Source organism: Lissotriton vulgaris, chromosome 4_1, assembly GCF_964263255.1.
Source record: "Lissotriton vulgaris chromosome 4_1, aLisVul1.2, whole genome shotgun sequence".
NCBI classification, from domain to species: domain Eukaryota; kingdom Metazoa; phylum Chordata; class Amphibia; order Caudata; family Salamandridae; genus Lissotriton; species Lissotriton vulgaris.
Genome location: NC_141691.1, coordinates 517463832 through 517535920, shown reverse-complemented (window position 1 = coordinate 517535920; position 72089 = coordinate 517463832).

Sequence of the window (72089 nt, the reverse complement as noted above, 5' to 3'; positions counted from 1 at the left end):
TTATATACTGTATGCCCTCCATTCCCTTTAGTCACAACGAGGAATGCAAATCAAAACATAACGAAATCATCAATAACAATGACCTGTCCTCTAGGCTAGTAACTGCATGCATCTAATCAATATAGCAATACCAACTTTAATAATGTTGCTAATATGGGGGCTATATGTAACACATAGAACTAGCAATAAAAACGAACCCTGAGCCCCATGGATCATGTGCCATCTGTACAAAAACCCCCTTGATGCCACAACAGGGGTAATGAGTGCTATATAAATCTACAGTACTGTACAATGCAATCTATTTTTACAGCTCATGTACGTTATGGGACTAAAGCTAGACTGAGCAAAATGCACCTATAATCTCAAAAGAGTACACCATGAGAGCCGAATGTTTTGTCAATATTTAGTTATCTAGGTTGGTAAGTGCCAGGTATCAACACACATTATGTGGGATATTTGTTCACCATCAAGAAGACCACAATCCAAAGCTCTAACACAGTTGGTTGTAAACATTCAGCCTGATTCACAAGTGTAAACTTACCATCAGCAGAGGTAAACTTACACTTTTATGTAAGTGTGCAGTTGTTTGTTATACACAAAGATTTTTACGAGTAGTATGTTTACGACTGCTGAGTCTCTGAACATAGAAATATTGGACAGTGGAGACTCCACAGTGGTACAGATACTATTAGTAAAAGCAATCAATCAATCAATCAATCAATCAATCAATCAATCAATCAGGGATTGTGAAGGATACTATTCACCCGTGAGGGTCTCAAGGCGCTGGTGGGAGGGGGTGTGGCTCTGAGTCAGCCAAAGAGCCAGGTCTTGTGGCTCTTCCTGAAGGTGTGCATCGTTGGGTAAGCATCAGATGTTGACCGGGAGCTCGTTCCAGGCCTTTGCCGTGACATAGGAGAAGGCTCTTTCACCTGCTCTGGTTATGCAGATGCATAGGGTTTCTGATAGGGCGAGGTCGGCAGAGCGGAGGTTTCTCTTGGGTACGTGGAAGGAGACCCTTTCGTTGAAGTATTTGGGTCTGGTGTTGTGGAGGGATTTGTAGGTGTGGGTGAGTAGCTTGAAGGTTACACTCTTCTCGACGGGGAACCAGTGGAGGTCTCGTAGGTGTTAGGTGATATGTTCATGTCGTGGGACACCAAGGACGAGTCTGGCCGCAGTGTTCTGGATGGTCTGGAGTTTGCGCAGTAGGTCTTTGTTGATTACAGTGTAGAAGGCGTTTCTGTAGTCCAGTCTGCTTGTTATGAGTGCTTGGGTGATGGTCTTTCTGGAGTCAGAGGGGATCCATTTGAAGGTCTTGCAAAGGATGCAGAGGGTGTTGAACCAGGTGGAGGTGATGTAGTTGATCTGGCGGGTCATGGTGAGGGAGGAGTCGAGTATGATGCCGAGGCACCAGGCGTGGCTGTTGGGGTGGGGGTGGTGTGCTGAGGGTGGCGGGCCACCAGGTGTTGTCCCAGGCTGAGGGGGTGGGTCCGAGGATGAGGACTTAAGTCTTCTCTGAGTACAGCTTCAGACAGCTGCAGCTCATCCAGGATGCAACGTCTTTTATCCCTTCCTCGAAGCTGAGTCTGGTGGTGTTGGGTTCCTTCTTGAGGGAGAGGATGAGCTGACTGTCGTTGGCGTAGGATACTCTGCTGAGTCTGTGCTGTCTGAATATCGTGACGAGGGGGGGCATGTAGATCTTGAACAGAGTGGGGCTACTCCTCAGTTGATCTCAGTGGGCTTGGAGAGGAAGGGTGGGAGTCAGATTCTTTAGGTTTTGTCAGTGAGGAAGGAGCAGAGCTAGTCGAGGGCGGTTTCCTGTATGCCGAGGCCGTGGAGTCTGGCTGCGAGAGTGCAGTGGGAGATGGTGTCAAAGGCTGCGGAGATGTCTAGTAGGATGAGGGCCGTGGTGTGGCCTTGGCTGAGAAGCGCTCGGATGCTGTCTGTGGCAGCAAGGAGGGCGGTTTCGGTGCTGTAGTTGCTCCGCAATCCATATTGGGAGACGTCGAGAATGGCGTTCTCTTCAATGAAGTTTGTCAGCTGGGTGTTGACGATCTTCTCAGTGACTATGTCTGCAAAGTGGAGAAGAGAGATGGGCCTGTAGTTTTTCAGGTCAATCGGGTCTGCTGAGGGTTTCTTGAGTAGGGGCTTGACTTCTGCGCATTTCCAGTCATCAGGGAAGATTCGGGCACCAAAGGTGGCATTGATGGTGCGTGGCAGCTCGGATATAATTGCGGTGGCGGCTTTTTGGAACATGTGAGGCGGGCAGGGGTTAGTGGGGGCTCCAGAGTGCGTGCTCTTCATTGTCGTGACGGTATCTTCAGTGGAGACAGGGGTCCAGGCGGTGATGGTAGGCTGCCTGTCACCCCTGGAGGAAGGAGTGGTTTCGGGAGACTGTTTGCTGAAGTTGTCGTAGAGGGCCTTGATCTTCAGATGGAAGTAGGAGCCTAGCTTGTTGCAGAGGTCCAGGGAGGGAGTGACGTCCGTGGCCTCGCTGGGGGGTTGGTGAAATGCTGGATGACGCTGACTAGTTCCTTAGAATTGCTGGAGTTGGCGAGGATATTTTTCCGGATGAAGGTCTTTTTGGTGGATCTGATGAGTTGGTGGTATTCTGTCATGGCGTTCTTGTAGATAGTCAGGTCTTCGGTGGTTTTGCTGCTCCTCCATCGTTTTTCGAGACGTCTGCAGGTGTGTCTGAATTCTTGGAGGTCGGTGGTGAACCAGGTGGCCATCGTGGGGTGCTGTCTATCAGGATTCCAGAGGGGGGCAAGCTTGTCTGCGAAGTTGGTGATCCAACTGTGTGGTTCATTGGCTGCAGAGTTGCCGTCTATCGAGATGGGAGGGGGATCATGGTTGAGGGTGGAGTTGAGGTGTTCCTCTGTGAACTTGCTCTACTTCCTTCACGAAGGACAAGGATTGGGTTGTGTGCAGTGGCCTTGCTGAAGGAGATGTGTACGCAGCAGTGGTCCGTCCAGAGGGGCTGCATGGTGTGGCTGAAGCAAATGTTTTTCCCTCCTGTGAAGATGGGGTCGCGGTGTGTTCTGCCTTGGTGACAAGCTGCTACAGTCCGATGTTGGCTAGTTGTCAAGGAGGGTGGTGGAGTTGGGGTCACTGGGGTTGTCGAGGTATAAGTTCAGGTCACCGCTGAGTATGTAATCCATGGAAGTGATGGCGTGGGGTGCGATGAGGTCAGTGATGGTGGTGGTGAATGAGGTTCAAGGTCCTGGGGGTCCATAGAGGAGGGTGCCATGCAGCGTTGTTCTGGGGCTGGGCTGGATCTGAAAGTGGAGGTGTTCGGTGATGGAGGGGGAGATGCTCATGCTGGATGTCAAGAGTCGATCTGAGCTCCAGTGTGCGATGGTGAGTCCTCCTCCCGGGCGGTTGGGCGGTCCTTCCTCTGGATCTTGTATCCGTCACGGATGGTGGTGACGATGTCGGGTGCAGAGGAGGCGTTGGTCCAGGTTTCCGTGAAGAAGGCAACGTCTGGCGAGAGGGTATAGATAGCAAAATGTCCTGAGCACAACTCCACATGTAATACAAAGAAGTCCAGTCAATCTTCTTCATCCACGATGATTTTATTCCTGTTGTTCAATAGAATCTTCTGTTATTCACAAATGATTCTCTTCAGATCACATATAGCCAACACGTGTTTCGTCAGTTCTGATGCCTCCGCATCTCTGACTTCATCAGGGCTAATCAAATATCCATCCACAGTCAAAATCTAATGTTCACCGTAGTTCTGTTTCCAAAATATGTTAATACCACAAGTATTCCACATAATTCGTCCTGAAATCCCTATCCGGGGTATGAAATTAGCAGCGTGTGTAGTCTGTTACCCGAGTACCGGAGAGTGCTCACCACTCGAGGGAAACGGCGTTGTGCTCAGGCCATTTTGCTATCTTTTCTGTGGGACTAGGTGACTGGCCCATTACTGGGGGTATGAGTGGCTGTCCCCGTCCTTGGAGCACACTATAATAGCAAACTGTATCTAATTTTGGGGAATATTTGAATTACTCTTTGCACAAGAAAAGCCTTGCCACTGCTCGTTTTCTTTTTTTTGTCTGGCGAGAGGGTGTCAAGGAGGTCGCAGATCTCTACTGTGTGTTTCTGCAGGGAGCGTACATTGAGGAGGATGCACCTTAGGGCTTCGGTGGTGCTGGCATTTGGCGCGGGAGCAGCAGCCGTGGGGGACCGAAGGATGGTGAAGGAATGTTGGCAGTGTCGGCAGGAGAACTGGCCGTGGGTGGTGTTCCGTGTCGACAGATGGCAGTTGTTGTTCCTTCCGGGGTTGAGTGCGAGGAGGGCAGCTGCGTCATAGTGGTGGGTGGCCGGAGTACCAGGGTCCCTGGTGCTGGTCGCGGTCGGGGAACGGCTTGCTTTTGGCGCACCTTTGGTGTGCCCCCTGCGCGGCTGAGCAGCGGCTACCATTAAATTGGGGAAGGGGGAGGGAAGTGCAGCTGGGAGGCTGGAGCGAGAAACCGACATGGAGGAGGGGCATGGGGGCAGCAGTGGCAAAAACAGGCACAGAGGGCACAAACAGGAACAGAGGCAGAAAGTAAATAAGGGGAAACATTTAATAAAAAAAACTGAGAATAGCACACAAGGACACAAAAGACAGACACAAAATACAGAAAAAGACAGAAAACGGGCACAACATAAAGACAGACAACAGCGGACCAGCAGAACAGCAAGGCTCTCCCACTGGACCACCAGGGATGATGCGCAGGCCGAAGTCTGTGGGTGGCAGAGGGCCTTGAACCCCTACCTAGCAGAGAGGTGAAAGGGGCAGTGGCGGTGTCACAACCAGTGGAGCTGGAAGGACAGAGAGCTAGGTCACTGACCAGGAGGTCAGAGGTCTTGTGAATAGCAAACAATCATAAACTTACAAAAAAGTGTAAGTTTACCTTTGTGATTCAGGGCCATTTTATTTATTGATTGTGCAAAAGGGATGTTATTCAACAGATTCTTCCCATGAAGAGCAGACCCAAAGTTGACACATAGATGGACAACTTCAACTGCTGTCTTATTATTGTCTATGTTGTTAAGGGATGTTTATGTGACTGGTAACAACATTTTTCTGTATTTTCTAATTATATTTTGTGCATGTTTTAACATACGCAGTACGGGGCTCTGATACCTCTGGGTCATGTTCACACTTTACAAAACTCTCTAAATAAAAATCAAATAACTAATCATACACTTATAATAGCCTAGGGAATTTTTGTGGAGCATAGTGCTTGTAGATTTGGAGCGTCAAAGTACAGTGCCTGGAGAAAATCCCAGAATGGAGGTCTGCTGGCCGAATTAGGGTAGCCTTCTGGGAGCTTTCATGGACTGATCTATGAACTGCACATTTTTTAGGTCTGCATCCTCAAACATGTCTTCATGTACTCCCATTACTTGCAATATGACCCCGGCTTTATCGGTCTCATGTTTCACTTAGAGTGTTTAAGCACCTATTGCACCCTCTCTTAATCTATTCTGATGGATCTCTGTCTTTGGATAGCCAACGCCCAGTCAAGGAGACCTTGCATGCCTCTCGTACAGTACTGTTTGACCCTCATTTTCTTGGACAAATGGTCTAATCATGTCAGCTCCTTGTGCAGTGAAAACCCATCCTGGTTTATATATTTATTTTAAGGTTTTATATAGCACGAACAAGACCCTTGCGGGTATCAGAGCTCTTTACATGTCATACATTAGAAGCAAGAGTAAACAGGAAAAAGAAAAAAGAAAAACAAAAACATTAGCATAAAAGAATCCAATGATAGGTGATTCAGATATAAGGTGCTCAATAGTACAGAACCAGCAAATAAGATACAGTGCCCAATAATACAGATTAATAATTGACATCTAGTAAAACGTAAGTGGTTACTGCATCTACCACTGAGGCCAGTGGTTTGTTAGAATCCGGAGCAGTGTGGTGCCCTCCAAGTCCTGCCAGACTATCGCTTGTTACTCTCAGAAATGATCAGTTCCTCAGGGGGTTTCGTTTATTTGGGAGTATTCCAAGTATTCAAGTGTTGTTAGGTATATTTGCGACCAGGCGTACATTAGATTATGGAACGCCATACCATTATTGATAGCAAGAGCGGTGTTAAGTCAACCAGCCCTTAATGCAGGGATGATGCAGAGAATAATGGCAGCATTTGAAATATTCCCCCAAAGAATGAAGTGGTGTTTGGTTTAGACCATTATTATACATGTGGAGAGTCTCCTTTTAGAGACATATACACCGGAGGAATCTGATGGGTGAAACTTGTATCACAAAGAATGACATAATCTGTCTCTGTTAAGATGTAGAGGATCTCCGTTGAGATCGTATCTCTTTTGTGTATGAGTGTTAGTGTGAATGAGGTAGTTTGATGGGTGAAAGGGAAGTGTTGATGGTTGAGTGTGGGGTTATCTGTGTATTTTTCAATTGTATTTTGATTTTAGAGTTGAAGTGATGGTTACCTTGCCTCCAACACAGCTACAGATGAAGACACTGGTAGAATCTGAAGCACTGTCAATCTAACCCACTGTTCAAGCATTCATTTACTGTTCAAGTGTTAATATCAAATGCTTAAAATACAGCAGTACTCTTGTGTACCAAAATGTTACAGGCCTTTTTGGTATACTGGTAACTGTTCGTCTACTTGTTTCATTGTTATATCTATGTGTAGACAATGATGAATTTCTTTGATATACATCGAATAGTAGTAACATTATAAAATATATTTAAAAAAGCATAACATATTTTTATACGAAAAAATCAACAATAAAAATATATATTTGAATTAATTCTGTTGCATGGCACAGATATTGGGGTGGTTGCTACTAATGAGCCTCAGGAGGCCATATTAAAAAGCGATATAGGTCAGTTGAGAGGTCCTTCCTTTTATATATGCTGTTTCCCCCTCCTCTTGGATCTGAAAGTAATTAGGTGGTACCTTTTTCTTTTGTGTTTGGTTCGGACCTATCCACATCAGCTAGTATTACATGGGTGTCATTCATAAATTCTTTGACCACCAAGTGGCCCGATTGCAAATTGCAATGTACTGGAGTAATGGGTGCTGCAAATCCGCACCAGTACCATTTACTTGCAAGTCAAAAACCCATGGAATGGGGAAACCAAGTAGGGCAGATTTGTCAGGTCATAAAACGACGCAGCATTACCAATTCCATGGGGTTTTTATGCATACATTTACAACCTGCTCTGAAGGGTTAGATTTTTTCTGGTATGGGCAATTAAAAAAAAAGGAAATTATGCTTCGCTGCTGCTGTAATTTGGCGCCACGTAGTGGTGGTGTGACATTGCTGCTACATTACCTTGCTAATGGAGGCACCAGCCCTTTAGGCAGTTCCCCTGCACACTGGTCTTTACTGTTTATTAATTCATAAGCCTTAACCATGTAAATTATACAAATTATACAAGCATTAAAATAAGATTAATACATTTTTTAAAGGATTGCACATTTATTAGGCAATGCAAACACAAGCAATGAAGAACAATTAAAATCAATAAAAAATCATCATCTTTTCACCTAATAACAAAGAAAGTAAAATAGAGTTCAATAATAACTTCAGCGTCTCTGCAAATTCAGTCATAGACTACAACTCATGTTTCACAAGCATGATAAATTACATACTGTAAAACAGTAGTTCTTCGGTTCTAAAAGATAGAAATGAGCTAGAATCAACCTGATTTTCCCTTCTTTTCAAGTTTACCTGTCAAAACCCAAGCAGTACAACTATACATACAGCCTGCATGATAAATCACCAGGCAGATCCATCCTACAACACAGGGCTAGGGCACGTACCTCACTCAATATATTATAAGCACCAAATAAGGGAACAAGCCATTTCATATGGGCAAACGATGCTTTTGGACAGAGTGCATACTAGTGTCTTTATCTCCCTGGCACATTCGTATAATTTATCATTACCCTTAGTATTTTCCCATCTGGCTGTATACGTTTTTAATAAACGTATACCTAGATGTAACTAAATCTATAACAAACACCACATCTCAGGGTAAATTTAGTCTAGGTAGAATTCAAAGTCAACATGGTTTTTATGTTTAAGAAATCCATGTACCAGGGATCCACTCTTTTCAGATTTACAAATCTTTTGGATGTTATGCTGCCGATAAGCCTCCTTGATTCTCTTCAGTGTATCACCTTCTAAGGCAGTGGGATCTTCGCAGATAATTTCGAGATCAAGCAGTTCTAGGATGCTTTGGACATGGGATCCAAAATGCTCCAGGATAAGAAACTACCCCCATCATTGTTGAGAATACTGCAATAGTTCCTATCAGGAATCGTTTATTATCGAAATTTAACTTGTGTTCAATCCCAATAATATCTGTATTAGAAATGGTGAGATGATTTCTCCATTCAAACTGCTGATAAACTTGCATACCTCCAGTACAGACAATTTTTGTGTCTATTTTTATTTTTACAATGGAATTCTTCATTGTAGAGTGACATTTTATTTAATTAGGCACATGTCATCCCAACAGCTTACTATGAGTGCTCAAGGCTAACATTGCTCTGTCCTTAAATGTAAATATGTGGAGTTAGGCTTACCTATATCACCAGAGGTCATGTCGATTCAAACTCTACTCTCAATTGGATAGCTGCAATGGAGAAGTGTGGCTCAATGGTTAGAGTGGCAGACCCTGAAGCAGAGGTCTAGTCCGGGACCAGGGTTCCATTCCCTGCCTTGGTGGGTCTTGGGCTCAAAATTCCACTGACCAGATAATTCCCGTCTCGGTGCCTATTCCAATCCACTCTGGGCAATAGCTTGCTTAATCTCCACAACGGCCCCCACAACGCTAAGGATGCCTGGCCTCCACCTTGGGGGTGCCCAGGAGTGGACTCCTCACAGGGAAAGCCAGGATGGGTTCCACAGCGGTATTCGTACAAGCGCCTTGAGACCCTTGCGGGTGAGTAGTGCGCTATACAAGTATCAATTTACATTTGCATACATTGGGAGAGCCAGCTGCAGGAGCTGGGGCAGCTGTGCTGTGACTCCCGTCCTTGACTGAATCATGAACCTGTCCCTCCTTGACAGAACTCGGATAGCAAACACCCAGACTAGCTGTTTCAAAAGGTATGCTGTGCCATCCATTTCAAATTCCTCACAGTGATGCTATCTAATATTTTAGCCTGGTAAATTAGTGTAGGGTTTACAAATAGCATTAGGATCTAGAATGCTATGTAAATTTTAATTTTTCTCAATAATATTAACATTTATTACTGTAATCGTATTCTCATTCTGTGTCGTTGCCATTTATTTAATTTAAAGCAGATCAAGACTTTTAAAAAAAAACATGTAAAACTACAAGTCCTGATTTCTTGAGTGTGTTGTTTGCAAGACGAACACATTGTTGTGATTACCACCATGCCCCTGAACTCGTTTAACAGGACTGCTGATAAAGGACCTGAAAAGGCTGCCTTCGCAAACAATAGCTTGGTGGTTCATATTAGTGCTGAGGTCCATTGAGCATCTTATACCAAAGTAAGGTATAGTGTGCACAGAGTTCAGTGGATCCCCATAGGTAGGCAAAGGTAAAAGTACATAGTACCCTACTCTCTATTTGTGGTAGTGTGGGCGAGCAGTAAGGCTTCATCAGAACGTAGTGTTAAGCATCTATTGTATACACTCAGGCAAGAAATGATGTCACACACTCAAAAGACTGAACTCAGACCAATTTGTAAGCATACAAATATTATTTAGTTGTATTTTATTTCTAGAACCAAGTCAGGCCTGGTACAGGGAAGTGAAATAATGCTTTGCAAGAATAGTGCAGTTGAATACAGTTGAAATGGAGTAAAATGAAATTGGTTTTGGTTACAGGTAAGTCAACAGTTGAAATTACTTTTCAGTTGCTATTGTAATTATCGTATGATTACTTTTTAGATCACTTTTTAAGTTACTTTTTCTACTCAGTGTGATATGCCTAGAAATCACACTTGGACATTTCCTAGATAAAAGGTGAGTAAATTAGTTTTTGTAAATATACCATTTCTTATGTTTTCATACAATTACTTAACTCCACACTTTCGATCATTTTCACCGAAAAGCAGTCAACACAATCCTATGGGAGGAAATGAAGTTATCGGTTTGCTGGTTTTGGGTGTTGGGTTTCTGGGGTTAGAACAAGGGTTTCCCCAGGGTCAAGGATGCACTCCCAAAGCACCCTCAGCGGCACTAGGGCGGCTGGGTGCAGAGTGCTGAGGCCCAATATTATCCAATAGGGGGCGTCTGGTTGGTGGCTGCTTATGAGCAGGCCACAATGTTGTGGGAGCAAAGCTCCTGGACTTAGGCTCAAAGTGCACCCACAGCGGTATAGGTATGCCGGTTGCAGGGTGCTGTTTTGGTGCCGGGTGCCCTATTGTTTTCTATGTGGATTCTCTGGTTGCCACAAACACTTCAGTCTCGGGGATGAAGATCTTCTGGAGGCAACCACCGGTGTGAGAGGTAAGTTGTGATTATGAAGGATACCGGGACACCGTCGATCGGGCCACCCAAGGACGTGGGGCATCGGGTGCATGGTTGTCTTTTGGCATCGGGTTTTCTTACTGGTGCCATTCACGGTTAGGGGATCCTACAGAAAAGGCCTGCAGGCATCGTATGGAGACTTAAGGGACCAGATCCCAGGTCAGGATCGCCGGGAAGACCTCCTTGCAGTGTCGGCCACTCGAACTCGGGCTGTGGGCATCAGGTGCAGAGTGGTGCAAACTGGCGGATTTGGTCAGAGCCAGAGTCTGTTGGTGAGAAAATCCGGTGCTCATGGGAGACAAAGTCTGGTTGGGTAAGGCAGGGTAGATCCTCTAGATTCTCAGGGGCTGCTGGCTGCATTACACACTGGGATTCCGCTGGAGCAGGTCTAGGTTGGGACAGTCCGGTAGGGGTAGGGCCTAGTCGTTAGTGTCCTCCTCTTCTTACGTCAGCACGGCTCTTCAGTCCTTCTTCTTGTTTCTTCTTGTCTGAGGAGGCAAGGTTCAGGGTTGCCCCTAAATACTAAATGCAGGAGAATTTTAGGTAGGCAAAGGTTGGGACCAATGGGTCATTTCCTTGGGGTGGGTACAACCCCAATTATGCCAGCCTCCAGTAGGGGGGGGCATAAGCCTCACTCTGGGTGGCTAGTTGCCCCATCTTCAAGATGGCTGGGACTGAGAGTTGTGCTTCGCATCGCCTCCCGAACCTGAGGGGTGGGGTTGGCAAAGGTGAGCACACCTCCCCATCTAACTTGGTTTTCCCGCCGATTCTCCTGCCCAAAGTGGGGGTCAGAACCAGTGGGGGCCAGTTGCTGGGAGCAGCAAATGGCTGGGTCAGCTTACAAAGGCGCAAACCTTTGAAGTTTCCCCTTTGTGGACCCCGCTCATCCTGGAGGAGGAGGCTTGGCACCTCGACCCAGGATGTGCTTTGTTTCAGGACGCCGAGAGTAGCAGGCTCTCGACTCAGGGGTCCAGAAACATGTCTAGTGGTGGCAGCTGGCAAGCGGCCACTCAGCCAGGACACTAGAGTCAGGTTGTTTTTTAAGGGGCATCTCTAATAAGCACTCTGAGGGCATTTTTCATTAAATCCTACCCTGGCATCAGTGTGGGTTTAATGTGCTGAAAAGTTTGATATCAAAGTTCCCAGATTTCAGTAAAGCATTGTGGTGCTGTGGAGTTCATAATGACAAACTCCGAGAACATATACTCTTTATGGCTTTACTGCACTTACAATGTCTAAGAATATACGTAGACACTGTAGGGGTACAGGGATCATGCACCTGTACCCTCACCAGTCGTATAGTGCACCCCAGCTAGAGGGGTGGCTTACTTATGCAGTTGATTGTAGGTATGGCACACAGGGATGGTCGCCATGTCTGCACTTGTTTTACTTGTTAAATAATGTCCTATGGGAATGCTGCTGTGGCGGATCTTCCGTCTGGTAAGGTGATAAAGGATCCTGTTGGTGTTTAGAGCCAATCCCACATGAACAGACCGGCGGCCGAGAGGAACGGAAATCTCTAACGTAGTTAAGGTGGTGTATGATGCTGAGGGTTATAGACCGATGAACGGGGCTGAGATTGCTTCGTTCGACGACACTTGATCCTCTGGAGCCAATCTAGCTGAGTGCGAGTGCTGTATTTAATGGGGAGGCCCTATTGATCCTCTATAGAGTTACGGGCTAAGATTTGCTAGCGTACGTTGTCGCCACCCACACTCAGCTCCCAATGGTGGTCGCCGTGAATAAAAAACTCGACCTATTCCCTTCCAGCAGAGCCGTTCAATTTTCTCTTTGCTACATTAGATGCTGGGTATATCCTCGTAAGCGACTATCCAGATTTTTAGACCCCCACGTAGACATACTGTTTTTAAGAATTAGGTTTATTTCTTACCTTTCTCAGTTGGTCTTTTTTCCTCTTGTTGGAAAACTTGGAACAGGTCTTTTAGGAAAGCGTTTAAGGATAATCCGCCTTGTATGTGACCTCGCACTTACCTCTCACCTTATAATCTTTTTTTGCCCACACGTGCCCCTCCAAATCAAAGTGATACCTTCTTGGCATTTGGGAGGAAGTGAATAGTTCTGCCTGACTATTGCTTCCCAGTCTTTTTCGTGTGGTAATACAGATACAGAATCCCTAAGACAAGGGTATGCGACATTGGAGGGTGAATAATGTGGTAGGTTAGTTTACTTTATCTCAAACTTGGTTAGCTTTGTCTCCTGGCTGTTGTGTTAAAGTTTCTCCTTGTTACGCCTCTCCTGGGATTCCATAAGATTTTGGAGCATTCCCATTTGTACAAGTCCTTGTAAATCTGGGAATGTGTCAAAAACCATGGGAGATGCATGAGAGCACCCAGCGCAATGCCCATGGAATTCATCCATTGTGAAGAGTTAGGCAATGCATCGATTTGCGCTGCTCTGCCTTACTCCAGATTTATGAAGCTTTTCAAAGCCATGCAATGTGGCTTTGTGTAAATGTAAATGTAAATGTAAATCCATTACTTGTATAGTGCACAAATCACCCCCGAAGGGGTCTCAAGGTGCTGGGGGCCGTTGGGAAGATTAAGCGAGCTATTGCCCAGAGTCGCATGGTGCTGGGCAGACCCCTGCTGCTGGAGCCGATGCTTGCATCACGCAATGACCACTTTGCATGGTGTAAACGTGATGCAAGCCTTCCTTAAATATGCCCCTATAATACCAGCAGGCAAGAGCACAATACACCATGGGCCTCATTTACAATGAATTGCGTAGGGCAGCGATGCAAGTCTTTTTGCTGTGCTGTCGTACGCCAATTTGAAAGTGCAGGAATGCACTGTATTTACACAATACAGTGCATTCCTATCCTTTCTGTCTGCGCCGGTGCACAATTTGGTGCCTCACACCAAGGCAGGCACCCTTGCTCCAGGTGTCTGCTTTGTTGGCAGGACTGTTTTTGTGCAGGAAGGAACACCTTCCTGCACAAAAACTATTGAGTCTTTTTCCTATGTGTGCTGCAGAAAGCAACACACATGTAAAGAGGAAAAAACTGGGAGAAATGGCGTCCAGTTTTGTAACATTCTCAGGTTTACAGATGCCTGGCTCAAAGCCCATGGTTGTTATATGGAAACACCCACTGCAATGCCAATGGAACGCCCCGGAAGCAGTGCAAGGCAGCGCAGCGATTTGCGCTGGGTTGTCTTACACCATATCTAAGATCCCATGAAAAGCCATGCAAAGTGACTTTGCGTGGCCGTGTAGTTATGGGTCTGCACTCTGCGCCGCTGGAAAATCATAAAAAGTGACGCACCAGTAGCGCAAGGGGCTTTTAACTCCATTGGTGCGGCGCATTTTCCCGCTGTGCGCTGAAGATTTGAAAAACCCGCGGTTCATGACGAGCTCAGCTCGTCATGAGCGTACGAGAGGTGAGCTGAGCTCGTCATCAGCGTCGGGGTTATAAATAATACCCCATGGGAGCAGACATCCAACAAACAAATGATACAAGGGCCCAAATTCAAAAATGAGGACATCCATCCACAGGCAGGTGAAGAGCATGGAGAGAGACCAGGCACGAAGCCCACAGGTGATACCCGGGCAGTCTCCTGTAAGACCATTAGGAACACAGAGCAAGGCCCACAAGATAAGCAGCAACTCCCGCAGAGAGAGGAAATGACTTTTTTCCCTGGCAGTTAGACTCCATCTTTTTCGGCTGACACAAACATACATTACAATGTACTAGCACCCGGAAAATGTATGTTAGTAGAAAAGGTTTTGGATATGTTGTAACTGTTTGTGAATATTGCCGTTTTTGTTATTTTCATTCCCTTGGTTCTTTTTTTATACCTCCCGGCTACTGCACCACAAAACAACAATTTCGTTTTATTTTTTACTTGGCAAACGCTTACATCTGCCACACAGTGGCGCTACACACTGCAGAATGAGGCAGTGCCCTCCTTAAAACCATGAACAGGCTGCAAAACAATCCTATGCGGTAAATTGTAAAACAGGTCATGTAGTTAAGAAAATGTTTTATTCGGGAACTATCCAACACTATAAGGCAACTCTAATAGCCTTTATATAATCTTAATGCTCCCTACTGTTTGTACAATTACTCTGCAAGCCAAAGTGCCTTTAAAAAGTCAATTATGTGTGCAAGTGCAGCCAGACCTCTCCAGGATGTGTTCCCGTAGCCGGCTATATTTTAAGTCATGAGAGGTGAAACAACCTGTTCGTCCTCCGAAGACATTTAAAAAATGAAAAGTTTCACAAAATGCATTGAATTAATATGCGTGCTTCTGCGTCACCACAAAAAGCTTAAAATGAAATAGCCCCAACCAAGGAGTAAGAGAAAAGAAACAGTGGGCTTTAATTGCATACATTTCGGAATTAATGCTTCCAAATAATTTTCGAAAATATGCGACTGAGAAACGTGCAGCATTCCTGTGAACAGGCAGGTGCATAGACTGGTCCTGCCCACCACGTACAATCGTTCAAGTAACCTCTCCTCCCAGACCCTGTGGTGTCTGGGCCCTAGGCCCACATGCTAGACGAATAACCGCACAACACACAGTGGTAGAGTATTGGTAAGTGGCCCTGGGCACGTGCGCCTTTTATTAACAGGGGCACCTGACTGGTGGCGCCTGTGATTGATGGGTGCTTGTTATTGAGTGCTTAACAGGGTGAAACACTTGAATGTGTCCAGCCGGACACTGCATCCCTCCCAAACTTTAATGAAAAGAAACAAACAGAAGTCCAATCTGTAAGAAAACAAATAAAAAACACATAGCACCAAATGAGCCTCTTCAGGCCGTCAGCCAGGTAGCGCTGGAGCTTCGGACCGCATGGTCAAGATGCTTTAGTCTGCCTTGACGATGTACTTCAGACCGGCCTGGTCTCGCGGTGTTGTAGTCCTTTACAAAGTTCAAACATTGGTGCATCTGGAGCGGCGGTGGAGTCCACTCTGGAGATCTCGCAGGCTCTCAGTTTACGGCGACAAACCTACAGCAGTTTGGGATGATCTTGGTGTGTGAGGCCTTTCCTTTGAGGCAACGTGCTTGATGAGCTTTCGAGCTCCTGACAGTCGAGCATCTTCAGAATTGCCTCTCTCGCCTGGACTCCTCTCTCACTGGAGCCTCCTGGAGGGCCTTCCTGCCAGGCTACCATGGGACCATGTGGACTGTGCGGGCTTCGTGTAAGCCGCTCGAAGGCGTCGCTGAAGAACTGACAACAGGACTTACAGCCAAGTCGCTCATGTAGCCGCAGACGGTGGTGTCTCCGTCTAGACGGTCTCGCCATCAGGACTCAGGTTCGGTGCCTTCTTCTAAGGGTCTTTGGGTGACCAGTCTTGGACTGTGACCTCCATGCTTCCCGTGCCTGTCGTGGAGCTGCTGCTGATGCATCTCTCCTATTTGGATTCCCCTCTCACATGAATTCTGTTGAGGCCCTTGCCCCTGGATTGCCACATGACCGCGTGGGCTGTGCAGGCATTTTCGTAGGCCGCGCTGAGGGGTCACTGCGGAACTCCCCACAGGGCCACAGCCAACTCTTGTGTAACCCCAAGGATGGATATTCCAATGGTCAGGTATTCTCTACCTCAGCAGGCTTCAGGTTGACAGGGGCACACAGAAGGTTCCTGGTTGGCTCCCTTCATTGAACTCCTGTTGTCTAGAGTGTGGGGGATCCACTCTGGTGGTGCGATGCTCCTTGGTGATGATGCGCCTGGATGACAATGACAAAACAGTTATTTTCCTTCAGTTGGGCAACAGGCGGCGATCTCTTGCCTTGGGTGACCTCGTGGAGTGAGGAGGACTGAAGGGACTTCGCAGCCCGTGTCTTTGTCTTGCTGAGGCTGTTCTTCACCTTGGCATCTGCACTGAAGAGCAGGGATAACGTCCGACTTGGACTGCCGATGCTTGGGACTGGACAGTTGCGCTGGAGAGAGACGCGGTTCTTGCTGGCTGCGGCTTACATTTGGTTCTCCCATTGGGTGGTCTCCAGGGATGTCGGTCTGGCTCCGGGACTGGACGGTCACACTGGGAATCGTTTGAAAGAGATGCGGTTCGCGCTAGCTGCGGTTTACATTTGGTTCTCCCATTGGGCTGTCTCCAGGGGCATCGGTCTGGCTTGATGGCTGTCTGGTGTCTCTGGGTGAGCTTATCTTTTGGTGGCATGTGTTCTCTGTCCTGTCGCTCTGCTCCTTTTTCTACTGCGCGTCTGTGGTGGCATTGAGCCACTGTTCTTCCTTCCTTCGCAGATTAGCTTCATGCCACTCTCTTTTCTCCCTCCCAACAAGGTCCTCACTTGGATGTGGCGTCCCACCACATGTCTCATGTTTGCGCCACATAGACATCTCCCTGGTCTCATCCAGTTCTTGGGATGGTCTTCACTTTTCTGCGGACCTGTCACCGGTCTCTCCTGTCAGTAGGACTAGCTTCTTCCTCTTGGGGATCTTTCCCAGGCACCATTCCCTCCTCAGGGATTTTGTGGTGCTCCTCTTTTCTTCACTTGAGGGCGTCATGCTTGATCCTCGAGGCTGCACCATCGTGGCACTTGATCCTGCCTTCTCCCGGGAATGCGTGGTGGAGTTGGTCACTCCGAGTGACGTTCTCCATGCTGGCGGTGTGACTGTGGCGTCCGGCCACATGTCGCCTGGTGGTGGCTTGCCACATGGAGCGTGCGACTCTCCTCTTGCCTGTGTGAGGGAGGACACCGTCTGCTGTCTCCAGCCTACTGTGGGGCTTCGTTGGCATGGTGGAGATGTAGAGGATCTCCCTGCTTCCGTCAGCATTGCTTCCCCCCATCTGAAGAGGTTTCTCTCTTCTGGGTGCCTGCCCGGGTTGTCAGCTTCTAGGTGCCTGCGTCAGTGCACCTCGGAACTCTGCGCTCTTGGTCCTTTGTTGTGGCCTCTTCTCGCGCTTGGCGTGCTTGCTCCTCTTTCTTGCAGTGGTGGCCGTTCACCACCAGGGGCTTATTGGTGCCTTTTCTTCGCTTGTGGTGGTATCAGACCGCAGCTGGGGGTTTTGCACGCAGCGCACATACTCCTTGCACCTTTGTGGGGCTTGGCAGCTTTTGATCCTCTTGCCTTCTTGGATGGGACAGTGCTTTCTTTTTTGCTGCACTGGGTGTTGCCTTCTGGCAAAAGCAGCTAGTCTAGGTCGTGGGGTGCGTGGACTTCTCCTACACCGGCTTGGCTCTGCTGACAGTGCAGATGACTTCACCGAGCCACAGTAGCCTTCCTCATGCTGCGGGCGTGGTGCAAGCTGTGTTGAAGTGCAGTGTTGTGCACCATCACTAAGGGCACTGTGGCTGCTGTTCCGGTGCTGGGCTGGCTTACGACGACTGCAGAGCCATATAGGGGTGAAGATGCATGTGTGGGACTATGTGCAGTACTGATGGGACCTAGTCTTCACATGATGCTCTCTACAGTCTGGCTTTTCCCTCAGTGAAAGGTGATGTCTCTTTGACATTGGATGCTGTTCCTTCCTTTTACTGCACCATTGGGCATGTTTCAATTTGATGTTTAGGCGACATCCCCTTGGGGGCACACAGCACTCTGCTCACTCAATTACTGATTGTCCTTGAGCCCCGGGTGCAGATTGAATCCTGCACTGTAGATGCTGTGTTTTAGGGGCAATCGGACCTCTTCTACTGCCTCTCAGTGCTGCTGCTTATGGTGGGGGGAGGGGGCATCACAGGCTCCTTGTTACTCAGGACAGTCAAGGTGTGGGGGTGTGGCAGCTAGGTGTCGCTGTCGGTGCTGTCTTCCTTTATATATTGCACAAGAGGTTGCCATGTGATGCTCACTGGGCAGGAGGAGGGCTCTGTGCACCGCAGGGATGTTCATATGGGGGCTTTCATGTGCAGGCTGTTCTTTGGTCAGGTTTGGTACATGCAATGGCCATGAGGTGGCAGGCTTCTGCAGTCTTTCTTGACGCTATGAGCCGTGCAGCTCTCACATGCCGATGGGAGGCGACAATTGCTGCCACAGCCCTTCTTATGAGGTATGAGTGGGGACTGCGGGCATTGTGCGGGGCAGCAGGGTGGCTTGTTTATCCTATGTCTACCCCCTCTCCCCCTTGGTAACCCTTTCCATTTCCCTCCCTCGGGCCCAGTAGAACTATTTCCTTTCTTCAACTTCCCCTTCTCCCAACGCCCCTCACTCTGCCAGATGCCCGTTCCCTCACAGTCACCTCGTCTAGCTGACAGGACCTCTCCAACCACCTCCCCTCCTTTCCGCCCTAACCTCCCACTTCCCTATGATTCCACACAGTCTTCCCCTCCCCTTCTACCTCACCACTTTGAGCCTCACCCATCTCCCCCTAAATTTGTCCTTAACTCCTTTCCTTCTTGCAACACCAACAAAGACAACCCGCCCTGCACCTCTGATACACCAACTCCCGCTCTCAACCTCCACTTTTCCCCACCTATGAACCCTAGACCCCAACTCTCCTCCTGTCCTCCTCCTGCCCTATCTTCACCACCAATTTCACCCCCTCCTGTTTCCATCGAGCCACACAACCTTCCGTGCTCTGCCCTACTCTCTAGGGAAAATAAGCTAGGCTCTCTTATCACCTCCATCTCCAAGCTATTAGCTATTAGCTACCATTTCACTTTTAAGCTCCAAGCTCTCCACTTTTCATTACACCTCTACTCCTCTGGAAAACTCTCACCTTCCCACGAGATGCACCTCGCCCCTACACCCCAGTATAGCCAAGCATAACCAGTCGTCTGCAACCATCGTTAATCCACACAAGCCCTTGAACGTCACCTTTCCTCAACTTGCATCTCCGAGTAACCCAACCATCTACACTTTTCCGACCATCTCCTCAGTCAGAGCCAAGCATCCACCTAAACCCGCCCGAGTACAATATCCCTATCACTCTTCATAGCCCAAGTGCCCCCGTCACCAAAACAGTCTTGACAGAGCTGCACTGTCTGCTCCACAACTGCAGATCTGCAAGAAAACACAAACTTGAAATCTCCAATACCATCACCTTTCACACTATTGACATTCTCTTCCTCACAGATACCTGGTTCAACGATACCTCTCATTCTATGCTTGATCTCCTATTACCCACAGGCTATTTTATTTTTAGAAATGACAGAACTGACAAAGTTGGGGGAGGTGTTGCAGTCATCTTTAGAAACTCCCTTCAACTTAAGGCTTTTCCTATCAGCTCCTTCCGCACTTTTGAATGCCTATCTCTTGAGGTTCAACTACACCACCGCTCACCCCTCAGATTCCATGCCATTTACCGCCCGCCTGGCAGCGGCCCTTCGTTTATGGAGGAATTCACTGACTTCATCAGTGACCAATACTCGCAAAGTGACAATCAGACCTACGTGGGTGACTTCCATCTCCACTGGGGCTTACCGCAAGACTCTTCCGTGAATTCACTGGCCACCTTCCTCTCTGCAAAAGATCTTATCCAACACTGCACAGAATCAACACACTCCACGGGCTCAATCCTGGACCTTGTTATTTCTAAAGCAAGCATGCTTTCTATTGCTACCCCTATTCATGTAGACTCGTCTGACCACCTCCTCATCCCATTCTCTCTTCACCTTGCACACTCTTTAACTCTTGGCCAACCTAAGAGGGCTACCTCCTGGTTCCCTGACACTAAAAATATTGACACTGTTTCCCTCTGTGATTCAGCTTTGCTGTCAGTTCCAAGGCTAGACCTGAACCTAGATGTTGATGAACTCACCTCCCAATGCCTCACAGTCTCTGCAGTCGAAATCAATAACGTCGCTCCTCTCCAAAGCAAAAAGAAAAGGCCCATTCCCTCAGCACCTTGGTTCAACAAATCCCTCTATGAAGAAAGGAAGCACCTAAGACTCCTGGAAAAACGATGGAGGCAATTTGCCCACGCTTCGCTCAGCAAGACCCAAGTACCACAAGCACATCTTCCTTGGGAAAGCGTCGCACTTCAGAGCCCTCCTTGATTCAGCCAAAAATAGACCCCAAAAACTATTTGATCTCATCTAACTGTTCCCCCCCCAACCTCCAAGCTGAAGGATTCTACAAAGAAAGCAGCGGATTTCGCTGTATTCTTCGACGAAAAAGTGAAATCACTGGTGGATCAGGTCGCTCATCCTATCCCACCAGAGGAGCGCAAATCACTAATCATTTGGCATAACTTTGACCCCATCTCTGATGATGCCCTCCTCAATTGCATCCGCGAAACAAAGCCCTCCATTTATTCTCTTGACCCCATCCCTAGTGCCATTGCCATTGACTTCTATACCCATTCTCTTCCCTATTGGACCACTCTAGTCAACCTCTCCCTCTGTCAAGGCTCCCTTCCTGTCCCCTTCAAAACTGGACAGGTCACCCCTCTGCTTAAAAAACCCACTGCTGATGCGAATGAACTCAACAAATTACGCCCCATCACTATCCTACCCTTTCTTGCGAAGATCACAGAAAGATGTGTAGAGAAACAACTCTCTTGTCATATCAAGGTCAATGATTTTCTGGACAATTTTCAGTCCGGCTTCATCCCAAACTGCAGCACTGAAACAGCCCTGCTGCAAGTGATTGATGATACGCTGCGGATACTCGATTCGGGAGGGTCTTGTCTTCTAATTCTTCTTGACCTTTCTGCATCTTTTGACACTGTCAATCACAACACTCTCCTCAACACTCTTCAACAGAGGATGGGCATGGAGGGCACTGTGCTTAAATGGCTTGCTTCCTTCCTCTCTGATAGATCCTAAATGATCAAAATAGCGAACAGTCTTTCACCTCCTTTGGTGGTAGTTCAAGGTGTCCCTGAAGGCTCTATACTTGCACCCACACTGTTCAATCTCTATTTAGAACCACTGGGAGATCTCCTAAGTAAATCCAGGGTCCACTATCATTTCTACGCAGACGACACTCAAATCTACTTCAAGGTTGCCTCCACTCACGATCTCTCCGTCCTAAGCTCTACTCTGGACTCCATTCAAAACTGGATGTCAATCACCTGATTCTCCAAAACTGAATTCCTCCTCCTCTCCTCCTCACTCTCTCCTCCCCCGGTTCAATCATGGATGGATCAGATGAATCTACTTAACAATAAACCCAACATTGTCAACAGAGCAAAATCCCTGGGTGTCATACTCGACATAAAACTCAATCTAATCTCCCACATCAACTCCATTGCAAAGTCTGCTCGATACCAACTGAGCCTTCTTGGGGGAATTTGTCGCTTCTTCCCGGAGCAAGAACTTAAAACCCTAGTCCAATCGCTGGTCCTCTCCAGACTGGACTACTGCAATTCTCTTCTCACTGGCCTCCCCAAAACCCACCTGTTCCCCATTAAATCTGTTCTCCATTCAGCCTCTCGCTTCATTTATGGGGCCAAAAGAAGCGACCAGATCACACTAATGCTATCCACCCTCCGCTAGCTTCCCATCGAGGCAAGATCTATGCACAATACTGCCTGTATCACCCACAAAGCCTTGCACTCCTCCTCTCCTTGCTACCTGGCGAATAAACTGAAACTCTCTGGAGGCTCTAGACCATGGGTACTCATAGTACGGCCTGCGGGCCGGTGGCGGCCCGGCAAGCCTTCCTTGGCGGCCCGCGGACCTTGCAAACATCGTACCCATGTATTATTATTATTTTTTTAAAGAGTGTCTTCTGCAGCGCGACTCTCAGAGTCTGAGAGTCTCTGCTGCTCTGTGGGGGCCGGGCGATTCTCGCATAGCCAGAGTGGAGCTGCAAGGGCCTAAAATGAGGTGAAATGCAACAAAGCTTCATTAGCATGCAAATGGCCTTTAATGACCTGTGAAGTGCTTGGGTGCGGCTGTGTGTGTGTGCGCCTGGAAGCTGTCTCAGCCCAGGCTGACACACAGGCAGGGTGAGATGACAGAGGGTGACAGAGGGAGGTAGAGAGAGGGAGTGAGGGAGTGAGGGAGGGTGTGAGCGAAGGACAGCGGGAGGGAGACGGGGAGTGAGACGGGAAGTGAGAGAGGGAGGGAGACGTGACGTGGGAGTGAGAGAGGGGGAGAGTGAGAGAGGGGGGAGTGAGAGAGGGGGAGTGAGAGAGGGAGGGAGTGAGAGAGGGGGGAGTGAGTGAGAGAGGGAGTGAGAGAGAGAGGGGGAGAGTGAGGGAGGGAGTGAGAGAGAGACAGACAGAGGGAAGGAGACAGAGAGAGACAGACAGGCAGAGGGTGCGAGAGACGGAGAGGGAGTGAGAGAGGGAGTGAGAGAGGTAGGGAGAGAGGTAGGGAGAGAGGGAGGGAGAGAGGGAGAGAGGGAGGGAGAGAGGGAGGGAGGGAGCGAGGGAGAGAGGGAGGGAGAGAGAGAGCGAGAGGGAGGGAGAGAGAGAGAGGGAGAGAGAGAGAGAGAGTGAGGGAGAGAGAAAGAGGGAGTGAGAGAGAGAGCGGTGAGAGGAGTGAGAGAGAGAGAGGAGTGAGAGAGAGGGAGGGAGGGAGTAAGAGAGAGAGGGAGTGAGAGAGAGAGGGAGTGAGAGAAAGAGGGAGTGAGAGGGAGTGAGAGAGAGAGGGAGAGAGAGGGAGTGAGAGAGACAGACAGAGGGAGGGAGAGGGAAGGAGTGAGGGAGGGAGAGAGAGAGGAAGAGAGGGAGCAAGAGAGGGAGGGAGCGAGGGAGAGAGGGAGGGAGAGAGGGAACAAGGGAGGGAGTGAGAGAGAGGGAGTGAGGGAGGGAGAGAGAGAGAGAGGGAGCGGGGGAGGGAGGGAGTGAGGGAGGGAGGGAGAGAGAGAGGGAGAGAGGGAGGGTGTTAGTGAGTGAGGGAGTGAGTGATATATCATGAGGGAGTGAGTGAGAGAGAGGGAGTGAGAGAGACAGACAGACAGAGGGAGGGAGCGAGGGAGGGTGGGTGGGAGCGAGGGAGGGAGAGAGAGAGAGAGAGAGAGGGAGCGAGACAGGGAGCAAGGGAGGGAGAGAGGGAGCGAGATAGGGAGGGAAAGAGGGAGAGAGAGAGAGAGGGAGAGAGAGCGCAAGAGAGGGAGTGAGAGAAATGTGAGTATGCCGGGTTTGGTTGCTCAGTGGACGAAGGCATCCGCTGCAGGGACCTGTGATCAACCTCATGGTCATAGTTTTTTTTTGTTGATCTAGCCCGCAGCCTCCCCCACTGGCCCCGCCCCCACCGGTGCGGCCCTCGGACACAAACCACACTGTAAATTTGGCCCCCGAGAGAAAGTTTGTTAGTACCCATGCTCTAGACCATCACGTAATGCGGAAAATTTACTGCTTGAACCTCCCACTTTCAAAAAGGAAAGATCGATGGCCCAATTCTTTTCAGGCAACGCGGTGAAGACACTTCCAAATGTAATTCACACCCTCCCTTATATCTGAAGGGAGACCCTCCATTATAGAGAATCCTTTTCTCCATGACTATGGAAGTGCATTCCCAGTGTGTTCTGACATTTATTGCAGTATTATCCTTCTATCTGTGTTTGGTACTCGTTTGTAACATGCACACGTCACTTTTCTCTTGTAACACACTGTTTGCCACCTCTTACATTTTGTTTGCTTTAGATACTTGCACAAGTGCCACCACTGCCTAGTTAACGTTTGTTCTTGTGTTTGAGTGTCTGCCATATATTGCAGCACTATACCTCTACTTGTACTTTGTATGCTTTTGTAACCTGCACACATGTCACTTTTTCCTCCTGTAATGCACCGTTTGCTACCTCTTGTATTTTGTTTGCTCACAATTGTCATGTTTGCCTCATGTAACTTAACGTTTGCTTTTGTAATTTGTTCACTTGTAATGTTATCTTCATGTATGAGTTCTGTTCCTATTGTGAAGCGCTCTGACACCTTGGGTAAAGTCCACGCTAAACAAAAAGGCATTAAAATAAATAAATAAAATAAATAAATAAAGTTTTGCTCGGGCTGGGCTGCAGCATTCACGTCACTCAGAGCAGCTCACCAGGCTGTGTGCGGTGCAGCAAAAATTCCCACTAGGTGGCGCTACGTTCACCTGCTTAGCTCTTTCATTATCGGTCATCTCAGTAGTGAATGAAGTGGCTGTTTTTGGGCTGGCAGGTGAGCAGACTAGCTGAGCGTATGATGGGGTCTGCTATATTTGCCCATGGAGGCCCCTTTTCCCAACAGGTATGAAGACACGATGCTGGGCAGCCGCCAAACTCTACTTGTATCACTGGTGGGCTTGCTTGCAGGTGGAGGCAGGGCTCTCCTGCTGAGTCCATGGTCTGGCTGAGGGATAGCCTGCTGGTTTATGGCCTTTTTGAGGCCCTCAGGTTATGTCCCTTCACGCCGCATGACTTGCAGGCCCCCAATTTTCACCCACCGCCTTTGCACCTGTTGTTCTGCCACTCCGCTGTTCTCACCATACACTAGGCGGACACATTGGCACTGGTCAGGCTGCTACACTCGCCGCACTCTCACGCCTTGCAGGACTATGCAACCTCACTTTCTTGCACTTTTCCCTCACAATAGTGCGGGGAATGAGATTTTGATATCAATTTATGATCAATTTAATAACTTATCTCATTCATCTATTTTGGACCGCTAGTATCTGTCATTGAGTAAAAGACAACCCCCGCATAGGTTAGACAAACCCCATTAACTGACGCCACTCTGAAGAACCACTTACAACTGATAAAGTTTAAAAGTTTTATATAAAAGTCAAATTTGGATGCAATTACAATCCTCTCAGGATCAAAGTATACAAAAGAATACAAAATCAATTCCAATCTCAGCGATCTAAAGCTCCGATGTGAAGTGGTTCCTTGGCGTCATCTACAGAAAGAGAAGAGTATCACGTTAAATCTGTCCCTACTCTATGCTAGGTGACATCCCTACTTCGCAAGTTCCTAACCTAAAAAGGTGTCAGCAGTTTGACTCCCAAAGAAGTTCAAACTCTCTTAGCCTCTAAAGGTAACTTAAGTTTTAAGAAGCAGTACCCTCTCTGCCTACCCATCCGCTCTTCTTAAGGGTCCTCGGCCTACTGCTCTCTTGCGCTCTGATCTCTCTCAGCGCATCTGCTCAAGTCATCTACGCTCTTGCTCTCTATGATGACTTCTGCTCTGAGCTGTTCGCCCTCGCCTTCGCTAATTGCCAACTTCTCCCCGGGGTGCTGTCCCTAAAATACACAATCACAGTGTGGGTGGAACGCCCCTTGACGCCCACCACGGACTTTCCCCGATGATGTCAGCTTCTAGCTTCGTCCGTTACTTCATCTCTTTCGCCGTCCGTTAAGTTGACCTTTCTTCTTTAGATGTCATCTTCATCTTCTTATTGGCGACTTCTACTGACACTTTCAGATCAAAAGTCATATGAACTTAAACAAGACTTTAACTTACAACTGCTATTCTTTGACCTTCTAGGTCCTGTGAATGGTCATTCAAAAACAATTAAAATTCTAAGCGCTTCTCATCACGTTCAGGCCATAAACTCCGTCCGGCGTTGTCACCTTAAATCTAACAAGTGCTAGACTTCTTGGCTCTCACGTCCACATCAAGCTATTTACGACTCCTGTAAGTCCACTAAATTACATACATTGGACTACGCTCCTGCGAACTCTTGGTCAGTCAGGTTATAATCACAAATGACCTAAAACTCTTCCAGCATTCTTACAAACTTCTGCTACACAGTATAACCTTTAACATACATTTATATATTCGCTTTTAGTATATCCTTTCCTCTATTTGAATACAACTTACATAGAATATATAATGCACAGAATACGAGGTTTTATGCTTATTCGTTATCCTCATATTTTCTCCATACATTTCTCCACGTTTCTCCGTTTAAAAGTTACACACGTACATGAATTCTACCGTGCATGTTTACATTTCGTAAGCATTTCTACACCATTTCTACATCAGCCCACTACGTATACGGGCCTTCTAACTAATACATGTTCTAAAGTGAATACAGTTACATTTCCTATATTACTTTGGATTATATCAGTTATCTATATGCTATAAGTGTCAACTTCACATTACGATATGCATTTCATTCCTACGTTATACAATGTGCTTGTAAATATGCCCTATACATAATTTTTATTCAAATTTGCGCTCTCTCAGTCCCCCCTTTGATGACTTCTAGGAGTCATCACTAAATGCAATTTGAATAATATCTCTAAACAGAACTAGTTACAATATTACCTCTTTTTATCGATTCGAGTGCTCTCAGACTTTTATACTGTTGATCTTGTAAAACAGCTAGTCTCCTTTCTTGATCTCTCATCGATCTTTGTAACCGGTTCGACCTATACCATTTATATAATTTTACTAATCCTAATAATGTGATTATACAAATTAATACTATCAATACAGGTTTTAATATGTACCATACTATACTTTTCCCAAGGTTGGCAAACCAACTCCCAACCTTTCCTACTCCATGACCAACTTTTTCCCAAACGTTTATTTTTGATAAATCTTCGATCTCTTGATGAATCTGTGTAATGTTCCGTATGACTTTCTCAAGTGGTTTCGAATTATCAGGAATATAAGTACAACATTCCTGGACCTTCAAAGCCTTACAAACTCCGCCTTCTTTTGCTAGCAGTACATCTAAAGCAAGTCGGTTCTGAAGAACCATTGCTCTAATCGACTGCATCTCGCCTTCTACCAACATTAATGACCTTGCAGTACTTGCAGATAATCTATCCACAACTGTAGCCAGTCTCCTGATCTTAACATCGTTAAGTATTAAACCTAACATAGGAAACATTGCTCCAAATACATCTCCTACTACCTCTGCATCTCCTACTTCCCTTTTCGCTCTCCTCGAAGCCTTTCCTTCTATTATCGCTACATCCTTTGCATGATATATTTTGGGGAAGACAATTGCCAAGTAACACGAACCATACCAATTGTCAGGTAGTTTTACATAGGCATTTCTTCCACATACAAAATACACATTCGGAATAGCTTGCATCCCTTTCATGAAATCTTTCGTATAGTATTCCAATCTAAAAGCATGTTCGCAATTTACTTCACCTACAAATATACTCTCATAATACGTCTTGCTTCGAGTTAAACATAACTTTCCTTTCTGCGTTCTATCCAATGCTATTGGACCATTGCTACCTTTCTTTTTATGTGCTTTCTCTTCTTCTGTCCAATCAGTTTTCCACTGTCCTGACATTTTTAGAATCTTCTGCCTTCTGTATCGGTCATCCACTTGTCCGATAAACTTTTTCTCTACCTCTGACACTTTGCAAGTCAGATTATTCTTACGTGCATATGATGTGTCTAGTGTATCCCAAGGAAGAAAGAATTTGGCTAGTCTATTCTCCTTTTTGTAATAGTCCCACTTATTCATTTGCTTATAATTCGGAACTTCAGGCAGTACCGAATCATAATTTGAAAAGTAGTACTCAAACCCTTCTCTACCATAAAATATACTAAGCAGTAAACTACATGTTATCCCATAAGTCAATGGGAGATGGTGATATCTAATGCCTTCGTCTACAGAAGCCGGCAATTGCATACAAACATAGCAATCTTTGGCCTCCATGGCATCGATATACTCATATAACAATTTAGCATATGCGTTTGACCTAAAATTTCCCTGTGACTCGTCTACGTGTAATCTACGAGCTTCATCTGCTAGTAACGCCTTTTCACGTATAACATTGCTCTCCTCCTTTTTTCCCACAAGAGCAGGTTTCAAAGTCGTTACAGTTTTTATATTTCCTATTTCTTTGTCGTTCTCCTGTCCTACGATGTATGATATTGTCACTACTGTAATTATGAGAAATATTACTACTGCTATAAGTGTACCTACTATACATCTAGCTTTTCTCTTTGGGTTGCCGTTCTCCATGTCATCAAAACAAATTCCCTCCTTCTTTTGCGAAAAAGTTTGTCCTTCGGCAGTCTTTGTTTGCTTTAATTGCTTTCTCAATCTTTAAAGTGCTTTTTATCAACCAAGTCTCTTTTTCACAACAATGTCTTTTCTCTTTTTAGCAGCAGACAACCCTAGCCCTTCTCCGTCCTCTAAATGTAATCCCTAATTTTATTCTTCTTTCCACTCGGCGCTAGGTTATCTTCTTCCCTATCTTATATACAAAAGTCTTTATGTATCAACAATTATTCTTGTACCTGCAGCTCTTGCAACAAGTTCCAACAACTCAAAACGAATGACTTTATCTTCTTCCTCTGATATTTGATAACCAAATGTTGGAAATTGTAATCTGTTCAACACTAAATCTTTAATCCGACTCAAGTAAGGGGGTATGGGAAGTGTGAAAGTCAGTAACCCCTCAGTCTCGAGTCCCGGCGTCAACATCCATATCTCCACTGCCACATATGGATCGAGATCGATTACTTTCACGCTCTTCACTCTCCCAGATTTCTGTCCCCAAGACATCTGCTAGATAAGTCCACTCCGGGGTGGCGTACCTTCTGCAGGGCACACGTACCCTTCTCGATCTTCGTGGACTCTCAGTTCCTGAGTCTGTCGTTTCTTCCTCCTGATCCGATTCTTCAGCGATCGGGACAAGAGTTCTTTCTTTCTTTCCTTCCGAGCTCAGCCTTTTCCTTCTTTCCGGCCAACTGGCTTCGTCACTCTTTGTCCTTCCGCTCCTTGTTCTGGGACTTGTCTCTTGGTCACTCTCAGTCTGCTCGATATCTGTGTCGGATTCCCAATTACTTTCCTCTCCTGAGGGGACTTCGGTCCCACTAGTATCCTGACCTTCGTCGTCCTGTTCCAACACAGTTTCAGTTTCTTCGATCACCTCCACAGCTTGATTTTCCCCCTCTACGGCTTCTCCGCTTCCCGCCGGATTCTCATCCGAGAGAGGAGCTGTTTCTTCTAGAGGTGTTGGCACTCTTCGGGTGTGTGAGGCATGTATCCAGTTTGGCAGACCTCCACACTTTACTGCAGTATTCGTTACAAGTATGACTTGGAACGGTCCTCTCCAGCGCACGTCTAAGCAGTTCTTTCTGACATGCTTCTTCACCAGGACCCAGTCTCCCGGACTCAGGTCATGGCACAAGTCTTGTGCTGATGGAACCTCTGCAGCCTGGACCTGGAGGGACACAGAATTAACGGCATCAGACAGTCCCTTACAGTAGTCCAAGATCAAATCATCTGTGATGTTCACTAACGCTGCAGTCGGAACCGATGGCAATCTCATAGCTCTCCCCATTAGCACTTCATGTGGAGAGAGACCTGTTTTTCTATCTGGTGTGCTACGTATGCTCATAAGAACCACTGGAAGTGCGTCTGGCCAACTCAGGGATGTCGATGAACAAACTTTAGCCAGTCTGGACTTGATTGTACTGTTAATTTGTTCTACAATCCCCGAAGCTTCTGGTCGATAGCTGCAGTGTAACTTCTGATCGATATTCAAAGCTGAACATAGCATCTTCACTACTTCGCTGTTAAAATGAGTTCCTCTGTCCGATTCCAAAGAGGATGGCACCCCAAACCTCGGAATTAACTCTCTAAGTAATAATTTTGCTACTGTAAGTGTATCGCACCTACGTGTAGGGTAAGCTTCAACCCATCTAGAGAATATGCAGACAATCACTAAAACATATCTAAGTCTGTTGCATGGAGGCATTTCTATAAAATCAAGCTGCATCCTATTGAAAGGCCCCCCAGACCTTCCTATGTGACTCAAGGTGACTGGTGTTCTTTTTCCCACGTTTAGTTGCTGACAGATCGCACATCGCTGACACACTGCTTCTGCCGCTACTCTAAATTTGGGATTAAACCACGTTTGTCTGAATACTCTCACCATAGCATCTCTACCTATGTGCGCTGATCCATGTAATTTCCTTGCCATTGGACTAACAAGTTCATTTGGTAAAACTGCTCTCCCATCGGCGGAGATCCAGAAATTCTTCTCGCTTCTGGAACAACCCGCTGTTTCCCAACTCTTTTTCTCATCATCTGGTGCATTTTCCTGAACACTTCTTAATTCATCCCACGTATCTACAATATCCAACAACATTGTCAATTCAGTTCTTTCTTGGATTCCCCCCACTTTTACATCAGTGTGAGAATATCCCTGCTCTGCGCAATAACGCGCTACTTCATCCGCATAGCGGTTTCCTTGTGACACAAAGTCTATGTTTTTCGTATGCGCGGCACACTTGACCACTGCTATAGCTGTCGGTCCTTGCAATGCCTCTAACAAAAGTCTCACGAATTCTCCATTCCTAATGGGAGAACCCGAGGAGGTCATGTAACCTCTTTGAGACCACAACTGCCCATAATCGTGAACTACCCCGAAACCATACTGGCTATCGGTGTATATGGTGACTCGAAGTTTGTCGCCCGCTAAGCAAGCACGAGTCAAAGCAACAATTTCAGCTACCTGAGCGGAGTGTACTCCTTCCAGGCAAGCGGCTTCTATTACGCTCGTAATTGTGCAAAATGCATAAGCTGCTCTCAGCTGACCGACATTGTCTCTTACACATGAACCATCAACAAAGAAAATTTCATCTGGGTCAGTCAATGGTTCATCCACAATATCGGGTCTCGGTTTGGTGCATAGTTCAGTCACATCAAGGCAGTCATGATCTGTACAATTTTCATCATCCACCTCATTCGGAAGTGGCATCAAAGTTGCAGGATTCAAGACAGAGCATCTTTTTAGGGTCACATTCTCGGCAGCCAGTATGACTTGCTCGTAGCGTGTGAGCCTGCTATTTGTCAGATGCTGAGTCTTAGTCCTGGTCATTAACAATTCCACAGAATGCGGCACGTACACCACTAACTGGTGTCCCATCACCACGCTTTCCGATCTTTCAATGCTGACACCCGTTGCAGCTACGGATTTGAGACATCCGGGCAACGCTGCGGCTACTGGATCTAATGTAGCCGAGAAATACGCCACTGGTCTACGCGCATCTCCGTGGATCTGAGCTAAAACTGCTAAAGCGCATCCCTCTCTTTCGCAGCAGTAAAGCAAAAATGATTTTGTGTAATCAGGCATTCCTAAAGCCGGGGCACGACATAAGTCCTCCCTCAGCTGCAAAAACGCCATCAAACAATCCTTGTCCCATGGTACCGGATCACTTACTCCTTTGTGCGTCAGTTGTAATAAAGGTTTTGCCTTCAGTGAGAAGTTGGCTATCCACTGCCGACAATAACCGACCATACCTAGAAACATCCTGACTTCTCTTTGTGTTGTAGGCGCGTTCATTTTCATGATCGCCTCTATTCTGTCTGGAGACACCTTCCGCTTTCCCTTTTCAATCCTATGGCCCAAGTATTGCACTTCAGTCTTACAATATTGCAATTTACTTGGAGACACCTTGTGTCCATTCTCAGCCAAGTGATTTAACAAGGTTATGGTGTCTTCTCTGCAAGCTTCCTCAGTTTCTGACGCAACTAGGAGGTCGTCTATGTACTGGACTAGAACCGAATTCTTGGGCAGTACTAGACTTTCAAGATTTCTTTTTAATAACTGGTTAAAGATCGATGGGCTTTCTGTATACCCCTGAGGGATACGACACCATGTTAAGACGCGATCTTCCAGCTTATAAGCGAAAAGATACTGACTCTCTTCATCTAAAGGAATCGAAAAGAAAGCCTGGCACAAATCTATCACTGTAAACCATTCAGCTTGGAACGGTATCTGAAATAATATCACTGATGGATTCGGTACCACTGGACAACATGAGACAACAATATTATTAATCTTCCGAAGATCCTGCACTATTCTGTATTTTCCACTAGGCTTCTGCAAACCCATAATCGGGGAGTTACATGGACTACCCACAATTTCCTTCAGTATTCCCTGTTTAATCATAGATTCGATCACAGGCTTTATTCCTGCAATCGTCTCTGGAGTCAACTTGTATTGTGGGGTTCTTGGATACTCGGCATTGGGTCTTACCAAGATTTTTACTGGTTCTACTCCTTTAATCAGTCCTATTTCCTCTCCAGTAAAATCCCACACCTCAGTTGAGACTTTCTCCCTCAAATCCTGTGGAAGTTCCTTCACTGTTAAGGTAGGATATAGTTCCACGCACTCCTGCGAGTTTACAACCTTAAAGTCGGCATCCTCATCATTGGTCTGCACTTCTACTCCCTCAGGTGTACAATGTATTGTACAATTCAGTTTACACAATAGATCTCTTCCTAGCAAACACACAGGACTAGAATCACAGATCACAAACTGATGTTCGTCACTGTAATTCCCTATCTTTACTGACACTGGTTCGGTCAGAGGATTCGTCATCCTTTTGTTTGCGACTCCTACCACCTGAATCGTCTCTCCCGATATTGGCAGACCTGGGACTACCGCTGATCTCAGCGTGGATCGAGTGGCCCCCGTATCCACCAAAAAGGTTGTAGGACATCCAGCTACTTCAGCCTCTACGTATGGTCCTCTCTGATCTACTTCCAAGGCGGCTCCTAGAGTACAGTCTTCCTCCCTATTCACCCGCTGCCCTGTAAGTGGATCAACGTAGTAGCATTCCTCTCCTCCTACAAACAATGGCATCTGTCTGTAGGTTTTCCCTCCATTGGAAATGCGAGGTGGTTGAGGAAACGGGGCTCGAGGAGTCTGAGTCCCCCCTTTGATAAACTTTCCCTTTGGGGCTGCGGCTCCCTTAACCACGTTATTCTGTACCTCTTCCTCCTCTTGTTCTAATTCCCCTGTCTCAACATTGTAAGGACACTCGCGTCTCCAATGTCCCACTTCGTTACACTGATGACACCTCGTTGTCTTTTTCAGTGTCGCGATATCCATTCTCGGTCTCAGTCTTTCTTCCTCATCTCTGCTCTGATTATTCTGTTTCTTTGCTTGCGTTCCTGTTCCCTGTTGCCGCTGTCCACCCTTTCCAGCTGCTTGCATTTGTACCAGCATTAACTTTTCCTTGAGTTTCTTCGCTTTCGAATCTATCTCATCGCTACAGTACCTTGCATACCTCAGAATTTCGTCTAAAGGTTTGTTTTGCCAACAGATCAAATGCTGTTGAATCATTAGGCTTATGTCTGGTCTCAATCCGAGAACAAACTTCGACACGAACTGCCCTATGTCCTTAGGATCCATTACATCTAACCCACTGTACTGCTTGAATGCTTTCAGCAATCGCTCATAAAACTCATGGACTGTTTCCTTCGGCTCCTGAGTAGTTCGATCTATCTTAACCCAGTCTATATCGTGCACTGGCACTTTCTCTTTTAGCCATGTTATGACCCTCTCGTATTTTTCCATGACTCTGACTGATGGACCATTCGTCCGGGTATCTCTCGGAGGCTCACAAGTAGGCCATTCAACACTAAGCTTGCATGCCGTCCACAAATCTCCGGGTACTACGATATCGAACAATGTGTTCAAATCGATCCACAGTACCTTCGAGATCTTCACGAATCTTTCTACCTGTTTGTACCACTCGACGGGATTTTCTCTAAGCTTTGGGAAGGAATTTGTAAATGCCGCCAAATCCCCCCTACTCCATGGTACGTGAACGTAGTTTCCGTTCGCGATTTCTCGCAAAGGGAAAGCTTCCATTCGCATTAGGTCTGTATCTTGGGACTTCGCAATTGTAATTCTTCTAACAGATCCCCTCTTAGACCATTTTTCCTCCCATCTATCCAGATCTCTCCATATTCTGATACACATGACTAGTTCCCGTATGTGTACTCTTAGTCCAATCGTTCTACGTTCATCCAAATCTAGGTCTGTGCAATTTAGCCTATGATTGGGCTGCAAGGCTTTGGTTCGAGACAAGTCTATCATATACCTATTTGCCAAATTAGATAAATTTTCATGAGCTGACCTCGCTCTCCGAGTAACATCCTTGGCTAAGAACAATACTTCATCTGGTGCGTACAACTCTAATCTCTCTATTGCCACTGTGCCGTCAATTATTTCATCCAAGTCTGATTTTAAGCTCATTACGTCAATCCGTCTGGCTTTTATTTCGGCTCTCAGTATGTCAGTCCTAGGTGGTTCGCTCATACCTCTCTCACCTCCACTATGCGCCCTACGCCTAAGCACAGGTGAGTTATGAGGAGTTTTCTTTCCATCCCTTTGTTCCCACCTCTCTAGATCCCAAGCCTTTCCATCTTCCCGTGGGGTGTGGTGGAACATTACTCCATCCCCCATCCCTACACTTCGTCGTTTCGGCTCGGTTTCTCCAGATACGAGATAGGATCCACCGTTCTGTTCTAAATCACTGTAACTCGCTTGCTGTCTGGTGTCGCTCAATAACCGATAAGGTCCTTCATGGCCCTCCATGCTCCCGCGATCTCGTTCTTGATCACCAGAAGTATGGCGAGACGTTTCGCGACTCCCTATATTCTTATGACTTCGCTCGCACTCACCGGATGCATGGCGAGACCCTTCACGACTCTCCATGTTCCCGTGATTCCAATGTTGCACCGTTTCACCCGGGGTATGGTGAGTGCATCTGAAAGTATTACGGTACTCCTGCGTCCTTCGTTCTCCTTCACTAAAGGTGACGCGAGGCACTTCGCCACACCCTGTACTCCTGTCGTCGCACATTTGCCTATTGCCGTTGATAGTAGGACAATTATATCCTCTGCTTTCCTGACTCCCTCTCTCCCACTCCGGGCTGCTTTCGCCAGCTCCACAATGAGAGAGGATCCTGTTATCCTGGTCTCTCCACTCTGCTCCTGTTTCTAAACTTTTATTCCGAGCCTCTTCGGCAGTATCCCATTCTTTCAGGTATTCCCTTAATTCCTTATGGGTTTTCGGTTTTGGTCCCCTTAAGTCCATTGGCCCTCTCTGACGCCCTTGTTCTGCCCAGGGACCTGTTGCTGCATCTAATGGGGTACTCCGACTCCTTGGTGCTAATATCTGTCTCTGAGGATTCATCATGGTATCCCTATTCTCCATCTCTGCTCTTTCCCTATCCCATCGTGCCTGTTCCTCCTGCTGGACCCCTTCTGGGTTGTAGATTGACACAATAGGGCCTATGGTAACCGGTACTTGTAGAGCATCCGGCATTTGATAAGACCTTGCATGTTGCGTTTCTGGCATTTTCTGGACCACGAATCTTCCCACTACTCTCTGTTCGGAACTAGATTGAGGTACTTCCTCCTCTTTCCTGGCATCCCAATCCGTTACTGGGATCGATTTATATTCCCCCCATCTAGCTCCGTCCTCTTGTGGTAATATAGGACTTGCGGCCCCTCCGCTGTACGGAGGTGGTCTATCTGTCAATAGCCTCTCCATCAAATCCTCTTCTGTCTCGCTTTCCTCATCTTCCTCTTGAGGTTTCTTTTCTCCCGTAACTTCCAGCATCGGGTACAGTTTGTCTGCTTCTATCTTTTGTACCCTCCACTTTTTAGCCTCATCGTCCCATTTAGCATCCTGCACTGCTTTTACCGATCTTCTCACTCTTTCTTGGCGCCTCTTTACGCTCTTTTCGTGTGCTGTTCTAAACCATACACTAAGTGCTTCGAACTGTGTTGGCCTCGGTAGAGGTCTTGTTGAAAGCATTACTGCTTTTAGTTCATTCAACACATCTAGCTTAAACGTTCCGAATCTCGGAAACGCCAGTTCCTTATTCCCTTCAGTTAGCTTATTCCACTCGGAAATCCACAATATCGAGTGCAAGCCTACATTCACTGCCATATAATAAGCTGGTGTGCCTTCTGGTGGAGCTTCCTCTCCGGCATATAAGTTTCTTCTATTCCTCCTAAAGAGTGCTCTTAAACTCTTAAAACACTTCATTTTCGACAATCTACAATTTTCCCTTTACTCTTCCTTGTTCACGTCCCAAGGACAACCAACCAACCAATCCCTACGCGGCTCTTGCTAATCGGCCTATCTCAGTGCGACTCTTCGCTGACGTCTGACAAACTAACCAATCTCAGCGCGGTTCTATGCTGACGTCACTCGTTCCCTCTGCAGCAGTTCTCTTTCTTTCTCAATTCGTCTCACGATTTCGCATGCGTTTTCATTCATACATTGAAAAATGACTACTTCCGTCCAAGCGATCACTTTTCTCTGACTGTACGGCCACAGTCTAACTGTAATTGCTACCTCAACTGGCACAGAGTCTTTCCTCTTACGGTCGGACACTTGCCTCAACTGATAGGTTACTTACACACAGTAAACGTACGACCAGCGTCCGTTACTCATTCACTCACTCATACGCTCCCCCTATCATCGGTCTGTCGGGAAATCAATGGTACCTCATGACCCCCTTTCAATGGTAGACAAATTACTCTGGGTGTTCGATACACCCGAACCACTTAAGTCCTCTGGACATAAGATTTCATCCGGTTGCGCGCGCTCACAACCTTCCCTCAATCACACTACAGGCATTCAACTCCGCTTGACATTACAACACAGGAACAACATAAAATACCGCAATCTTACAACGCATGACCCTTATACTCACTCTCGACCGACTCTGCTGCTTTTCTCTCGTCGCACCGTCAGCACCGTCTTCGGCTGCAATTCTTCTTCTGGTCGTTGATGACTAGGGACCTTGGGGTAAACTAACCTGGCCTAGGTCGTCTTCCTCAAGAAGATAACCATCATTACTCTGCTACCAACTGCGGGGAATGAGATTTTGATATCAATTTATGATCAATTTAATAACTTATCTCATTCATCTATTTTGGACCGCTAGTATCTGTCATTGAGTAAAAGACAACCCCCGCATAGGTTAGACAAACCCCATTAACTGACGCCACTCTGAAGAACCACTTACAACTGATAAAGTTTAAAAGTTTTATATAAAAGTCAAATTTGGATGCAATTACAATCCTCTCAGGATCAAAGTATACAAAAGAATACAAAATCAATTCCAATCTCAGCGATCTAAAGCTCCGATGTGAAGTGGTTCCTTGGCGTCATCTACAGAAAGAGAAGAGTATCACGTTAAATCTGTCCCTACTCTATGCTAGGTGACATCCCTACTTCGCAAGTTCCTAACCTAAAAAGGTGTCAGCAGTTTGACTCCCAAAGAAGTTCAAACTCTCTTAGCCTCTAAAGGTAACTTAAGTTTTAAGAAGCAGTACCCTCTCTGCCTACCCATCCGCTCTTCTTAAGGGTCCTCGGCCTACTGCTCTCTTGCGCTCTGATCTCTCTCAGCGCATCTGCTCAAGTCATCTACGCTCTTGCTCTCTATGATGACTTCTGCTCTGAGCTGTTCGCCCTCGCCTTCGCTAATTGCCAACTTCTCCCTGGGGTGCTGTCCCTAAAATACACAATCACAGTGTGGGTGGAACGCCCCTTGACGCCCACCACGGACTTTCCCCGATGATGTCAGCTTCTAGCTTCGTCCGTTACTTCATCTCTTTCGCCGTCCGTTAAGTTGACCTTTCTTCTTTAGATGTCATCTTCATCTTCTTATTGGCGACTTCTACTGACACTTTCAGATCAAAAGTCATATGAACTTAAACAAGACTTTAACTTACAACTGCTATTCTTTGACCTTCTAGGTCCTGTGAATGGTCATTCAAAAACAATTCAAATTCTAAGCGCTTCTCATCACGTTCAGGCCATAAACTCCGTCCGGCGTTGTCACCTTAAATCTAACAAGTGCTAGACTTCTTGGCTCTCACGTCCACATCAAGCTATTTACGACTCCTGTAAGTCCACTAAATTACATACATTGGTCTACGCTCCTGCGAACTCTTGGTCAGTCAGGTTATAATCACAAATGACCTAAAACTCTTCCAGCATTCTTACAAACTTCTGCTACACAGTATAACCTTTAACATACATTTATATATTCGCTTTTAGTATATCCTTTCCTCTATTTGAATACAACTTACATAGAATATATAATGCACAGAATACGAGGTTTTATGCTTATTCGTTATCCTCATATTTTCTCCATACATTTCTCCACGTTTCTCCGTTTAAAAGTTACACACGTACATGAATTCTACCGTGCATGTTTACATTTCGTAAGCATTTCTACACCATTTCTACATCAGCCCACTACGTATACGGACCTTCTAACTAATACATGTTCTAAAGTGAATACAGTTACATTTCCTATATTACTTTGGATTATATCAGTTATCTATATGCTATAAGTGTCAACTTCACATTACGATATGCATTTCATTCCTACGTTATACAATGTGCTTGTAAATATGCCCTATACATAATTTGTATTCAAATTTGCGCTCTCTCAATAGGCAGACGGGAAGAGTTACAGGGAGGGTTTTGAGGTAAACCATCTGTATGTTTCTTCCCCAGTGAACAAAAGTTAATTCCTTGCGCAAGTACTGGTGATGCCTTTCGTGGGCAGTCGGTGACAGCAGCGCTCCGACAAACAGCAGTCTCACTAGCGGTACCATTTGGGGGTTCCTTAGACATTGAATACACTCTTCTCCCCCGAGTCATAGCTGTTTGACAGCCAGCAAACACACAGGGTTAGACCCCCTCGTCGACATTGTGGTGTCTCAGGCCCTAGGCCCACATGCTAGACGAATAACCACACAACACACAGTGGTAGAGTACTGGTAACTTGCCCAGGGCACGAGTGCCCGGCCCCTCTTATTAACAGGGTCCCCTGACGTGTGACGCCTGTGATGGGTGGGTGTTAGTGTGTGCTTAACAGGGTGAAACACTAGAACATGTCCAGATGGACACTGCAGCCCCACCCCTTTTCTCCAAGACGATCCCACCGTATTAGCAGCCGACAGTGGAAATAACTGCCCTCCAAAAACACTAGGCAAAGCAACATTTGTGCATTTTAGTATGGTAGTAAAAAGCAAGAGAGGGGGGCTAATGGTGCAGATCGTTTTATAGATAAAATACCCTCTACCTTACAATATAAGGATATTGCAAGTCACCAAGTAGCTAAAAAACCATATAGACGGCCGAGTTCCTTTATAAGGTTATGGAAGTTTACGGTGACTTGCAACAGTGTCGGCCTTAGGGGTGCGAGAACCATGGGGCCACACAGGACGAGCAACTTAGGGTGGGCCGAAAATGTCTTTGAAAATGTCACCAAAATTTACCATCGATGTCAAAGAGCCTGCTCTCGTCGGCCAACACTCACAGCTGAAGCTATGGAGGCAACAAAACAACAATGGTGCAAGGACGCAGAAGGGAGTGTGTGCGCCTTAGAAGCCCTGTAAACTGACACATCCCACAGAGAGCTGGAGGCTTTTCATGGCTCCTGTAAACACTGACTATGGAACTGCTAGCTCTGAGATCACAGAACAGCAGCGTGTAGTAGGTGGCCTTATTTCAAGAGCACCTAAGAAGTAGTAATGGTGAGTAGATTGACTTACTCTTCTTCGTCAGTGAGCTTAATAGCTCATAGCTGACGTGGTCATATGTGCAGACTTTTGCCTATGGCTTTAGAAGGAGTCTGTGGTCCTTCGAGGGACACAGGAGAGATTGACAGTACTCTGTAGGTGACCATCTCTGCTAGCTCTGCTGCTGTGCTCGTGTCCATGTAGCCTCCTTCTAAAGTAGGTGTTAAAGCCAATGGAAGGGTACCGGTAAAAGAAAGGCTGCAAGTGGGGACTTGGAGACAAGTCTGGCAAAACCCAAAAGGGGGTTTGGCTCTTGAGGGTTGCTCTGGGGCAAGAGGACACCGTTGGTTTACGTGAACTCTGGTAGTATGGCTGGGGTGCCGAGGTGTTTTGTTCACCAGTGTCTTACACTGGAGGTTTTCACTTTACTTGTGTGACCAGGAGAGGGAAAGAAAAGAGGACAACAGGGCTGCTATCAGTGCAAGCCTCCTTGATCCTGAAGTCCCTTGTCTGCAGGTTGGCTTTGGCGTCGGTGATGCCCGAGCTGGACACTCAATAACCCTTAGTTGTAGAAAATACTCTGGTACCCAGGATATTGGGGCTGGGCAGATCAGGAAAGGCCTGGCAACTCCAAACTCAGCAGGTAGACGGAACTGACCTCTGGTGTAGCTTCTCATTTTACAAGCCCTCTCAAAGGCTGTAAACCACTTTGCGCTGTCATCACCCTCAACATATTTGGCAACAATCCCTTTGGGGATTTTCTGATCAAAAGTTTCTACCTTCTCCCTATTTAGTTTGCTGCTGTCACCACTTATGCATGCTAGAACCATCTTAGGGGTCAGGTTGAGTTCCTGGACTATCTCCTCTGTGCTGTGCTTTGGACACTAAGGGTATGATTTAAAAATTGAATGTATTTGAATATTCAATCAAAACAATAGCTCATACATCCTTTTTTAAACAACATGTTTTGGTCTTACCTAGTGTAGTAGTGGGCTATAGGCCTGCTTCGGGTTTTCAGTGATTCCTAGCTAATATGTGTATCTTTCATGCAGTGTGTAGACTTATATGCATATGTGTAATAAGGCATAAGGCTCTCATACCTGTATGGACCAATAAATTTCACCTCACGTGCTAAAACTATGCAGATGACATGCATATACTCCTTCAACTGGAATGCCCCAAAGACATTGGAAACTCACCAGTTTTCAGTTGTCTCAGAGCTGTGGATCAATGGAGGATGTGGAGCCATCTCAAATTGAATGCTTCCAAAATGGAAATACAAACTGTGTGGTGATTGGAAACATTATGACCCACTCGCTGCATGGCCTAATGATCTGGTAACACCGCCTAAAGTATTGAGGAAAGTAAAAAACTTCGGAATGACCATGGACTCCAAGCTATCAATGAATGCCAAAGTGGACAAACTAGCAAGATCAAGCTTTGTTACTTTAAAAACTCTGCCACAAATCTTCCCTCATTTGGGAATTCCACACAAGGTCCAGGCTACCATCTCCCTTGTTCTGTCCAAAGTTGATTCGCCAATAACCTTTACCACGGATCATCTTTAACAGCCATGAAAAGACTACCTTGGATTCAGAACTCGGCTGCCAGGCTACTCTTACATATAAAACCGCAAGACCACATCTCCCCTGCCTTGAAAGCCCTGCTTTGGTTACCGGTTGCCAGAAAGATCCATGTTCAAGCTGCTTTGTATCACCCACAAAGTGATACATGGAACAGGACTGCTCTTCAGCAGGAACTAAATCAGCAAACACATTCAACAAAGAAACCTCTGCTCTAGAGTAGCACCTCGCCTCAAAATCCCAAGATACAAGAAAAAAACATGGGATGCACATCCTTCTCTGTTCAAGCAGCCAAACTACAGAACTCTTTCCATAAGATCCACGGGTAACCACCTTATCTTTGGAAAACTACTCAAAGAATTGGCTCTTCCCCACATAACCACTCTACGCAAACACAAATATACAGCATATCTCTCTGTATATAAGTGTTTTATTTGTGCTATAGATATGTATCTATATATGTGTATTGCTTTGTATAAATGGGTAGAGTAATTATGCTTGAAAAAAATATAGATATTTATTAGTTCTGCTTAACAAATGTACATTTTACTGATAGTTAAATTATTCTATGTTTTTAGCATGTATATAAGTGACTGCATAAATAAGTAAATCTTTTATCATAACTAGTTCTCTACAATTGCTTCACTATTGAATTACAATATATGTATGTGTATAAATAAATAAATAAATATATATTAAAATTAATTTTAAGTACAACAACACTTGAAATCCGGAGTTTATTTAATGCATCTTTAATCTACATATACTACCTTCCTTTATGCATCTATATACTTCCCATGTACTTATGAATCTATATATTTATGACCCTTTTTCCAATTCAGCAGATCCAAAGCACTACCCTATTTCTCACCCTATACTTCTCTCAATATATCCTCTACCTCAACTCTCTGACTCATCTCAAACCTCTTTCTACTACTCTTTCCAATGCACTACCCTATTTCATACCCTATACCTCTATCAATATATCCTCTACCTCCACTCTCTCATTCATCCCAAACCCATCCCACTACTATGATCCCCATAACAACCGTTTGTAGACTCTTCCTTACTCTACCCCATCATGCATCATCTCATACCTCTTTTACTATTCTGATCCTTCAAAAACAAGCCTTTCTAAACCCTTCTCTCTGACTCTTCCCCCTCCACCTTCCTTTTACTCATCCCAAACCTCCTCCTACTGCCACGAGCTCCAAAACATCCTTCTACTATCATTTTCAACAAAATAACAGACTAACAGGACTACCACTCAAATACATTTTTTATTCCACTATACTAATTCACCATGGAGAAACATGTCAACCATACACTCCCCGCATTCCAATAATTCAATGACTAGCTCCACCCCTCTCAAACAGGTTTTCGCCCCGTCCACGTACCGAAACCGGTATATAAGCTGTGGTGGAAGAATCTAGGAAGATTCTTGATTCAGGAGGGTCAGCAGCAATAATCCTCCTTGATTTAATCGCAGCCTTCGATACGGTGAACCATCATATTTTGGTTCACCGCCTCAGGAGGGCGGGAGTGAACGGCACAGCCCTACTATGGTTGCAGTCCTTCCTTGAAGAACGAGTCTTCCAGGTTTTTGAAGGTAATATCACCTCAAATCCCATTCCTTTACAGTGAGGAGTGCCTCAGCGTCCTTCCTTGAATCTGACTCTTTTTAATGTCTATATGGCCCGTTGGCAGATATTGTATCCCCCTTCGGCATCCATATAGTAACATATGCAGACGACACACAGTTGGTCACAGCATTGAATCAGCCGGACCAGTCCTGCAATAGTCTCCACGCCTGCCTTGAGGAAGTTGCCAAATGGATAAGTTAAGTTTGTCTCACCTAAAGCTCAATGGCGAAAAAACTGAGCTTATGATTCTCAGCAACCCCCTAAGTTTTAAAGCAAGTACTATGTGGCATTCAAGTATGGGCCCGGTGCCTGCCCCAAAAACTGAGATTATAAGTCTGAGAATATGGCTGGATCAAGATCTCACTTTCAAACTGCAGGCCAGGAAGACTGCTGCAGCATGTAATGGCTTACTTAGAATGATCCGTAAAGTCCTCCCCCTGTTACCATTCCAATTAAAAAAAAACTACTGATCCAGGCTTTAATTCTCCCAAGGCATAGACTATGGCAAAGCCCTCTATTTATGGGCACCGAAGTCAGTGGTCACTAAACTGAAGGTTATACAAAATCGTGCAGCGAGACTGCTGACAGGGACCCCGAATCGTTGCTCTGCAAGGTCTGAGCTATGCTCCCTCCACTGGCTCCCGGTGCAGGAGAAAATTTACTTTAAGGCTCCTCACGTTGCCCATAAGTCTTTGGAAGGGAGCAGACCGTCCATTAATAAAGCCATGATTCGCCCTTACAGGTCGAACAGAAAACTTTGCTCCTATGAGCTCCACCTAGCAGTTGTTCCCAAGATTAAGAAGGCCAGAAGTGGCAGCCGGTTGTTTTCTTACAACACCGCCAGACTTTGGAACGCTCTCCCGCTAGACCTTCGTAGGGAACCCAACCATCTCAAATGGTTAAAAACCTGGCTCTTCTCCTAGGGCAGAGGTCTTCAAACTTTTTTAGGTTGAGCCCCCCCAGCTGTATTTTTTTAAATGTCGGTCCCCCCACCACCTGACAGAAATCTCTGGAATCTGGTACACTACACATTCGACCGCCATTTGCATATTCCAGGCCATATATGGCAAATAATCTTAAACACAGTAAGAGTGTTTAGTAAACTGCAGGTTTGTGAGTGGGTTTCGTTAAATGAGAGAGGCTTATTACATAGTTCAAATTAAAAATGTTCCTAGATCAAATGTGTGCAAATTGTTTTTACTAGGGTTTTACTATGTAATTGGGTCATAATGGGACAGCGTTATCTGGAGCAGCCCATTCACCTCCTAAGTAATTACCCTAAAGTCATGCAAATACCTACCAACCTCTTCATAAACATTTTGAATGGAAGTGAACAACTCACACCCAGACTTGTTGCACCATCTCAAAGTGGTGAGCGTTACCAATACAACTGATGGCTTTGTCTTGATCAAAGGAGGTGGCCATAGCAAGCAAGGAAGGAAAACCTAGCACATTTATTTTAAAACAAATTATCCCACAGGGTTGTGACATTTCTTCCTGTGATGTCATGTGACACCAATGCACATTGCTTATGCTAATTAGTACCCCCACTTGTGTTTTTTAGTACTTGTGCTCTGAGTGGGGATTTCGGACACATGTCAGTCTTATGTTTAAAAAAATGGAACTAATAAAAACTGAATGATGTTGCCTATTTTACTAGACTTTGTGGTGATCAAATGGATCTGGGCCAAGCTGCACTGTGAACTTGCAGCATTGCAGTGCACGTAAATGCAGCGGCGGCGGGTGCAGGTAAGCGCGGTGTGGCAGTGGTGGGGCGGGGCAGTCGACAGACAACAGAATAGATCAAACTAAATAAATAAATAAAATCGATTCCGTCCCCCTGCCCTGCTCCACCACCCAACCACTCTTACCCTCACCAGCTGCAACTGATTTGTGAACCTCCAGGTAGTGGGTCTAGGCAGAGAGTAGAAAAGTATGTTAGAGGCTAAAACGGTTTATGGTGGATGCCAAAGGCAGTGCTTAATTAATTTGAAAAAAAGCGCAGGGCCCCAAGCTTTTATTACGTCTCTCCTGCAGCTGTTTACCAGGACTGCTGGGTCTTGAATGAACCAACACACTCCTCCTTCTTCCTCCACCCTGTTTTTCCTATCTCTATCTCATTCTTTCAGGTGGTTTTTCATCTCTGCTTTATCCATTTGTCTCTGTTTTCACAGCTTTCTTGTCCTTTTCCTTTCTTCCTATTCTGCTTTGCTCTCTCTTGCTCAAAGTTGGGTGCTGAAAAAAAAATTCTTGGTCCTGGGACACATACTCAAAAGATGTCAGCCTTGTCACTGATGACAACAGCATTCTTCATAGCTCTCATTTTTTTGCCTCCTGAGGCCCCCAGCACCATTTCCACTTGAATTCCATCCTCTTAGTAAAAATAAAATGGTAGTTGCTTAATTGATTATACTCTCTCGTGAGGGAACCTCAGCTGCAAAACCGCGTGACCAACTGCCCTTCATTTGTCCCCTAAGCCATTTGTTTTCAGCCTATTACACAGAAAGGTCTGTCTTAAAAGTGTTCTCTATGAGAATGATGTATTAATCAAGCATGAAAAATGGCTACATTAAAAGTACACTCTTGGAATTTTGAAAGAAAACTGTGAGTGTACGGCATGCCCCTACTTATTTAATCAGCCCTGTGAAGTACCACACATCAGGCGTTGGACTAAAGCTTTTCAGGGCGGTGATCCGCATCACTGCACTGAAATGCAAAGTCACGCATTGTAGCACCTCCTCATCTTTCAAGCTGGGAGTGCTGTTACAATAAAGCATCATACTAGCTGCAGTGGCAGAGCGCACTGCACCCTGCTTCCGGCAGGCTTGGGGGCTCTCTGGGTCAGCTATAGCTCATCTCAGCAGCACAAGTTACAAGGACACCAGACAGCGCTGCAATATCACTGACATCAGAGGAGCCTGTACAGGTGAGAGCCAAATTGCTACCGAGTGTCTGTGTGAGTTAGTTGAGTGACATTTGTGTTTAGTCCGGTCTAGCTCCTGCTTCCAGTGGCAGGAGCTGGTGGGCCACCTCGCAGTTTAAAGTTGACTCCTGGCAATCGTGGATTTATATATGGCATGCAGTGCAGCTTTGCATGCATTCTAGGTTGGACCCGACTCCACGTTGGCTGGGGCACACCATTATTGCTTTCCTTTGGGAAAGCTTGTATCCGGCGGCTGCTATCGGGACCCGACCCCACCGGTGCCATCAGGGCCATCTAAGATTGCTGCGGGAGACAGTCAACAACAGTACTAGGCACAGTCGCTGCTTGCGGCAAATGGGGAATTGCTGCCCATTGCCGTCCGTGTTCTGAGTCAGGTTAGTGAGATTTGTATTTCTATCACCTCGTGGCCAATGGGAGAGAGAAATTGAGGTGTGCCGAGTTGAGGTGCTGAGCCTCCATGTGCAGCTGTTCCGCTGCCTCAGGATATCTCTCTTCTCAGTGAAGCCTTAGGAGAGTGGGTGATTGTCTGTGCTCTTGTCAGTTTATTTCTTGGTAATGGAGCCCCACCTCATCAGAACTCCTTGCTTCTTCAGAGCCACAGTTCTCCCACTCCTTTACCAGTGGACTTGTCGATTGACTGACGACAATCAAGTCTCCGCTCACCATCATGCAACTCAGAGACTGGAGGAGTTGCTTTGCTATGAGAGGGGCTGATGCCAGCCACCTCACTCTTCCAGTAACTTCAACACTTTCATCAGACAATGCTGGCCCCTATTATATCACTCTGAGCCTTATAGAAAATAGTGCAGCCAGACATCACAAGGATCACAAGGTATAGCTAGCTTTTTCAAAAGGTGAAGCAAGTAGTGAGACAGTGTACAGTGCACCAAGACACCCGCGGCCGACTGTGTGTTTTAAATTACATTCATTGGCAACACACAATCAGGACACTGCCTGCAGTCAGTGGGTGCTGGTCGTATAGTCTGTGTCACATTACAACAGTTACTCTAAAATGACACTGTTTCTCGGTGCTCAAATGGATATAATTTATGACTATTTACATTTTTCTCTCATCTTCATTGCGTGATTTTACTTACAAGAAAATGTCACTCATAGTCCTTGAAACATGACTCATAATTACACTAAAATTATGGGAATGTCACATTTAGCACACTGAAACCTTGGCAGCTATGTGTAATTTAAAGAGAAACCTTGCCTTCTTTATGTGAAAAGCTAACCGTCCTGGGAGGGTTAATTCCGAGAGATGAAATGCTTTAGCTGCAGTGGGAGGCAGGGTCTCCTCTTCTATGAAACCGAAAGTGAACGAACAGACATTATGTTTGTTTGGTTTTGGTTTCATAGCAGAGGAGACCCTGCCTCCCACTGCCTGCAGCGGAAAGCCGTTCAGCTCTCAGAGACTTGGAATTAGATTTCTTTCAAAATCAAAAACGTATGGGACTGTCGTACCCCATTAATTGTGAAACAATGAAATGTGAGATCTTAGGGTGGTGTGTGCGCCTCCCCTGAGATGGCGACGCGCCCCCCAAGGGGGTCGCGCACCACAGATTGAAGAACTCTGCCCTAGGGTGCCGTGCTTTTAGCCACTGATCAGCGCTGGGATGCTTCTGAGTAGCCATGTGCTATATAAAAGCCATTTTCATTTCACTAATCCTTTATGACTAACATATCCACCACTCAAATTACTTTCATAGTTCACCATACTAATACACAGTTAATCCTTTATGGGTTCCAGAATAGCGTGCTATTTGCCGAAAAAGCACTTCAACATCCCATAAGGGGTAGTAAGCGCTAAATAAATGCAAAGCTTTTTCCCTCTTCTATCCCTCCCCTATTCTTCTCAATCCAAATAACTGACAAACATATCCACCACTCAATTTATTTTCATATTTCACTATACTAATTCACCATTAATCCTTTATTGGTTCCAGAGTAGCACGCTACTCGCCAAAAAAGTGCTTTAACGCCTTGTCAGGGGTAGTCAGATCTATATAATGCAATTACAATAAAATACAATGATAATCCGTTGTACCTGGGTGAGAGATTAAACAGAGATCACAGACATTTAGAATCAGTGACTAATTCATAGCAAAATGGTATAACCACACCTTTTAGTGGAGTGACTAATTCATAGCAAAATGGTATAACTAAACCTTTTAGTGGATAGTTCTAGACACATAAAATAGTGGGATATTCATAGATGACGAAAAGTGTATATTACACTTACACAAAAGCACAGCAAACGGACATCACAAGTGTTATGTGATCTGTGTAACTTACCCTAACTTAGGGCCCTGTGGCTAATCACTTGAAATTAATTGTTTTTAATAAACCCAGTTCATGAATTGGTATTTAGTTTGTACAGGATTTTTATTTATCAATCAACATAACAATGATTTGTCAATTCCACAGCATTTAGCAGTGGATTTTGCCTTTTTTTTAATCAAAGCACATGTGACACTAGATGCATACCTAGAAAAAACAGCAATGGCCCGCACACCGCTAGCCCCTCCTCCGGGTCGCCCCTAAGCACTCTGGTATGTGAAGTGCCATTACTGAAAGTTCGTAAGTGGTTCACCTATGTAGGTGCTAGTAGATACTTGTTATTCCCCCGATCTCTAGACCCGGGACATGGCCCGGGTTTCTGGATATCTTCCCTCATCAGTAGAGAAAGTCTATAGGGGTGGAAGAGAAGGCCGCCTCGTAACCGTCAGGGGCCCTGTTGCCCAGCAAGCAGGTGCGTTGTCCAGAAGCTTGTCAGCTTGGGAGGCTCATGGGAGCCCTTATGTAGAAAAAACAGTAATGGAACCCACACCGCTAGCCCCTCCTCCAGGTCGCCCCTAAGCACTCTGGTATGTGAAGTGCCTGAAGTTCGAAGAATTACTGAAAGTTCGTAAGTGGCTCACATATGTAGGTGCAAGTAGATACTTGTTATTCCCCCGATCTCTAGACCCGGTACATGGCCCGGGTTTTGGGATATCTTCCCTCATCAGTAGAGAAAGTCAAGTGGGGGTGGAAGAGAAGGCCGCCTCGTAACTGGCATGGGCCTTGTTGCCCAGCACGCAGGTGCGTCATCCAGAAGCTCGTCAGCTTGGGAGGCTCATGGGAGCCCTTATGTAGAAAAAACAGCAATGGACCGCACACCGCTAGCCCCTCCTCCGGGTCGCCCCTAAGCACTCTGGTATGTGAAGTGCCTGAAGTTCGAAGAATTACTGAAAGTTCGTAAGTGGTTCACCTATGTAGGTGCAAGTAGATACTTGTTATTCTCCCAATCTCAAGACCCGGGACATGGCCCGGGTTTCGGGATATCTTCCCTCATCAGTAGAGAAAGTCAATAGGGGTGGAAGAGAAGGCCGCCTCGTAACCGTCATGGGCCTTGTTACCCAGCACGCAGGTGCGTCGTCCAGAAGCTTGTCAGCTTGGGAGGCTCATGGAAGCCCTTATGTAGAAAAAACAGCAATGGACCACACACCGCTAGCCCCTCCTTCGGGTCGCCCCTAAGCACTCGGGTATGTGAAGTGCCTGAAGTTCGAAGAATTACTGAAAGTTCGTAAGTGGTTCACCTATGTAGGTGCAAGTAGATACTTGTTATTCCCCTGATTTCTAGACCCGGGACATGGCCCGGGTTTCGGGATATCTTCCCTCATCAGTAGAGAAAGTCAATAGGTGTGGAAGAGAAGGCCACCTTGTAACCGTCACAGGCCTTGTTACCCAGCACGCAGGTGGTCGTCCAGAAGCTCGTCAGCTTGGGAGGCTCATGGGAGCCCTTATGTAGAAAAAACAGCAATGGACCGCACACCGCTAGCCCCTTCTCTGGGTCGCCCCTAAGCACTCTGGTATGTGAAGTGCCTGAAGTTCGAAGAATAACTGAAAGTTCGTAAGTGGTTCACCTATGTAGGTGCAAGTAGATACTAGTTATTCCCCCGATCTCTAGACCCCGGACATGGCCCGGGTTTCGGGATATCTTCCCTCATCAGTAGAGAAAGTCAAAAGGGGTGGAAGAGAAGGCCGCCTCGTAACCTTCACAGGCCTTGTTACCCAGCACGCCGGTGTGCCGTCTAGAAGCTCGTCAGCTTGGGAGGCTCATGGGAGCCCTTATGTAGAAAAAACAGCAATGGACCTTACACCGCTAGCCCCTCCTCCGGGTCACCCCTAAGCACTCTGGTATATGAAGTGCCTGAAGTTCGGAGAATTACTGAAAGTTCGTAAGTGGTTCACCTATGTAGGTGCAAGTAGATACTTGTTATTCCCCCGATCTCTAGACCCAGGACATGGCCCGGGTTTTGGGAAATCTTCCCTCATCAGTAGAGAAAGTCAATAGGGGTGGAAGAGAAGGCCGCCTCGTAACTGTCACGGGCCTTGTTGCCCAGCACGCAGGTGCGTCGTCCAGAAGCTCGTCAGCTTAGGAGGCTCATGGGAGCCCTTATGTAGAAAAAACAGCGGTGTGCGGTCTATTGCAGTTTTTACTAGATGCATACCTGTTGTATTACGATATTGAGGTATATGTCGTTTGATGACATTTTTCTGTTGTGCACTCCTTTGTTCAAACTGGCCCAATCAGACATTCCTTGCTGCTGAATCTATGTTTGAACTGGACTTATGGTTCCCCCGGGAAAGCATGTTAATGTTGTTTGGTGATTAGTTTCACTATCACATACAGTCCTCTCATGCTCTGTGTTCTGTTCCCCACATGCGTTCGCTATGGTAAAATGGCTTCTCGTATACCAATTTCTCAGAGACAGTGCTCACCCTCAGGCCTGTGATTGTATCTGATCGGTGCAATTTTGACTTACTTTGTTATGGTTTGGTGCTGTCTTTTTTCCTATCTATCATCCTCCTGTGGCCATATTTGGAGAGAGTCCTATACTTTTATATTGCCCCTCTTCTGGTGTGCACTTGGTATGCTGGAGCATTATGGTTGCGTCTGAAGTTGTGCTCGTGTGATGGCATTAGATCAGAGTTCTTCAATCTGTGGGGCGTGCCCCCCTGGGGGGCGCGATACCATCCCGGGTGGCGCGCACCACTCTCTAAAATGCTCCCTTTGTTTAACTTGTAATGTCCAATGATCGCAAGTTGTCACCCATTTAAAATGGGGGCTTTTGCTAGGAATACTCTGGAGCAGCAGCATCTAATCAGCAGGTAGGAACGTCACCACTGACGTTCCACCAATGATGGGGCTGCAGCAGAGATTGCTGGAAGTGCCGTGAAATGTGCGTGCCTAAAGTTCCTGCATTCCGCTGTTTCTGCCTTTTCTTCTTCGATTCCTGACGTCGCCTGGCTATGAAGGACGTTTCTGAAATAAAATCTACATAGAGATAAGAGGGCTTTTTGGAAGAGGGGTTGAAGCGGGATGGCCAGGGGTTCGGCAGTAATGGAGGGCTGGAGGGAGGGGGGAGGGTTAATCGATGGGGTGCTCCTTTTCTAATTCTAATCGTCCTAAAGCAGTGTAATCATCTTCCAGATCTTAGACTGGCAAAATTACGTAGTAAAACGTCAGAACATGTGGGCACAACCAAAGCAATTATGGCACTGAATGTACAATAATAATTTCAAACACCAGATATGTGTCACTGATGTACATTCCGGTATATTGCCTTTGCATAGTAACCTGCAATGAGACACAAGCTTTAGATATCTTTTTTTCTGGAAAACATATAAAAACAGCAAAAACTTATCACTGTCTGAGCACAGCAGAACAATTTGTCGACAGCATGCAGGAAGTATTTTACAAATTTATAATAAAACACAATTGCAGGAGGTGCCTCTGTCGTTCTCTAAGCACAGCAAACATTGATTCTGATAAAACTACAAAAGTCACAAAGGAGAAATAACCTTCCAGAACAGAGCCCTTGCTCAAACTGCCCGAACAATCTCTTTTCCAATGAGCTAGGTAATTCCTTAATGCTTTAGCTGCAGTGGGAGGCAAGGAGTCTCCTTTGCTAAAACCAAACATGAGCGAATAGACAGTCCACTGTGGACTGTCTGTTCCTTCCTGTTTGGTTTCATAGCAGGGAAGACTCCTTGCCTCTCACTACAGCTGAATCATTTCAGCCCAAGGAATTTAACCCCCTCCTGTTCCTAGAAAGGTGACCATGTTTCTGTTAAAATTACACAGGCAGAAGCACAACATCCACAGGGCTAAAATGGCTTTGAGTTGCCAAAGGAAAACGCTATGTGTGGTTTGAAGAGCCAGCAAATTACTTGTCTTGACACTAAATACAGTGTTAGAGAAAAAGACGTTTGTATTCATTTGTAATGTTACTTTTCTGTATTTGCTCCCTTTAATTATCAGTCAAGGATCATTCAGGCAGCCCTAGAACAAAATTAGAAGTGCTTTCTATTTATATTTGCTGTTCAGAGTATGCACAGATAAATGCTGAAAATATAGCTTTAGGTGACTGCTTATTTGTGTACCGCCTGGGACATCAAAAAAATGAGCTGGCAAACCTAATCATAAAACTGAAAGTTTGTTGCAAGATCAGCACAATATTTATTTCCTCCACCCTCAATCCCTGGTTAATGCTATAATAGCAATAATTTAACTTGTATCTGAAACCCTTCACCGCTATCAATAACATGCTGAGTTACCTCAAGTGTCTGGGAATGCACCCAGAATTCAGACAACTCGCTCCTCATTCTTGCCCTTCACTTTCACACTCACCCTGCACTCACAGCGATCACAATGACCTCACATTGATTCCCATGCACTCACAGCATTCACCAGCTCAACCTGCACTCACAGTGACCACTCTGCACTCACAATGCACTTGCGCTGTTCGCCTTGTACCTCACCCACAGTCACACGAGCACACTATTCAACCTGCACTCATGTGACACTTCACTCACCTGTCTCCCACACTGCTCAATCTGCAATTTCACTCAAGCAAGCCCATCACTAACCATACATTAATTCATCCCCCTCTGCACTTACATCCGCACCCAAATTCATATGATCACCTCACTCACTGTGCAGTCACTCCTCTCACCTCACTCTCACACTGATGCTTCTCTCAATGTGCATTCATATGTTCACTCCTGACACCCACACAGCACAGAGGGATAAGGTGCCTGCTACAAAGTCTGAGTAAACTATTGGCAGAGCTATAAAAAAATGAAATGTTTGTCAGAATGGTGCTATAGAGAATGAGGTGCACTGTTGTTAAGTGGTGGTGAGGGAAATCATGGAGGAGGAAATGGGAGAGGGGGTGCCTGTAAGCGACCAGTGCTATGGCCATCCCTGGCTGAGAGTGTTAGCCCCCCCTGAAGTTTGGGTCTAGTTGCGCCCCTGTACACAAGTAAGGGCATATCGTGCCCCCTCGAGTTTTCGTCCTAAAGTACAAAAGTGCACATTTACATGCACTGCAATCCAACCTTTCAGGTGGCTCCTTCATAGAGACAGCTCTGTTGTTTTTACCCTGATGGCCTGGAATAATTCCCAAACAGATTCTTGTGAATACCGTTTTATCATTTCTTTTGAATGTGATTGATGTGGGAGAGTCTATTACTGTTTGCAGAGAAATGTGTTTGTTTTATGCAACAACCATAAAAAGTTTTTTAAGATCAAAACGGGGCCTCACAAATGAGAAATTGAAGGATTTCACAGATATTATTTGCTATAAATTTAGTGTATGTGGAGAACAGCCTGAGCATGGCAGTAGCACAAATCCATCCACACATTGACCGTCTCTGTGGCGAAAAATAGGTACACCTTTCACATTAATGTTGGGGGTGTTAATATCAATATATGTCTTGTATAAAATAAAGCTTCCTAGTAAAAACAATTTGCACACATTTTATCTTGGAAAATAGTTTTTGGGCTGTGTAAAAAGCCTGTGTCATTTAACCACACCCACTCACAATCCTGCAGTTTACTAAACACTCTTATTGTGTTGAACCTTATTTGCCGCATATGGGCCGGGATATGCGGGTGGCAGTCGAATATGTAGCGTACCAAGGTCCAGAAATTTCTGTCAGATGGTGGGGGGTCCAGACTTCTAAAAAAATTCAGCTGGGGGGGTTCAGCCCACAAAAGTTTGAAGACCTCTGCATTAGATGCTTAAACTGATCTCATCAATGTTGCTAGGTTTTTTGATGTAGGGTATTGTAGTCCCATCATCCAGTCTTCTGACATAATTTGCTAGTTATTCATTCTAAGATTGCCAATGTTATGTTATGCATTTCATGCAAGAGCATGCATAATATTACCCTCCTACAAATCTGTGTGATATTCTTATAATTCTGTTAGTATGTCGTTAAGTTGAGTCTTGTGGGGATGGACCAGGTTATTGGTGATGCAGAATGATTGTGCACCCATTTGTTGGGATGTCTGGCTCTAATGCGTTTGCAGCCCAAATATGCCAAGATTCTACAGTGGCCATTATATGCACTCCAGCAAATAATGACTTCTGGAAATATTGCTTCCTTATCCCATCATGAATTCCTATTCTTGGATGATATCCAATGATTTGATGATTATTAATAGTCATCGGGCAGCGTGACAGTTGTGTAATTGAGTCCAAATTACGTCAACATTCAGGCTCTCTTCATGTGTTCTGAGGCAATATATCCAGCACAGTTCATAATATAACAGTTTTGAACATGCGTTATGTGTCAGGATGCCATAATGTCACACAAGGTATTACAGACATTGGAAAATCCATCTTGCACAAAACATGCACTCTACAACCCATTGTACAGTGTGGTGGTTTCGGCTCTTCCCCTATTGTTGTTGGTCTTTTTATTAAAAGCTCCAAGCAGCCAAAATAGGTGAAACAGAAGTTATGTTTGTGCTGCTGCCCGACAATCCATCAGAGAAAGTTAAGTCATACAAAAGTTATTCAAGGAATTCCAGAATATGGGGGTATGGTCACTGCCTGAGGAAGAAGGCCACTTAGATCACGAGCTCCGCCGCGCTTGAAGACATTTACTGCCCTACATACCGCTAGAGTATCACCATCGACCAACCAAGATGAGTCCTGGATCTTTTAAAATGCCATGCTGCTACCGATCCAACTTTCGTGCTGCAAACAGTAATGAAGGACCTTTAACCAGGGCTCGAGTCGGGGTACCTCGCGGGTGGATGGCTTCCCCCCACATATTTTACCAGGTGTACACCGTCCCCCCTGCCAAACAGCTGGACTTCACCCTTTGCCCTCTCTGGGAAGAGATCGGAGCTCACAGGACGCTGCACACGCGCTGGCTTCGCAGATGCAATCGCATCTAAGAGGTGAAGGAGGGGAGGCAATGAGCCCGATGGTGCAAACCACCTTTTGTGACTACACTTCCGGTGACAGCGTCCCCCCACTTCTTTTTTCTTAGGACTTGTGCCCTGCCTTTAACACAGCACATCTCTCCTGAGCCAATCACGCTCCACCTGACCGCAGAATGGCAGACAGGAGGACAGCATGAGGACAGGGTGCTCCGCAGACAACTGTGCGCTTCCATTGGAACATCAAGTTAATGTAGTATGGTACAATCACCCCCGAAACACATTAATTACATGGTAGGTGCCTTGTATTTTCCCATGCAGTTACCTGCATTTCATGTTAAAGGCTACAAGGAATCATCAGCCCATTACTGACCCCAAGATGGCTGCCAATACACTTCCAAGCTTCCTTGTGATTTAAACTGAATAAAGCTTCTATGTCCCTTCAACAACATGGCAGGCCACAGAGGGTTCTGTGGAGTTCTATATTAGCTGTAGGAAAGGCTAGCAGCAAAGAGGCGGCTCTGGGGCAAGAACTGTGTGTTTAAATTATGACAAAATGTGGCAGATGTTTTAAGGGCCTTCTAGGGGTGACCTCGAGTTCCACCAACCATCCTTCATCAGCTCTTTCTACTCATACCAATTTTCACGATTTGCCTCTAACACTTCAACTCACATAACAAACACACAGGGCAACCTAAGGAGCATTTCAGATGAGACATTCAGTAAGGACTTCTCTCAAAGATTGACCCATAAGTCCTTCATACCTCCTCAAAATGGCAGGCCCTAAGTCACATGACACAAAAAAGCAAGGAAGAGCTTGAAAAATCAAAAAGCGGCACATAAAAGATCCAAACAAGATCCCCCATCTCAGACTCCCCCATCAGGTCCAAACCTGACAATTCTGCAATGCTATACTCAATCATGCAGAAACTGGACATGCTACATGTGCTCGCACAATCGACAAACACAACTACGAAATACATGCAGGGCCATCTCATCCCTAAAACAGGCAATGCTTTCACTGGGGAGCAGAGACACTGAAGTGGAATCACGGATAAACCTCCTGGAAGACAATAGGCATAACTCTCCTAAGACTCCATCATCAACCACTGCAAGACTAGCCTGGCTGGAAAGGAACATCATGGAGATGGAGGATAGGAATAGAAGAGACAACCTCTGCATATTTGAGCTCCCAGATGGTATGGAAAGTAAGGCTCCTTCCTGTGCCGCATTCATAGAAAAACAGATCCCTCACGGGCTAGGAATAAACATTACCAAAGAGTTCGAAAAAAAACATTCTCATAGAGTCCCCACTTTCAGCCCCAAACACGGTGATGTTCCAAGAGCTCTTACCTTAAGGCCCCTTCGCTACTCACACACCATGGTCATCCTTACACAGATAAGAAAGGTGCAAAGAATAAAATTGCAAGGCTCCTCCATTGGGATTTCCAAAGACTACTCTAAAGACACTGTTAACAAAAGGAAAGCGTTCTTATCCCAGCATCAAGCTCTCAAAGACTTATCAGTGCAATTCTCCTTCATTGGTCCAGTGTGACTGAAGACAACTTTCAACTGAAAATTATCCATCTTAGAGGATCCCAAACACTTGAACTCCTTTATTGGAGACACTCACTGCTTAAAAATGAGCTCCTAAAGATCTACTAGAATGTTCTGTAACTAAGATACACTGCTAACAACTGCTAACTAACTCTAACCAGCGATCCACTCAAATGGATCAATCTAACTCCCAAACACTCTCTCCCTAGTAGAGCTCCCAGAAAGTCCGGCCTTGGTATGGGTTGGTATTCCTTTTGCTTCAAATTATTGTCTTGGTCTCACAAGCCTACTGCTTACTATAAATGTCTTCCTTACTTCTAACAACAGTATGTCCCAGTTTAACTGCAATCCCAAAACCCTATAATAGGTTGTACGCCTCCAACTATGCATGACACGCTAACTAATATACGAAAATCCGCTACTACAGATTACTAACCACCAACCTACTAACTATTAATAATCCCAAACAGTTAATCTCTGCTCGTTGACCTTAGTTCCTACCTCTTTCAGCCGTATTACATGTTTTGATGCAAATTATTTGTTTATCTTTTTGTGGTCATAATAAGGGTGTACTCCTAATTTACACCCACCCTGTCTGACAGTGGAACACTCCTGGACAGCTCTTAGCTAGCAGTTAACCTTTGTTCTTAGACCTTAGGTCTAATTATGGGTATTGGTGCAAATGGCTCCTTATGGCATAATACGTCTATGCTCCTAGTTTAAATGTTGTCTGTCACTAAGAACACTCTTGGACAACTCTCAATTAAATAGTTTTTTAACATCGTTTACACCCTAGTTCAATCAATGAGTCCTATTTGACGAGCAAATCAACACTCTCACTAAACTAGGGCACTTGGCCTGCTTTATCATTTAAAAGAGGTCACACTGGTCACAACATCTTCCTAAGTCAAACAGACCACACTTGAACAAAGCCGTACTCATCTATAATTTATCTTAAAATTATTCCATGGGCATGGCCTCCCTGCCTCTTAGTCCTAGGCTTGACTGCTCGTGACCTCCACCGCCCACCCTCAGATAGGTTATGCTAGTTACCCCCTCTGGGTACTCAAACACATGCTCACACTCTCTAAACTAACTCTATGCTACCTATTTTTTTCTCATCTGTGCACTCTCTATGCCTCTGTTTTCTTCTATATCCTATCCTACCTTCTGTTATCTTCGAACCCACCCCCCCTCCTTTGGTTCCCATCCCTTGCCCCCTCTCAACCCCTCCCTTGCCCCCCTCTCAACCCCTCCCCATCACTCTCCCCTCCTCTCCTCCTCCTTTCACCCCATTACCGTCTCTCCACCTATCAACCGCTGAAAACCCTCCAAGGATACTGTTGCTATGGTCCTTTCCTCAGTCCAATGCACAAAATAAAGGTGCTCTCCTTTAAATAGAAGGGCTTAAATCACCCAACAAAATGCAAAAAAATGATAGACTATGGGGCATATTTACTAGTAAAGGGGCGAAGCGTGTTGTTAAGCCATGAAGGCTAGTAATGTGCTCTGTCACTTTAGAAATGCAGGGTTGCCTAGTGCCAACAGAGACACCCTGGCACCATAGTGCAAGGGTGTCTGCTCTGCAGAGGAAGATTGTTTATGTGCAGGAAGGTGTTCCTTCCTGCACATAAACAATCTTTAAATGGCGTTTTGTAACTTCTATGTGTGCTTCTCAATGAGGCACACAAAGAAGTTACAAAACGTAATTTTTTTTAAATGATTGTTTATGTGCAGGAAGGGACACCTTCCTGCACTCAAACAGTCATTGGCGTTTTCCTGTTTCCATGTGTGCTGCACAACGCAGCACAAATGGAAATAGCAAAAACGATGAGAAATTAAACATTTCTCCTCATTTCTCCAGGGTAAGACCAGGTTTTCAACACAGAAAAGGTGGCAGGCACTATTGCTGCACTAACTGACAGTTGTTAAAACCGTTCGTTGGTTTGCGCTATAGTTTCCACTCTTGCCCACCTCCTAAGACCAGCCGCCAGAAATGGTCTTAACATATAAACTTATTTAACACAGCAGTGGAGAGGCAAAGCGTATCAGTACTTATTTATGGCTTTAAATGCCATACATATAAATCAACGTAGATGACAGGAGTAATGGTTTTCCAAACGGTGACGTGATTTTCAAGTGCTTTTATTGCGTCATAAAATCCACAGCCAAAATCCACAGCCTACGCGTTTCGCCCAAACACGGGCTTCTTCAGGGCTTGGTGTCGTATCTCGGTGCTACAATGGCTTCAAAACTGGATTAGTCCATTTATGTGGCTCCAAAAAATGGCAAATGTGTCCCACTTGCTTTTATTAAAAGGTCAGGTAGTATCTCGTGACCCCTTGTATGCCGTCAATCTCCTTATTTCAGAGGATGAGAGAAGGACTTCAGAATTAGCCGTGTCGCTATATCGTGCCGATTAAGGCATAGTGTATTATCTCCTGTGTCGGAGCCCTTCTCCTTCGATATTCGTTCCGGAAGTGTAGACTTATACGAATATCGAAGGAGAAGGGCTAATCCAGTCACCGTTTGGAAAACCATTACTCCTGTCATCTACGTTGATTTATATGTATGGCATTTAAAACCATAAATAAGTACTGATATGCTTTGCCTCTCCACTGCTGTGTTAAATAAGACCAGGTTTTCCCTGGTATTAATTTTGGCGCTGCCCCATATTTACACCACCCTTGTAAATAGGGGATAGCATCAAAATCAATGAGTGTTGTTGTAGAACGCCCACAGCAATACCCATTGCCTTACCTTTCACGCTAAGTATAGCATGAAAAAGCCATGTTAAGTGGCTTAACGCTGCCTTGTAAATAAGGCGAAGCACCCTGTCGCCACAATTTTTTTTCCTGAAAAGTGATGTTGTGGTGGCGATAGGGGCTTGTAAATATGCTCCTACATGCAGAATCTAAAGGGAGACCTCATACGCCTACAGGAAACTAAAGTTGCTATGAAAGAGGCCAATCTCCCAAAGAAAGCTTGGGTTGCTGACCTATCATATGCCCCAGCCATCAACAAAAAAATGGTGTAATCACCCTTATTTCCATATCCTCGATCCTCCCTATTACCTTCTCAGAAACAGATTCTGAATGCAGGTGGTTCTTCACTAAACTATAGATGGATAGCACTGAAATTATAGCGGTGAACATTTACATCCCAATAACGACAACCTGACTTTCTGAGTGCACCTCAACAACCCATTGTCACTCCTGCCCCCTCATTGCAGAATCATCGTAGATGGGGATTCTAACCTCTCGTGGCACAGCATCCTAGACAGAAACTCTGCATGTCCCTTCAAATCCAACAAGTCTCAAAAAAAGATGCTGAATCTGTGCAACTCTCTGAAACTAAAAGATGTTTGGAGACTGTTCAACCCCACGGTCAAAGATTACTCACTCTTCTCCCACCCCACAATTATTTATCCTGTATTTATTACATCCTAGTTGACGAATCACAGTTCTCAGCTGTGGAAAGTCAGCCCAAATTACAACCGATGCCCAGGCTGCTGGCGCAAGACGCCTCTTAGTTCCCATCCTGAATAGTTACCAAATAAAGAGACGGGCGCTGGAGGCAGGAACACAAGAACAGAGTTTTATTTCTCATGAGGAGAGCCTGTCATTTCGGACACGAAACACAGTGTCTTTCAGGAGGTGCTCTAACAAGTTCTCTGAGACATCGCCTTTTATACATCACAAACATTCCTTATTACAATAATAACATTGTGAAGCAAGGAAAAGACATCCCCGACCTCTCCCCGTTCTAGCGCAATCCAACACGTGGCTACAGTACAGGTCCTCACACCATACAATGGGAGGGGGCTATTGCTCAGCTGAGTGTTCCGCTGATTTCTTTGGAATGTGTGCGCCTGATCGATTCTCGGAGGGGTGGGGAGGTCATGATCAATAGTAGCTCTTTTGAAGAGGGACGAGTGCATACAGTGGTGGGCAATGAACTGTATCCTCAGGCGAAAGAGATGACCAGTGGTCCGTGCGGACAATCGGGCTCAGTGGAGGGGTCATCAAGGGAGGGGTATTCATAGGAAGAAGGGAGGTGATGGTCAGGCACGAGGTGTGATGCCCAGGGACAGAGTCGCACAGAGAGAGAGGTCTTATGACCCGTACATGAGAGAACGGGGGCAGTCAGGTACAGCTGGGGGGGGTTATGTCAGCTGAGGCGAAGGATGCTTCTTCGAGAGGAAATGGGGGGTTTGCATGGGTCAAGCAGGAGGGTTGCTTTTCAGAGCAGGGTCGCGCAGAGGGAGAGGGTGTTATGGTCTATGCATGTGAGAGGGGGGTGTTCAAATACGCGCAGGAGGGAAGCCGGGGATTCCAATGAGTGGGCAAAAAGGCCATGGTGCCTAAAATGGCTGTCATGTACATATGGGCACGGGCTTTTACTGGCGGAATGATGCGGTCAATATTTCACGGTATTCATGGTGCTTACAGGGAGGGGAATGGGAAAAGGCAAATGAACGCCGCTTAGGTACATTCATTTTGCTAATTTCCACAGTCGCCGCTTTTACCATAAGCTAGTTCATTTCCTAATTAACGGGTGTACATATAAACATGTATGGTTGATGAAAACTTATCAATACTAGCAGATTGCATATAACCATGAGCAGTCGATGTGATTGGCAGAATGCAATACATAGAAATTTACATTTGTTGGGTTACTACAAGCCTAGGGTGCAGCATACTACACAGTATAAATGCTTCTGACTTTCTCATCAATGTACAGCTCTAAAGGTGACCGACAAACATTTTGAAAACAATACCAAGTGGTTGAGGGAGGAATTCAGTCCAATATATCTTCGTCACAGTGTCTTTTTAGCAGTGAGCCATCACTGGTAGGCTCTCGTCCGTATCTTTTCGTTGGCGCTGTTGAGCACCGGCGGTGGAGCTATAGGTCCAGCTCGGATCTATCCTTACGCGTTGCAGGGTGCGGTCAGTCCTCTGCTGTTAGACCACAGTCCTGTTCCCTTAACCAATCCTTTTGGTGGTGCCTTATGCTCGGCACCTATATTTCTTTTTACTTCCGTTTGCAAACCTCATTTCCACCTAAATGCTGTTTCTTCTTTCTGAGTCAAAAAGTCATGTGGAAAAAGAGGGGGTTGTTGGATAGTCGAGGGAAGAGAGGGCGGAGTGGGATCAGATCTTTTCGGACACTTCCAAGGGACCAAGGGAGCAAAGGATAACGAGCAGGCAGGCCCATCAATCGGGCCCAAAAAAGGGGGCGAAGACTTCAGGCACACGTGGGTTAGCAGACTGAGGGCTTCAGGGCAGCCCGTCAACTTTTCATTTTCCATGCTTGAGATTGCTGTCTCGTCCCGTATCTTGTTGCTCTGCAGCTCCACCCTTGGTCGAGGTCACATGTGTCTCAAGATCTGCAGCCAGGCTGTACGTCACGTCCGACCCTTCTCCTCCGGTGATCGTATATCTTTGAATAGGTACAAAACAAGCTTTAGAGAACTGGCAGGAGAAGACATTTATGCATGTGAATTCCTCCTTCAATCCTACGCACTTGGGAGATACGTTCATCGGTCACAGTCAGAAGTCTATTACCATGCAGTGTATAAGTCGGCATTCCTACTGAGTTCATGCCAAGTTTATTCATCGTCTATTCATGACACAAATGGAGAGAAATCAGACTCCTATCAACTGCGCATTTCATCAAATTCAACATTTCGGAACCTCCAGCGGAGACTTGTCTTTCTAACCCGAGCCCTAACAGTCTAACATTTCCCTTCAGAGCTGGTTAACCCTTTCAAACAGGGCGGGGGTGCTATCATCGAGAGAGGGGGGGGTAAACAGACTTTCATCGAGGAGCGACAGTTAATTGAGGCCATCAGTTATACTTCGGGGGTAGCTGATATGGAGCAGGGGTCAATGGGAGAAGCGGGGACGCTTTGAACATTCGCGCTTAAGTACATAAGGGTGGGGCAACCTGGACATTGGGGATCAATCTGGGCATTGGGGATCGTATTTCTAACGAACTGAAGAATAGGAAGCCATTGACATATAGTCCCCCCTATAAAAGGCCAGATTGGGGGATATCAGTCGTCTTACCTGCCCTTTCTTTCTTAGCCAATTCAAGTTCATTTATTTTGCAGAAAGGAGAGGTAGTAATATGGCAAGTCACAATCGTTTTAGTTTCTGTCAATTTTGCTGAACACCTTTGCGTTCAAAAAAAGGAACCCAATTAGGCTGGTGCCGACGGGGCACAATTTTACCACGAAAGGGAAGAGGGAATAGGGAGACTCTCATAGAGAGTGAGAGTCGTCTGCAACCTAAACGGGCCATTCGGTACACGTATGACATGTAGAGAGAGATAGAGAGAGAGAGAGAGAGATAGGGAGATAGAGAGGGAGAGAGAGAGAGAGAGAGAGAGAGACGTGTACAGTAATGGGTCATTTAGTGCGCTCACAACACAGAACAGCAGGGGTCAGGTAACACAGAGACGCGAACAGAGGGGCGACATATACCCATACATTACATACACACAAACTCAGTCAAAGGAAGACAGTACATGTATTACATACAAAAAAGGTTCATGACAAAACATAAAACAGTTATTGGCCAAAAAGATCTCTTTCTGCATGCTGCGTATCTTTAGTATCCTATTTGTCTACGTGCTGAGCTCTTTTTACCTTTTCCTCCTTTTTCTTTCGTTTGCTATCTTTGCGAGCGTTCTCGATCGCTAATACTTACACCTCGGTCAGTTGGTCAGGAATTAACCTGGTCGGGCTATTGCCCACGGTTGGATCTTGAACCACTTTTTTGTTTCTTCTTTTGGCAAGAAGTTTTCCAGGCTGAGGCAACGGAGGGCATTAATCGGGAGAACAGTCGGATAGCTTGGCTATATCTATAAGAGTGCGAGAAGGAGGTGGTACATTTTTGAACATCAACATCATTCCTACTTTTCCAGACGGGTGGCCTAGGTAAACCTTACCCCGGAACTTTCCTTGTCCTTTCCCTATCTAGTAAAACGTCATAGTTGCACTATCTGGCGTGCTGGTTCGAGTCAAATTCTGTCATACAGTACTAACCCGTCAAGTTTCTATGTCAGTCCATCCTCCCAGTCGCTACGTTCTAAGGAGGAACAGTCATATCTAAGTCTACGCCTTTCAAAGCTCGTTAGCATAAGTACTATGCTCAGATCCCCTTTTTCGCCTTCTGTCGGTCGCTCGATCATCGCTCTTCCATACTTCAGCCGATGTTCCGGCGCGACCTGCAGAAGGGAGGAGAAAGAAGGGGGTGGGGGCAGCATTCAAAACACATCAGCGCGCAATAATCCGAAAATGTTTTTACCTACCACATACTCGACCCATCTCCACGGGGTGCATCCTCTACCATCTCGGCGTTTAAGCCCAGAGGGACCAGTATTGTTAGATAGATAATCATCGATGGTCTGCGTATCTACATGAATCACTTGATCGTGGCCTTTTAGGCCATGTGCAAGGGTGGTGGTCAGGTGGCATTTCTTCGGTATCGCTTAAGGGCGTCTAAAACACTTTTCCGGCTGCCTGTGACACATAATGTAGCTGCTAAGTATCGGGCCTTTTTAACCTTCAACCTTAATCATGCTGCATGTATTTTACTTATATCGGTGACAGTAGCCATACATTTCGAAACTCATCAATCCAAACGCTACAATTATATTTGCCTGTTCAAAAAACCCTTTAAAAAAAATGTTGGCGCACAAAAACGGGCCTACAACCCAGTGGGCCGGCTACGGAGCAGACTGGAACTGTGCATAAGAGGAACGAAGTCGGTGGCCATTTATTTCATAATATAAAGTGCAGCAGTGTAATAAAATCGTATCGAAATTCATTGGGAGCAAGCATCATAAATGTCGAAAATTCGAACTTTCAATAAACATTGGTTTCAAACTTTACATCATCTCATTGTCCAACTATTCACTCAGTACCTATCGTGCATCAATCCATTGAAAAATCACGTAACCAGTATTCATCTTATGCTGAATTCATTGTTGAAATACATGATCAATACCCATCTCATATCTGTTCATTATCCATCCACATAATTAGTACCCACCCCATATCAGTTCATTGTCCCAACAAATAATCAATATCCATCCTATATCACTTCCTTTTCTGAACACATTATCAATATCCATCTTATCTACTTTCTTTGTCCAAAAACTACATACATATCTCAGAACATCAAGGCTTGAGCGATCAGGGTACAACAAAGAGCTGAAAGTTTCATTTGTATCTGTGCCATTTTGGGCAAGGTCAGGCAAGTCCCAATACAGTCAGATTGTCTCTACTGACTCGTGGTTGGACCAGAACCTTCTTTTGGCAGTTCAAAAAGTTTTTCGTAATAGGGTAACAGACTAGCGATATGAGCCATCAGTCAAAAAGTGGGGAGGGAGGCAACAATCTTTCCTACCGGGTCATTCTGGTGTTCTGAACAAATCTGTATCTTTGCAGGATTTTTAGTCATTTCCAAACTGAGGCTGGCGCCGGCAGGAGTGCGCCGACGTCTCGTGGCTCCATCGGAGGACGGAGGCGGGGGGCGCCTCGTGGAGAGGTCGCCCCCCCCTGGCTCTTTTAGAATCTTCAAGGTCGAGGAGCGCAGGGTGCGACCCAGTCCTGGGCAAAAAAAACCCACCTTTTTGAATCGGACCCTCTTTGAGCAGGAGCGTTGAGGTGTCGCTGGAAGCCTCCACCTGGGGGGGGTAAGGGAGGCTCGTTCGCGCCGCCTCCCCCTTCCAGCGACCCCGCGCCGTTTCTCGGCTCCAGAACTTTGGTAGGCCGTACCAGGCAATGAAGATGGGGGGGGGTCGGAGGCAGCAAGACATCCCCCCCCCTTTGTGATCTGCAAAGCACCATTTTCTCTGGACTTTTCGTAGCGGCCAGACCAGGCGAGACTACCTGCAACTCTCAAGTGTTGCCGCTGAAGGGGCTACCTGCAACTCTCCAGTGTTATCGCTGAAGGGGCGACCTGCTTTGGCTCCGGTTTTGCTGACGGCCGGAGCAGGCGATAGAGAGGGGGGGGGATCGGTGGCTGAGGCAAGACACCCCCCCCCCGTTGCCCACAGGGCAGAAGGAAAGAAGAGAATGGGGAGACCATAACAACCTTCGGGCCGTCCGCCCCACAGCCTCCCCTTCCGATGGCGGCCAGCCGAGCCCTGCTCTACACGCGCTGAGGCCTCGCCTTCCGGATGGGCGTAACCGCGGACCTGTTGCACTTCGGGAGCTTCCGGAATGGGGGTAGGTATCTGCTGATTTGTATCTATTTCATGTTACCGTTATTTGGGCGTGGCGGGCGGTGGGACAGACATGCTTTGGATAGCGAGGGGGCGGCGGGGCCTAGCTACCTTGTGGCTGTCTTGGCGTCAAGCTTGGCTTCTTTTCGCCATTTTATAATTCTTATTACGGACTATTTCTAACGTTTTCTTATTTTTAATGAAGTCGGAAACTCATCAGTGGGCTACTGGCTTAGCTCGACTTCTTTTCCTTCCTTTTCTAGTGTGTGTTTCATGCTAAAGTTTCTGTTAACAGGATTCGGTGATCACATCATATTTTATATGTCCGTTTATCAGGGATACCCTCCGGTTGAACCGGATGATCTACCTCCAATAAATGGTCCGGGTGGAACTAGTTTACCAATCAGTGGGGAGAAGATAGGCATGACGGATTACAACGGGGACAAAAAGTCTGCACTACCTATCTTATCACGGCGGGCAAAGACTAGACAGAATATTTCTATTCTTCGTTGTTTGCAGGCAGTGAATACCTCAAAAAGAACCAATATCGAACAATCAATGTTCGGTCAATCAAACAATCAATGGGGAGAATGAGTAGGTACGACGTGTTAAAGGTTTGCGTTACCTACCCTTTCGCTACCTGCAAAGAGAGAACCTGTTCTTCCCCGTTTGCAGGCAGAGAATCTCCAGAGAACAATCCGCGAACAACAGTTCGGGCCACAATCAATCAATGGGGAGAATAAGTAGGTACGACGTGTTAAAGGTTTGCGTTACCTACCCTTTCGCTACCTGCAAAGAGAGAACGTGTTCTTTCCCTGTTTGCAGACAGCGAATCTCCAAAAACAACAGAGCAACCAATCAATGAACAATATCAGTATTTAAATACCGATTCCAATACAAACAATCAATCAATCAATCATATGGATAAAGCCATCCTACCAATTAGACGTAACAGGCGTCTCCTACTTAACCTTACCCGGACCGGACCATATGGACAGTTCTTCGTCTTCCCCTTTCCAGCGCCCGATCGTTCTCTTACTCCATGATTTTACCGCAGCAGTCCTGTGGGATCCCAGTCAGGACAGTAGGTCACTCGAGAGAGGTCCGTTCGGAATCGGTGAAGTTCATTCAATCAGCAGCCGGACGAGGATCCTCTTAAGGCAGGTATACTCCGATCGTTTAGATGTTCAGCCCCATCGTCTGGACCTCTCTTACTGGACCTTATGTCGCTGATGGGCCCCGCGTTTGGGACGCCAATTGTGGAAAGTCAGCCCAAATTACAACTGATGCCCAGGCTGCTGGCGCAAGACGCCTCTTAGTTCCCATCCTGAATAGTTACCAAATAAAGAGACGGGCGCTGGAGGCAGGAACACAAGAACAGAGTTTTATTTCTCATGAGGAGAGCCTGTCATTTCGGACACGAAACACAGTGTCTTTCAGGAGGTGCTCTAACAAGTTCTCTGAGACATCGCCTTTTATACATCACAAACATTCCTTATTACAATAATAACATTGTGAAGCAAGGAAAAGACATCCCTGACCCCTCCCCGTTCTAGCGCAATCCAACACGTGGCTACAGTACAGGTCCTCACACCATACAATGGGAGGGGGCTATTGCTCAGCTGAGTGTTCCGCTGATTTCTTTGGAATGTGTGCGCCTGATCGATTCTCGGAGGGGTAGGGAGGTCATGATCAATAGTAGCTCTTTTGAAGAGGGACGAGTGCATACAGTGGTGGGCAATGAACTGTATCCTCAGGCGAAAGAGATGACCAGTGGTCCGTGCGGACAATCGGGCTCAGTGGAGGGGTCATCAAGGGAGGGGTATTCCTAGGAAGAAGGGAGGTGATGGTCAGGCACGAGGTGTGATGCCCAGGGACAGAGGCGCACAGAGAGAGAGGTCCTATCACCCGTACATGAGAGAACGGGGGCAGTCAGGTACAGCTGGGGGGGGGTTATGTCAGCTGAGGCGAAGGATGGTTCTTCGAGAGGAAATGGGGGGTTTGCGTGGGTCAAGCAGGAGGGTTGCTTTTCAGAGCAGGGTCGCGCAGAGGGAGAGGGTGTTATGGTCTATGCATGTGAGAGGGGGGTGTTCAAATACGCGCAGGAGGGAAGCCGGGGATTCCAATGAGCGGGCAAAAAGGCCATGGTGCCTAAAATGGCTGTCATGTACATATGGGCACGGGCTTTTACTGGCGGAATGATGCGGTCAATATTTCACGGTATTCATGGTGCTTACAGGGAGGGGAATGGGAAAAGGCAAATGAACGCCGCTTAGGTACATTAATTTTGCTAATTTCCACACAGCCACATCCATCTCCACCACTGAACCAATCGTGGTGTCAGATAACACCTGTGTCTGCCTCCTATACGACACATTTTACACCACATCAAAAACCAAAACTTGGAGAATGAACAACCTCCTTACTTAGGACCCTACATTTAAAGAAATAATCAGGAAAGAAACAGGCCAATCATCGAATTCAACAGATCCTCTGGCCCAAACTCCAAAATTATATGAAACCCCCAAATTATATGAGATGCTCTGAAATGCCAGCAGCACATGATTAAACTTACGGCATGGAAAAATAAACAAGACAATAAAGCCCTCGACAAACTCAAACAAAAAAAACCCCGCTGGAATAAGACCTCGAACACACCAGAGACAAAACACATTTACATTTGCTAACAAGTTAAAATATGAATATAGTAAGATTTTAAGTAACAAAGCCCACCTAATAGTCCAGAGATATAAAGACATTAACTTTTGGGGCGAAACAAAGCTGGTAGACTCCTAGCCTCTCATCTAAAACAGAATCATTAGGAATCAAGTATAACCTCCATCACTAACAAGCACAGCATCCCCATGATGAAGTAGAAATATATTATGTCCACATTTGAAAACTCCTATTGCACCCTTTGCTCAAAAAGTAACAATTCTCCCTATGAAACCGGTCTGAAATACCTCAACAAAGTTAAAATCACCAAGTCAGATGATACTACAAAACACTAATTATAAAATCTGTTCTCTCACAATGAAATCATAAGGGGATTTAAAGAAATGAAAGCCAGGAAGCCACTGGGACTTGACGGCTTCCCAGCTTCCTCCTACCAAACCTAGGCTACGTCAGTAATCACTCCCCTAGAAAAACCTATTTGCCCACTTCTCCTCCACAGGCACAGTCGAGGGAAACAGCTGCTGAGGCAACTATAATAGTCATGCCCAAAGAAGGGAGGGACCCATCCAACCCCCAAAATTTGTGCCACATCTCCCTAATAAATATTGGTTGCAAAATTTGTGCAAAAACCCTGGCACTCAGGCTGTATCCTGTCTTCAAAAAAATAAGACACCCTTTGCAATCTGGCTTCATCAATGGAAGATTCAGTGCAGATAACATCAAACTATTCAGTCACACTATCGAAAAAACTCACCGTCTCGACCACCCTCCCTGAGTAATAACACTAGATGCAGAGAACGCTTTCAATATGGTTTCGTGGGCCTTCCTCTATGCCACTCTCACGTCCTTGAACCTAGGTCCCTCCTTATCCAGGATGATTCTCGCTTTATATTAAATATCATCAGCTATAGGGGTAATATGTCTCTACCACCTGATTGTGATGTGCATGTCCATTAACAACCGCATTTCACATGGCTGTTTTGTTTTTCCCTGTTATTATAATGGGAGATAACAAATGAAGGGGTCTTTCCACCTTATAAATTAAATCGGCCTCTTCCTTCTTGTGAAGTTGAGAATCAAGTTTCGCCTGCAGATGGAATGTCAATCTCCAGTGCCCGAGATCAATGGGCTGTACACAGTGGTCGATGTGCAGCATAATTGTCTTTCCTTTAAGGAGCCCTAATAGGAATGTCTGACAAAATATCGAAAGACATAATATCGAGGTACAAAAATATCGGAGCATTAATATCAATGTCAACAATATCGACATCCTATCTACAACAAGGTAAGTACAAAAATATCGAGAAAAACAATATTGATGTTAAAAATATCGTTTAAAAAATCGTTTTTTAATTAAAAAAATATGTAAAATAAATTAAATAATACTTTAAAATATAATAAAAATAGCTAAAAACATGTGATAATATTTAAAATTAATAAGTAATATACATAATGTAATTAAAAAATATTAAACATATACATATAATATATAATATATATATAAACTTACTTAATAATCAGTTTTAATAAATCTTTTAATAAGCTATAAATAATTAAAATTATTATAAATTACAAATTCATCTATACACATAAAATATTAACATAAATACAAATTTAATATTTATGCAAAACAAATAAAACAAATGACATGTACTTTTAAAATGTATTATATACTACATTAGCTAAAACTATACAAAATATATTAAATAACAGAGGGAATAAAATACTATTATAACTCCAAAGAAAACAACAGTAAGTAAAGTGTTGGATAGCGTAGGGGTAAAAATGACTATTCCCACTCCAGAGAGTGCAACAGTAGGGAAAGTGTTGCATAGCGTAGGGGTAAAAATTACTATTTCCACTCCAGAGAGTGCAACAGTAGGGAAAGTGTTGGATAGCATAGGTGTTAAAAATAACATACTTATAAATACATTCATATTTTACAGTGGCGTCACTAGGGGGTTGCGGGGGGTGCGGACCGCACCGGGTGACACCATCCAAAGGGGTGACACCATGGTCCGTGTAAACAATAATCTTGGCCGGCGGCCGGGTAAGGTTCGACAGACAGTAATATTATTTTGCATTTTGGTGTCACGGAGTCTGTGACACCAAAATGCAAAATAATATTACTGTCTGTTGAACCTTACCCGGCCGCCGGCCAAGATTATACTGACAATTAGGCTACGACTTCCATCCGGACGTCAATGACGTTGAAAACGTCACTCACGTCGTGACGTGGCACCCGGACCTGACGTTTTAAAAATCCATCTGCTTCGTTCGTTCAGCATATAAACAGCGCGGTCTGCTAATGCTCTCCAGAAGCCCGTCGTCCGATTCCTGGCTCATCGTGCAGGCAACGAGGGCTCCTGTTTCCTGCCCTTGGCAGTCAGAGCACACAGCAGAATATTGTTCTGGGAGGCGGAATGCTGAAGCAGAGGCAGCGCTGAAGCTTTCAGTTGAAATGGGAATTTTAAATATTGTCTCAGCATAAAAGACGATGTGTGCAGTTCAAAGACAGTAAAATGTTTTCCAGTACTCGGCATGAGGTATGTGGGTTGAGTGCTGTAAGAACGAGGAAATAAAAGTGAAACTGAAGCGCTGTGTAATAATTAAGAAAAAAAACTAGACAGACTAAAAGTCTTAAAATAGCATTCAATGGATGGATTTTTTGCGAAGCCATCTTAGTGGGCCACATTGAAAAGACATCATGGAATCTCATATAAAAGATTAGAAGAATGATATATAGCGCAGGCTTTACCCGAAGGCGTCAGAGCGCTTCATAATAGGAACTGTAATGATACATGTTAGACTTGACAAAGAGACACTGGCAGGTGCCCTTACAACAAGAAGATAAACATAAAACAGCCTTCTCCACTTCACAGGGTCTGTTTCAGTTTAAAGTACTGCCTAGAGTGAATGCTACATTTCAGAGACTGATGGATTAAATCCAGGCATCCCATCAAGAATACTTGGTTGATGTAATCTTCCTCATCATTGAGTGGCCAAATCATCTTCAATATCTGGAAGCTGTTCTTTCTGGTCGTATTAAAATAGGATTAACTGTCAAACTTGCAAAATGTGTCAAGGCAGTTTTTCAAGTTAAGTACTTGGGGCAGATTATTGGGAGTGGTCTGATAAAGTACGAAGAAGAAAAAAACAGAAATCCTAGACAGTGAACCTCAGGCCCAGACAAGGAAGAACAATGGAGCATTTTTGAGATTTTTAGCATACATTAATTTTCAACTTCCCCCATAACTACTCTACTGAAAAAATTACTCTGACAAACCAGACTGAGTGGGGCCCTTTCCAGGAATCCTCTTGTGTTTTTCTACAGAATCTCTATTTTAGAGTACTCTGTGTTGCTCTGTCCAGACTTCTCACCACCATTTTGGCTCCAAACAGATGCCTCTGGCACAGGCCTTGGGACTATACTATCCCAAGAGACCGAGGATGGGTAACTTCCAGTGTTCTTACTTAGTTGCAAGTTATTGGCACTTGATATAGCGTATGCAACAATACAGTACTAATTAGCAATCATGTGGGCCATTGAAGCCCTACAAAAATGTTTTTGGTGTCATAATTTTTTTCATTTAAACTAATCATTCTCCTCTGACATGCCTATCTCACCACAGAGACAGCAACTATTGTGTCCGGAGATAT